Genomic DNA, 72,089 nt, shown 5'->3' with positions numbered 1-72,089 from the left:
TGTTTAACCAGCTTGGTGGGGGGTAATAAATAAATGACCTAAAAGTGGTGCAGAGTAAGTTGGCACTATACAAATATTAAGATTTATTTCTTTATTTTAATGTCAAGTTGTCTTCATCTACCTCAAGTGAATGTAATTCAGGTGCATAACTGCTGCCAAAAAATACCACTCTCCCTGCCAATAAAGTGTTAATGTGTTTTACCAGCTAAATCCTGCTTACTGGAGTACCAACCCACCATCTATACCATCTACAACATCGCTTTTTATAAAAAATTTTCATGTAGAGATTTTGACCAAAAATGCAAGTTCTGGTGTTGTTTTTTTTTCTGATGACATTTATCGTGCAGGAAATAACGTTTATCTTTAATTATTAATATGGGAAAATGTTTTTTTTTACTTGTACTTCCTTTAATTTTTCCAATAATTAAAAAAAAAAATTTTAACCTATTTTTACACTTTTTTTAGTCCCTATACAGAACTTGAGATTATTTAATTGCTCATACACTATGTACCAGCACAATATCACACTATACCACCATTACTCATGGAAGCCCTAGTAAAAGAATCGTTGTTTGGTAGCCTGGCTGCAATACCAACCATACAAGATTGGGGCATTTAAAGTGATAACAGCTGATCATGGCTATTGTGGGCGGGTGTTGGCGATCACAGACAGCCGATACCTGCCTTTTAGGGAGCGGGATCAGATCGCAATCCTGCTCCATATAAATCCTGCACACCCAGGACATAACTGTACACCCTGTGGTGCTAACAGGTAAAGCCCCATTTACACGCAAAGATGATCGCTCAGAAATTCGTCCAAAAGATAAGGAGAATGACAGTTTTAAATGATCATTTTGCATAAAGTACTAATGGGCACTTATGCCTGTTAGTACTGTATCAGCTTCATTTGTGTGCAAATGAGCTTCTCTGAGCTGTTGCAATACTCAGCAGGAGGTTTGAGATCTGTAATTAGCTTCATTGTTCAGCCAAGGGCTATTAAGAGGAAACAATGTAAAAGATTTAATTCGTGTTGATTTTCATGCATTGTTAAGTTCGTGTTTTACTGTTATAATGATGTGTTTCATGTCTCAATGCCCATTTAGACACAACGATTATCGCTCAAAAGATGTCTTTTGAGCAATTTTTGAGCAATAATTGTTGTCATTTACAGCGCAAGATGATCACTCAAACGTTGCTCGATGACCTTGCACTCTAAGAGGAGGATGCAGAAGACAAGCAGGGTGTCCCCACTTGTCTTCTGCATCCAGCTGTTCTCTGCTCGAGCGCCCAGCCTGTCATCAGGGAGCGGGATACAGCTGAAACAATAGTATCAGCTGTATCCCGCTGTGAATCCTTGATATGGCTCATCGTTGTCTTTCAGCATACTGAAAGACAACGATGAGCGATGGCTTAACGAAAACTTCACGATGTCAGTGCAGTTAGACACAACGATTATCCTTTGTAAGAGGAGAATTAAGGAGGCATTGTTATGTTGATGGAGGTAATAGGGGGCATCACTACAGTATGTGGGGCACTAAGGGGATATTACTATTGAGAGGGGCATATTACTGTGTGGGGCACAAGGGGGGGATCTTTACTATGAGGGTGCATCATATTATGTGGAGGGCATTACTATGGGCACTTTTTCTGTGTGGGGGCACTAGAGAGAAATATTTACTGTGTGGTGGGTATTTTAACTGTGTGGGTGGCATTAAGTGGTGATTATACAGTGGTGGGTGCACTAAGGGGGCATCCTTTGTAACGAGAATTAAGGAGGCATCATTATTTCAATGGGGGTGCTAAGTGGGCATCACTACTGTGTGGGTGGCACTAAGAGGGTATTCCTACTGAGAGAGCACATATTACTTTGTGCCACACAAAGAGTGCACTATGAATGTGTATGGGGCACAAAGGGAGCATCCTTACTATGAGGAGGCATCATTTATGAAAATTACTAGTGGCACTTTTTTTTGTTTTGGGGCACAAAACAGGAATCATTACTATGTGCACTATGGAGGCATCATTACTGTGGACGGGCATATTAATGTGTGCCCCACAAAGAGGGCACTATGAAAGTGTGCGGGATAGAAAGGGGCACTATTACTGTGTGGTGCACAAAAGGTACTGGGTGGGGTTATACGAATTGTTTGCCACAGCGTTCCTCTTTTTATGCTTTGAGAGTTGGGAGATATGCATCAGTAAGCAGTGGATGATAGCCGATGACCCCGAATCTAAGAAGCACCTGCATTAATGCAGCTCACTCTTTTCCTATCATTACTCCCCAGCGGGGTATTTGGTTAAGCTCTTGATACGTTTGCCATAGCCTTGGCTTTTTTTGTACACAGCGATATCTCAGGATCCGGTACAGATGAGCACACACAGAATTTTACGAATGGCTTCTATGTATAAGCAGAATGACGGAGACATGCTCCACTATGTGATGTTGTTATAATCATTGATCTCTTAAACCAGTTTTACGTTTCCTTTTATGGAGTAGGACAAGTCACTCCAATCGAAGATCTCGCCCTTTTGCTTTACTGTCCCCTTAAATACAGATTGAAGGGACTTTACTAAGAGAACTTTGTTCCACATGTTTAGATCTTTGATCTTTCCGACATAGCTCTGCTTTTCATCGAAGCCACCATTGAAACTGTCTTGATCTTGGCCCAAAATTACAATACCACCTGGCTGCACGGTGCCTTCCCAATGGTAGATCTTGTTTCCGGATTTCCTGCTGTTGACCCACAGTTCACAGCGGCCATACCCAGATTCCCAAGTCAGGCAGAGGTGGGTCCACTACTTACAGCTTTTAAACCTGGGGAACATTAATCCCTTCTCCTTCATGTAGAGCCCAATGCTCCCATTATATTTCAGCCATAGGTTTAGCGCATCATAATTTAAGGTGCGATAAGAAAACAAGATGGTCTCTCTGTTCTCCGAGACGTTTAAAGCCAAATTCATGCAGAGCGTAAAGGAGTTCAATCTCATTGGCTGAGCTGGAGTCAGTACGACGTAATCTGTGCTACTCTCCTCCGGGAAAAGGAAATGTCTTCCTGCAAGATCTAAAAAAACACTAATCATTACATGACACTCGGGAGAAGTCTGCGAATGGAGAGGTCAATGTCAGACTTGTGTTAGGGTGGTTTCACACTTGCGCCTTGAATACCCATGGACAAACAGCTTCATATCAGGATGGAAGCAGACAGACCCCATTATCTATAATATGGTCCCTTCTGTTTCCGCTCAGCTGCCCGGCTTTTGGACAGAAGAAATAGTGCTGCATGCAGTGCTTTTTCTTCCAGCATTTTGAGTCAGATTTGTGATAGAACCTCCAACCAGATATTTCCAAAGCAGATGTGAAACCAGCCTTACTTACTTGTTTTTAAAGGAACATCTGCACCCAGTTGTGTAACTGTAAGATAAAAAGATTATAGTGTGATTCTGATATCCTGAAACCCTCTGTGCTGCTGAAGTGACCCTCCTCATTGTTCTGTATCTCTGTCTGTGACATCTTACTAATCTCCCTTCTGATATTATCCCCCACACTGCCAACTCACTATCATCACATCAGTGGACAGGTCATTGCTCCCACAAGATCAGCCCATCTTCTGAAATACTCTGTGCTGCTAGATAACCTCCTGTGTAATTCTCTGGGACCTCCCACTTGTCTCCATTGCAATATAATACACAGGGAAATAGATAGATTTTCCGTTGATTATGGGCAGTGATTTACTTTGCTGCTCCCACCTTTTATATGAATGGCAAAATGGTTTGTCGGAGAGCAGCGGGCATATGTCTCACCAGCCCCAGCTATGTTCCTCTTATATAGATTGCAATTGGAAAGTCTTCAGACCCTTTCACTTTATTTGGATTTTGGTATGTTGTGGCCTTGTGCACATTAAAAAAATGTCAAATTTTCACCCCAATCATTCTGCACTCAATACCAGATAATGACAAAGTGACAACAGAATGTTAGAAATCTTTGTAAATTTTTAAAACATGGAAAACTACCATTTTGCATTGACATAAGTATTCACACCCTTTGATATGACACTTGAATTTTAGCTCTGGGGACTTATTATTTCTCTTGATCATCTCTGAGATGTTTCTACATCTTGACTGGAGTCATCTGTGGTAAATTCAGTTGAACATGATTTTTAAAAAGTCCCCTGTCTATATAAGGCCTTAAAGCTCACAATGCATATCAGAGCTAAAACCAAGCTATGGTTTGTGTGCAAAAATAATTCTTTGTGTTGTTCTGCGAGTATAATTGAACTGCCTGTGTCTGTTGATATGATTGTATCCTTATAAGGTCAGTATGTTATAATGCTGCTATTTGATATATAGATTATAGGTGAACTCGTGATCAGCTCATGAATTAACTATATACGATGTACTTAATAAATGTTCTCCAGAAGAAGAGCTTAGAAATATCATCTGACTGTTTCTCGTTTTTTTCTCCGATGTATCCACTAATAATTAGGCATACCTGATTGATAATTCTACGATACCTGTTGAGTATCACCTAAATTAAGTGATTACTCCAACATCTTGGTGGAGAATATGCGAATATGTGGAATGTTCTAAGGATTGTTAAGATCTTTGGACGGTAGACACCAGACAAGCATAAAGCTGCGGGCAATAAGACCCTTGAATCTTACATGTGCTTTGTTTCTTTCTGCTGTCTTGAGAAAAAGTACAATTCTCTGTTTCTATTTCACTTACTGAGTTATCAATTAGTATATTTTGTGTGAATAAATAGACAATGTCTGTACTGTTTGTAGTGTTTGTTTGTTATAGAAGCTAGATCAAAAGATTCTTAAAGTTATATAGAATTGTCTAATATTTTCCCATAATGATAAACTTAATAAATGTCCTTCAGAAGAAGATCTTGGAAACATCATCTGACTTTTTCATGTTTTCTTCTCTCGATGCATCGACTAATAATAAGGCATACCTGATTGATAAGGCTATGATACCTGTTGAGTATCGCCTGAACTAAAATGTAGACAGATAGATATGGGACTGAGGGAAATGTAGAGAGATAGATATTAGACAAAGAGATAGATAGATAGATAGATAGATAGATGGATGGACAGTGAGACTGATGGAAATGTAGAGAGATATGAGAATATTTTCCTGATACAAAGCTCCAGATCCCCTGCATAGACAAACAATCACATGGTATCATTCTTCCTACCTACAGCTACCACTAGAGGGAGCTCACTGTATATACACAGATGTCAGTATAAAGTGAGCTGCTGTGCTTCCCCTAGTGCTGGCTGTATAAATTTGTAAGTAGTGAGCTCTGCCTAGTGGTGACAGTATATAGCTGTATGTGGTGAGCTCCCCTTAGTGGTGGCAGCATGTATCTGTAGGTACTGAGCTCCCTCTATTAACCCCTTCCCGCCCCATGATGTAAGGGTACATCATGGCAGGGTGGTACTTCCCGCAAAATGACGTACCGTTACGTCATAGGAATAGCGCGAGATCATGACTGATCTCGCGCTATCCTGTAGCGGGAGCAGGCTGTCAGTGATAGCCAGCTCAAGGCTGCAGCAGCGGTGGTGCATCGGAGATGCCCCCCCCCCCCCCCCCCCCGCTGTTAACCTCTTCCCTGACGCGATCTAAGTAGATCGCGGCATGGGAAGGGTTCACAGAGGTCCCTCTGTAAAGGTCCCTCTGTAAAGTTGCCGGGCTCTCGCGATATAATCGCAGAGAGCCCGGCCTGTCGCCATGGCAACAGGAAGCCAGATACTGTGTCCTGTGTTGCCAGAGCCTATGATTGCTGTATAAGCTATAAGGCATGGCAGGGAAGTAGCCCTGCAATCTTTGGTGTACAATGTCGCATTTAGGCCACACCACATTTTACCCAATGGAATTCCCCTTTGTAGGACAAGCTGTAAAAAGCATTTGAAAGTATCCAGCCTAGCAAACAGCTCAACAGCAGGGGTCCTGGGCAACGGATCCCAACCAATTTGCTATTGATGACCTATCCTGAGGGTGGGCCATCAATAGATCAAGCGTGGATAACCCTTTTAAACGTTGAGAGTCATCATATGTTCCTCATATTCTGTATTATAGGTGCTGGACTGCGAGGTGAGACCGAACACAATGCAATTTAAAATATTTTCAGTCTTTTGGAAATTAAGGGGTGCTGCGGATAGTCCGGCACACCCCCTCCCCTGAGGAAGTGATACAAACCGTGTGTTAGGGTGTTTGGTGCCGGAGTTCAGTTCACTAAATGGGTATGTTCATACTATGTAGTGCTATCTTCTTTATCCCATAAAGTAGTTTTCTGTGTTGTTCTGCAGGGATAATTGAGCTACCCGTGTCTGTTGATACGATTATATTCTTCTAAGGTCACTGTGTTATAATGCTGCTATTTGGTATGTAGCTTATTCTGTTAACCACTGCTAGCAGACGACATATATATGCTATGGGGAGTTTACTTGGATGTGTTTGTGGGCATGCACCTCTAGTCACCACTGCAGTGTACTATTCTATATTATATATACTTTGCCATGAGCTGGAAAGGTAGAGGAAATAAATCCTTCGGAGATGTTTGGCTGGAATGCATGGGGTGCCTTTATGTGAATTCCGCAAGCGTATTTATGATGGCTTTTTACAGATATCTAATACTGCTGGCCTACATGCATGCGGTAGGATCTATTTGTAGTGTGCTAGACTACAGAACACATACAGCACACTTGTCCTGTCTCACCTGTACGTATGCCATCCTTGGATACAGAAGGTCCCATCTGTGGGAGAGACCCTGTGTCTCCCCCTTCTGCTCAAGTATTGAGCTCATCCCTGGTGTCAGCTGGCTCATCATTGGCTGACAGTCGGGTTTAATCTCACTGATGCAGAGCCCCAAGGGTGGGAAGCAGCTACACTAGTTCCTATGTAAGTGGGCGGGTAACAAGAGAGGTGATATATGGAGGAGTCAGTGAGCAGTTCGGAAGTCGTCGTCAGAGTCAGAAAGGAGGAGGACGTCAGACAGTGAGAGCGAGGAGTGCAGCACGTTTTGTCCCAAGGCCGGACGGGGTTAATACCCATTCCCTTGGTATCCTACGGCAGAAGAAGAGAAGCATCTCTCCAAGATCCACTTCTACAAAAATAGTGAGTCATAACTTTCCAGTGAAGTCAAAGCCGTGATCAGTCTTCTAGCCACTTATCCTTCTGCTTCGGTTATTCTGCAGTTTATCTAAACCAAATTCTTCAGCCAAATCTATTAGTGTGGAAAATTGTCTAGTTCATCTATCTGCAGTAAATATTATAGAGAGAGCGTTGAAGTTGAAGGGTCATCATTGCAACTGTATTCTCATCAAGTACTGTAATCCACGCTGTTCATTGCAAATCAATTCAATTAGTAAATCTGCTCAATTTACTAATTTACTGGACTTGTCTCCATTATTTCTGCGGCAATGTGGTAAGAATGTGGCGTCACCGTGACAAGGACTAGGCCTACGACCATGTGCACAGTAAGTGTATTGGGGTGTTTCATATTCATGTGGGCAAGCAATGTGTATGTGGGGCTCACATGGATCTGTCTGTAGACATCCATATTCTGGCATCGCTTTAGTAAATTACATTTTGTGCATTTTATTATAACAAGTTCCGGGATACAAGGGGAGGCCTCTTTTATGCATGTGACAGACACATTTATACCTGTGGTGGCGAACCTATGGAATGTGTGCCAGGAAGTGCACACAGAGCCCTCTCTGCTGGCACACGCTCCAACGGCTGCTCATCACGATAGTAATTACGAGCCAAGGTGCCGCGGCTCCCCAGCCTGTAATCACGCAACGGGACTATTAGTCACGATGATCCCTCTGCACACTCTGACGTCAGTGCCTGCCACCCGGATACTATTCTCCTTAGTTCCGCAGGAGAGGAGAAGGGCAAAAGCTTTCCGGTTGCACACATTTCCGATAGTATGTGTACCTGTAGCAATGCCAAGAAGAGGAGGTGCAGCACTGACTGCAAGGAGGACATAAGTGTATGGGTTGGGGAGCTATTACTACTGGGGCTAATGTTACTACTGGGGCTACCGTGGGGCTACTATTACTACTGGGGCTACCGTGCGGCTAATGTTACTACTGGGGCTACCGTGGGGCTAATGTTACTACTGGGGCTACCGTGGGGCTAATGTTACTACTGGGGCTACCGTGGGGCTAATATTACTACAGGGGCTACTGTGGGGTTAATGTTACTGGGGCTACTGTGGGTTTTATATTATTACTGGGCTACTGTGGTGTTAATATTACTACTAGGGCTACTGTGAGGTTAATATTACTGGGGCTACTGTGGGGTTAATATTACTAGGGCTACTGTGGGTTTTATATTATAACTGGGGTTACTATGGGCTTAATATTACTACTGGGGCTACTGTGGGGTTAATATTATTACTGGGGCTACTATGGGTTTAATATTACCACTGGGGTTACTGTGGGGTTTATATTACTACTGGGGCTACTGTGGGGTTTATATTACTACTGGGGCTACAGTGTGGTTAGTATTGCTACTGGGGCTACAGTGGGGTTAGTACTACTGGGGCTACTGTGGGGTTATTATTATTACTGGGGCCACTGTGGTGGTCCCTTTTACTACAGGGGCCACTGTGAAGGTCACTATTACTACTGGGGCCACTCTGAAGGTCACTATTACTACTGGGGTCACTGTGGGGGGGGGACTATTACTACAGAGGCCACTGTGGGGATCACTATTGCTACTAGGGGGCACCGTGGGGGGCACTATCACTACTGAGGCCACTGTGTGGGTCACTGTTACTAGTGAGAGCTCTGTGGGGTTCACTTTTACTACTGAGGCCAATATGGGGGACACTGTTACTAGTGAGGCTACTCTGCATGTGGCAGCATACCTCAAGCCAACTTAGGGTATGTCTACATGTGGCAGAAATGCCGTAGAATGTCTGCAGTGGAAATTTTCTGTGGCAAATTCCGTAGCGTTTCCACATCCAAAAAATTGTCAAAATCCGGCACTATTGCTACTCCAGCTAGGAACAAAAACACAGGGTGTTCCTCCCTGTCTATTTTGAAGTGGCCCTCTTCTTTTTATAATGACGTAGGTAAAAATCATACCTCGTGATAAGCCCCGCCCCCTGACATGTTGGCATTTTGCTATAAATAAATAGGTTTTGGGTTGCAATTTGGGCACTCAGTCTCTAAAAGATTCACCATCTCTGCTCTATACTAATGTGTTATAAAACATCTATTTAAATTTACTAACTGGTGAACTGGGGTACTGAAATGTGTCGGACATGTGCAATGTGGCGCTTTTTTTCTTAAATTCCACGCTCTGTATTACACATGGACAGCGTTTAATACGCAGCCTATACAAATGTATAGTGTACACTCTGCGTGGGTACAGAGAAAAATAGAGTATACTGCAATCTATTTGTCATGTGTATCTACATGCAGTGTCTACATGCCGGTGTGTATGGATCAATGAAAGATTTTCAACGCCGGATGAAGTGTGGGAATGATGTGGAAGGTACAGTTTGGCGAGAGGAGGACGCCTACTCCTCCGCCACGCCTGTCGTCCAATCTGGGGGTGTGGGAGAACTGCAGGTCATCATAGGACAATGCAGCGGGGAAGGTAGAATCGGACTGCTGTATCCAGGTTTCGGTTAGGGCGAGCAAGTTGAAGTGTTTGGTTTTGGATAGTTGGGAGGTGGTTGCATGTGGATTGGTAGTTCCATAGGGCGCATTTGAATGGGGCAGGGAGGGGTACAGTGTGGGCATGGGGTGGGGGATATGTCCCCTGTGGCTAAGAGTAGCAGGGTAGCGAGGGTGAGGATGTGGTTAGGGGATATGTATGGGTGGCTGAGGTGCTTCTTGGTGGTATGGGGGTTTGAAGGCGTCTGAGGAAGGTGAAAAGTGCATGGAAGCTGTGGATGGGTGAGGAGAGGAGGGAGAGGCTAATGTGGATGGAGTGTGTTGACACAAAATCACATGGCAACATCCTTCCTACCTGCAGACAATCCACCTTCCCCAGGGGAGCTCACCACACAGAACTCTATAATAACTCAGTATAAAGCTGCTGTGCTCCCCCAAATGGGGGCTTTATATAGCTATATGTGTTGACTTCCACCTACTAGTGGTAGTATAGAGCTATATGTAGTGAGCTTCCCTTAGTCGTGGCAGTATATATTTGTAGGTACTGAGCTCTCTCTAGTGTTGGATGTATAATATTTAAGTAGGTAGCTCACCCTAGTGGTAGTTGTATAAATCTGTATATAGAGAGCTCCCCCTAGTGTTGGCTGCATTTATCTGCACAAAGTTAGCTCCCACTTTTAGTGGCTTTATATATCTGTATACAAGGTACTTTCCTAGTGTTGGCTGTATAAATCTGTATACAGTGAGCTCCCCCTAGTGGTGACTGTATATATCTGTGTACAGTCAGCTCCATGCAAGTGGTGGCTGCATATGTCTGCATACAGTGAGCTCAGCCTATAGGTGGCTGTAAATATCTGTATATGTAGCAGTGAGCTCCCCCTAGTGGTGGCTGCAGTAAGATAGAATAAAGCAGGTACTATTACTTCTAATAGTAAGACATTGCAAACTTAGACTAGCCAGTCTTAAAATGCGGCAGATTTATCATAGTGACTTATACTGACAGATAGCCATTGGATATTTGGACTATTGAACCAAACTTTATACCACCTATTAGTTGGCTTAGTTTAGGCTAAAATTTGCATGAAAATTTGTTTGGTGCACAATGTCATATTTAGGCCACCCCATCTTTTCCACAAAAGAACACCCCTTTGCAGGAAGAGTTGTAAAAAATGTCTGAAAGACATATTAAATATGGTACCCGAATGTACCATGTAAATGGATTGTCAGTGAGTAGGTGTGACCACCACTACAGGGAAGTACCCCTCTGCCAGGACAAAAACTTACACCCTGTAGCGGGAAGGGGTTTAAAAAAACTTTTTTTCATTTCGGACAACTCTCCTAATGATGATTTGGATGACCAAGGATCTTATTGGTAGGCACCTGTAAGAAGTTATGTGTCCAGCTCCTTACCAGTAGTAGACTAAGATCCCTTGGGTAGGGACTTGTCCAATTAACCATTTAGATCTGAAAACCCAGTGTGATCAGGAAATCACATTTAAAAATAAGTCTGTCACCTGATTTTGGGCAACCAAGTGAATATGGAGAGTATAATCATGCCTTTTTTATTTTCCACTGTAACTCTTCTCGCCTGATATAGCCCAGTCTTTTGGTTGGGCACTATATGAAAAGAAGGGTGGCACCATTTGATGGGCATTCCCACTGTGCCTGTATCCCTACCCATGGCAGATGAAACCCCGGCTAGAGAAGTCTTGCATGCTGTGACTCTTTCCTGACCGGAATGGCTTATGCGTATAACGTCACTCCGGGCGGCAAAGAGTCACAACTTCACTTAAGTTGCTAGGTAAGGGTGTTTTTAGGCTGAGGTCACAGGGGACGTATTCCCAGCGGAAATCTTGCGGTCTTGCCGCAGCAAAAAAAAACGAGATTTCCGCCAGGAAAGGGCTGCTTCAAAACCCGTAGCACCCGCGGGTTTTCGAGCGGCTTGAACGCATGCTTTTCCATTGCAGGCGGCACTCCCATAGAGGAGAGCACGGCCACAACGCAAAAAAAAAAGAATGCACATGCTCTGACCGGGAAATCCACGCCGCAATGCCGTGACAGATTCACCGTCCTGTGTGGACGATATTTTTGACAAATCTCGTCCACGTGACTGGCTAATCATGGCATTAGCGGCCGCAGGCGGATTTGCCACGGCAAAATTCCGCAAGGAATTTCCGTGGCAAATCCGCCCCGTGTGACCCCAGCCTTACACTAGCCAAGAATCACCCAGTTGTAACAAGTGGTGATCAAATCTTGTCAAAACTAAGCCAAGCTTAATTCTGGGGTCTGACAGACTGTCATTCTCATGAAGGATTCCTCTGTCGGGCTACACCATGATCTTAAAGCAGAACTATTAGGCTACAGCAGGACAGAGGATTCTCTAGACCAGTGATGGCGAGCCTTTTAGAGACCGAATGCCCAAACTGCAACCTAAAACCCACTTATTTATCGCAAAGTGCCAACACGTCAGGGGGCGACGTATCACGACGTATGATTTTACCCCCGTCGTTCTAAATAGGACAGGGCCGCTTCAAAATACACAGGGTGCAAATTTTGACTGCTTTTTGCATGCGGAAATACTGCAGAATGTCCTCAGTGGAAATTTCTGTGGGAAATTCTGCAGCATTTTCGCATGCAAAAAGCAGTCAAAATCTGCACACTGACTATTTTGAAACAGCCCTGCCCATTTCCATCACATGTAAACATACCCCAGCGGTAATAGTGACCCCCACAGCGATAATAGTGACCCCCACCACACAGCAGCCCCAGCGGTAATAGTGACACCCCCCCCCAGCAGCCCCAGGGTTAATAGTGACCCCCACCCCACAGCAGCTCCAGCGGTGATAGTGACCCCCACCCCACAGCAGCTCCAGCGGTGATAGTGACCCCCACCCCACAGCGGATACAGCGGTGATAGTGACCCCCACCCCACAGCGGCCCCAGCGGTAATAGTGTCCCCCACCCCACAGCGATAATAGTGACCCCCAGCGGCCCCCCAGTGCATTAGGGACACCCCCCAGTGCATTAGGGACACCCCCCAGTGCATTAGGGACACCCCCCAGCGGCCCCCCAGTGCATTAGGGACACCCCCCAGCGGCCCCCCAGTGCAGTAGTGACACCCCCCAGCGGCCCCCCAATGCAGTAGTGACACCCCCCAGCGGCCCCCAATGCAGTAGTTACACCCCCCAGCGGCCCACCAGTGCAGTAGTGACACCCCCCCAGCGGCTCCCCCAGTGCAGTAGTGACACCCCCCCAGCGGCTCCCCCAGTGCAGTAGTGACACTCCCCCAGCGGCCCCCCAGTGCAGTAGTGACACCCCACAGTGCCCGAGACCCACATACTTACCTCCTCCTCCTCCCACTCCTCCTGGAAGCTCAGCTCCTCTTCTGGTCAGCGATGGTCCAGGCATGCATATTAACTTTTTCTTACCCACTTCTGCCTCAATAGGTAATTCCCAGCAACCTGATTGGTTGTTTGGTGAATCAGCCAACCCAAACAACCAATCAGGTTGCTGGGAATTGCTGATTGCTGCAGAAGTGGGGAAGAAAGTGTTAATATGCTCCCGGCACACACTCTGACACACACGCTGCTGGACGCCTCCCCCCTCCCAGCGGAAACAAGTAGTAGGAGTCGTAGGGGCAGGGGATAGAGGGATTCCAGCTGCACACTGAAGTCAGTGTGTGCCGGGATCAGCGCGGCTAGCAGTGCCGTTTGTGAATGCCAGCAAGGGAGCCGTGGCCCCTGCTGGTATTCACAAATGGTGAGCGGCCGATGGGGCGCATGCCAGTAGGGAGGGCTCTGCGTGCCGCCTCTGGCACGCGTGCCACAGGTTCGCTACCACTGCTCTAGACTGAATACAGACCCTCAGCTGTGAGAAGTACAAGGTCTTCACAGATTTTTCAGCCTCTGGATATAAATAAAAAAATATTTTGTCATTCAATGGCAGCAAGCAGAGATCCTGAACTGGTGAGGAAATCCAACACCCTGAATTGAATGGATGGCGACCTTTAGAGCTCTGCCTATAGAGGAGGTTCTGATAATGCCATGAAATACCCTCATTGGGCACTCACTACAGTAGGGTATGCTGCCCGTAGACATTATCAGTCCCCCTCGCTTCTTTAGCTGGGGTACATTTTGCCCTCTGACAGTCCTGAGGGGTGTTAGGAGTAGCTTACAGAATTCCTGTACTATAGTGTTGTACTATTAACAGACGAGAATGTGACTCTGGATATAATCATTAATATCTACAGGAGGGAGTGGAGCTGCCCATGAAATACCCATCTATGCCCAAATTAAAGGTGCAATAGCCACAGAAGGAATGGCCGCATAGTCACACTGTGTTCTTTTATGATCAGGTATAGACATGCAGCCACGAAGATAGGTATGGCTACATAGTAACTGTGACTACTATTGCTATATGGTCACTGTACTTGGCATTACTACTATTTGGTTATTATGGTTGGCACACAGTGCGGTCCTAATGGTTGGTATGAGTAGGGTTCAGTGTGGTTGGTATTACTATGTGGCCCGATAGTTAGTATAGCTATTTGGTCTTTGTGACTAGCACTGATATATTGTCACTGTAGTTGGTATTACTCTATGGGCATTGTTGATCTTACTAGATGCCCACATTGGATAGTGTTATTAAAGGGCCACTCCGGTAAAAAACACATTTCCCATCCCTGCACCATCACCTAATTGCCTGTCCCACTCTGGAGGTCTCCTCTATGTAATGCAGCCCCTTCCATGCAGTGCAGCCCCCTGTCCGATGCTCATCAGGCGCCATCTGAAGGCTGAGATTTTTTATTTCAACATCTATCCCATGATGCATTGGCACAGCATTAGCTGAGGCTATAGAATTTCTGCCTGCCAAGGAAATAGTTTAATTATCATTACCTTCTAGAGTCACCTAAATAAACTACAGAACCAACGATTGGGGACAGTGCTCCCACCGGGCACAGTGGAGATCTTTTGTGTCTATTTCTTTTCTATCCTTTATCCTTTTTTTTTCTCTTTTACTTTCACGCTCTAATTTCTGAAGGTTTTTCTTTAAGTATTTGGTTTGGAAAATATAGTCATTGTTTTGTAAAGTAAGCTATTGGAACAATGTTTTTTTTTTCTGTGGCAAAATATGATGGATAAATCCATGATGTAATTGTCCACATTAGTTGAATGCATGACTAAATAAAATCTGTTTGAACCATAAGCTACAGAACACAAGTATATGTCAGGAGGATGAGCTGTGATCTCCTCTATTATACCTGTGTGACAGGAGCTGTGTGATCATCATCAATAACTGTGATAGGAGTGTCTGTGTCCTCCTATAGGCAGTTTCTTTGGTAGAGAAGCATCACAAAGACTGAGTAACTGACTAGTAACTGATCACATAAACCCAAGTAAATCTGAGCTGGTCAGAAATTAGATCACATGATCATCTGAGGAAAAAGAGGCCAGGAGCATCAGACAGAAAGGGATGCAAACCAAGGTTACACTAGTCACTTATATATATACTGCGGGATAGCTACATAATGAATGAGAAAAAAAATCACTAGAGTGGCCCTTTAAATAATTATTATGATTGCTATTACATTATGGTCACTGTGGTTAGTATTACTATATGTTCATTGTCGTTGGCACTGCTCTAGGCTCACTATTGTTGGTATTACTATATGCTCGTGCACCTGGCACTGATATATGGTCACAGTGGTTTGTATCAGGGTGCTTTCACACCTGCATTGGAAATTTCGCTTTCCTGCTCCATTCGGGAGCAGGAGAGGGGAATGCATGCGGCCAAACGGTTCTGTCTGTGGATGGAACAGAATAGTGTCAGACAGACCCCATTGACTATAATGGGGTCTGCCCATTTTCCACCCTGCTGCCCGGTTTTGGGATGGAAGAAAAAGTGTTGTATGCGGCGCTTTTTCTTCCGGTATTTGCAGCTGGATCTGCGACTGAACCTCTGACTGTAGGTTGCAACACAGATGTGAAAAATGGTCTTACTTGATGTTCACAATGGTTGGTGTTCTTGTAGGATCACTTTGGCAGGATGATTATATAGTCATAATAGACAGTATTATTATATGGTCACTACTTGGTATTACAATGTTGGTATGATTATGTGGTTACTATGTTGACATTATTGTATGGTCAGCATGTCTGGTAAGTATTAGAAGGTGACATTATATGGTGGGTGTGTTGGCACTATCACAAAGGCACTGTTGTGTCTTCTTTATATGATGATGCATTATTGGGTATTATTACATGGAAAGGCCTGCTGCTATTTATTGACACTTCTATATATAATCCCTCATGCACGATGATCTGTTTATTTGTATACACTCATACAGATGAGTGTGTATTTCTACTCATTTGTGGTATTTTACTGCAGAATAATAAGATGGACCTAACATAGTAACATAGTTCGTTAGGCCGAATGAAGACAATGTCCATCTAGTCCAGCCTGTCTATCCTCCTGTGTTGATCCAGAGGAAGGCAAAAAACCCCAAGAGCAGAAGCCAATTAGCCCTTTTGTGGGAAAAATTCCTTCCCGACTCCCTAATGGCAATCAGACTGTTCCCTGGATCAACCCCTAATAGTTCCTACCTGCATGTAAACCCGTATTACAATTAACCTAAGATTTATAACCTATAATATCCTTCCTCTCCAGAAAGACATCTAGTCCCTTTAAACTCCTCTATGGATTTTGCCATCACCACTTCCTCAGGCAGAGAGTTCCACAGTCTAACTGCTCTTACAGTAAAGAACCCTTTTCTATGTTGGTGATGAAACCTGCTTTCCTCTAGACGTAGCCGATGCCCTCTTGTTACCGTTGTAGTCCTGGGTATAAACAGATCCTTGGAGATATCCTTGTATTGTACCCTCATGTATTTATACATAGTTATTTGATCACCCCTTAGCCGTCTTTTTTCTAGAGTAAATAATCCCAATTTGGATAGCCTCTCTGGGTATTCCAGTCCCGTCATTCCATGGATTAGTTTAGTTGCTCTTCTTTGAACCCCCTCCAGTACTGTAACATCTTTCCTGAGCACCGGTGACCAGAACTGTGCGCAATATTCCATGTGGGGCCTGACAAGTGCCTTATATAGTGGAAGAATAATGTTCTCGCCCCTATACCTCTTTTAATACACCCCAAGACTTTATTTGCCTTTGCTGCAGCTGACTGGCATTGGTTACTCCAGTTTAGTCTACTATCCACTAGTACCCCCAGATCCTTTTCCATTTCACTTTTCCCTAGTGGTACCCCATTAAGTGAATATTGGTGACATCCATTTTTGCTGCCCATGTGCATGACCTTACATTTTTCAATATTGAACTTCATTTGCCATTTTTCTGCCCAAGCCCCCAGCTTATCTATGTCCTTTTGTAGCCGTACATTGTCCTCCATTGCATTAATTATATTGCATAATTTTGTGTCATCTGCAAATATTGATATTTTGCTGTGCAGCCCCTCTATCAGGTCGTTGATAAATATATTGAACAGAATGGGGCCTAATACTGAACCCTGTGGCACTCCACTAGCAGAGGTGGTCCAATCAGAGTATGAACCATTTAATACCACCCTCTGCTTTCTATCATTGAACCAATTCTTTACCCAATTACACACGTTTTCACCCAATCCGAGCTGCCTCATTTTGTATATTAGCCTATTATGTGGCACGATGTCAAAGGCTTTAGAGAAGTCCAGATATACAAGATCAATAGATTCTCCCAGGTCAAGCTTAGAGCTTACTCCGTTGTAGAAACTGAACAGATTTGTCTGACATGAGCGACCCTTCATGAATCCATGCTGGTGAGGAGTTATTCCCTTGTTCTCCTTGAGGTACTCATCGATGGCGTCTCTCAGAATCCCCTCGAAAAGTTTTCCCGTTATTGAAGCGAGACTTACTGGCGTGTAGTTACCAGGCTCACTTTTTCTCCCCTTTTTATAAAGTGCAACCACGTTGGCAATGCGCCAATCCAATGGTACTGCACCAGTCTTGATAGTGTCTAGAAATATTAGATATAGCGGCCTAGCTACCTTGTCACTTAGTTCCCTTAGTATCCTTGGGTGTATTCCATCTGGGCCTGGTGATTTGTCAATTTTAGTCTTCTTTAGTCGCTTCTGCACTTCCTCTTGTGTTAGGTATGACATATTTTGTGAGGGGTTTATTTTATTCCCCTGCATCTCGTGTGGCATTTCCTTTTCGTTTGTGAATACAATTGAAAAGAAACTGTTTAATAGATTTGCCTTCCCTCCATCATCTTCAATGATTTCTCCTGCATTATTTATTAAAGGGCCAGTGCTCTCCCTGCAAATCCTTTTGCTGTTAATATAGTTGGAAAATAGTTTCGGGTTGTTTTTGCTCTCTTTGGCGATAAGTCTTTCCGCCTCCTCCTTGGCAATTTTGATCCTATCTTTGCATATTTTGTTTTTTTCCCTGTACGATTTTAGCACTTCTTCGCTGCCTTCTTGCTTTCGTAGTTTGAATGCTTTTTTTCTCCGTTTATTGCCCCTCTTACCGTCTTGTCGAGCCACATTGGTTTCCTTTTAGTTGAGATTCTTTTATTTTTAAAGGGAATGAACTGCTCACATGAGGTGATTAGGATCCTTTTAAATGTTTCCCATTTGTCCTCTGTACTGATATTTTTGAGGATATTGCCCCAATTAATGTTACTGATAGTACTTCTAAGCTGATCAAATTTTGCTTTACTACAGTTTAGTTTTTTTGTCGCTCCCTGATAAGGCTTCTTATTGAATGACAGCTGGAAGTTGATTATGTTGTGGTCACTGTTCCCCAAGTGCCCCTCAACCTGTACCCCCTTTATTCGGTCCGGTTTGTTAGTTAGTACTAGGTCCAGAATGGCCCTCCCTCTTGTTGGTTCCTGCACAAGTTGGTTCAGGTAATTGTCTTTAATTACTCTCAAGAACTTATCACCCCTATGAGATTTGCAGGTCTTGTTTTCCCATATTATACCTGGATAATTAAAGTCCCCCATGATTATTACTTCATTGCGGTTTGCCACCTCTTCTATCTGCCTTAATAGTAAGTTTTCAGTTTCTTCTGATGCTTTTGGTGGTCTATAGAAGACCCCTATTAGGATTTTGTTATTTTTTCCTTCCTGTATTTCTACCCACAGAGATTCCACCTGTTCTTCTCCTACTCCTATATCCTCCCGTAGCCTCGGCTTTAAGTTCGATTTGACGTACAGACATACCCCTTTCTGGCTCCTTCGGTCTCTTCTGAAGAGATTGTACCCCTGCAAATTCGCCACCCAATCGCACTTATCATCAAGCCATGTTTCCGTTATTCCGACTATATCATAGTTTTCATCAGTCATTCTTGCTTCAAGCTCACCCACTTTACCGATCAGACTTCTTGCATGGTGATACAATTTATATAGTTTTTTTGTTTTTTAAATTCGTTTTGTTGTTATTCATACTAATGGCTGATCTAACAGTTCTAACTGTGCTAACCCCATCCCCTGCTCGACCCCCATGCCCCTTGCTTGGACCCGGGTTGCTAGTTACACTGGCTACCCCACTATTTCTCATTTTACCCTCCCCCCCAGTCCCTAGTTTAAACACTCCTCCAGCCTTCTAGCCATCTTCTCCCCCAGCACAGCTGCACCCTCCCCATTAAGATGCAGCCGGTCCCTACGATAGAGCCTGTAGCCGACAGCAAAGTCAGCCCAGTTCTCCAGGAACCCAAATCCCTCCTTCTTACACCAACTTCGAAGCCACTTGTTTACCTCCCTAAGATCCTGCTGCCTTTCTAGTGTGGCTTTAGGTGCAGGTAGTATTTCCGAGAAAACTACCCTGGAGGTCCTGGCCCTAAGCTTGGACCCTAGGTCCCTGAAATCATTTTTAAGGGCCCTCCATTGACCTCTAATTTGTTCATTGGTGTCAACGTGCACTATGACCGCTGGATCCTCTCCAGCCCCTCCCAGTAATCTGTCAATCCGATCCGCGATGTGTCAAACTTGAGCGCCAGGAAGACAACACACCGTTCGACGATCCCGGTCTTTATGGCAGATTGCCCTATCTGTCCCCCTTATAATTCACTGCTCCACCACTAGGACCTGTCTAGCCTGCCCTACGCTTCCCGTCCCCTTCTCACTGGAGCAGTCATCCCCTTGGCGTTCAGAGGGCGTGCCGTGCTGCAGCGGTGCTGGCTCTGTAATGGCATCCCCCTCAGCTGCCAACTTTGCAAACTTGTTGAGTTGTGCCAGTTCAGGACTAGCCTCCCTGGTTCTCTTCCCTTTACCCTTCATTCTTTCTGTCACCCAGCTTACTGCCTGCTCCCCCTGCTCTTCCGTACTACCATCCGCCCCCGCCTCTACCCCAGCGAGTGCCTGCTCAGTGAGCACCAAACTCCTTTCCATGTTGTCAATGGCTCTCAGTGTTGCCAGTTGCCCATTTAGATCCAGGATTTGGGCTTCTAAATGTGCGACGTGCACGCATCTTGCGCAACAGTATGCACCCTCGATCGGCTGATCAAGGACCGCATACATTGCACAAGTAGCACACTGGATGACATTGCCAGGCATGGAGCTCATCCTAATGGGGATCTACAATTTACTTGTGGAAGTAGTGAAGATAGACTTGTTCACAGTCCGCTCACACGCTGCCGCCTCTGCTCAATCGCTCACACACTGCCGCCTCTGCGCAACCGCTCACACGCTGCCGCCTCTGTGCAATCACTCACGCTGACATTTACGCGCTACTCCTCACTCGCTGCCGCCTCTGCGCAACCGCTCACCAACAAAATTTTTTTTTTTTTTTTTTTTACACAAACACTTAGACCCACAGACACACACACACACACACAGAAGACACAACTAGGACACACTAGATACACAGAAGACACACACTTAGATTAACACACACACAAGATACTTATCGGCTCCTGTTGCAGCTCCTCCACTCCTCCTGGTGACGTCACCTGCTCTCCCGGTGGCCGCTCTCTCTGCCCTCCTGCCGTTCTGGTACCTGCTGCTCTGCTCCACTCCGCTTCGCTTCTGCTGCGCTCTCCTTGGACAAACCTGCCGGCGCTGGACTGCTGGTGGCCTCCGGGCGCCGGCTCCTGCTCCTGCTCCGATCCCCTTCCGCCCCCCGCTCCTGCTTCAGCGCTTCTGCCTCAGCGCGCTGCTGCTACTGGCGTCTGACGTCACTTCCTCAGTCTAGGATTCCCTGCAACACCTAAGTTTACATATTTTCCACATGAAGACACTGTTATGGGAATAAATCATATTCCAGAAGATGTCACTGATCTGCTCCAGATTGGTTATAATGAGAAGCTTCATGCATGAAAATATGTATTTGAACTGACTGGTGTTATCTGTCAGTCCCCAATACTCTTCTGATTTATTCAAAGGAAGTGCAATACAAATATAATTGACCATGGCGCACCAATTGCACCATAACAACTCATGATTGGTCTAGTATGTAATGATGCTAATGATTTACACCCCAGGTGTATGTTGCTATGTGAACATGTAATTCCTATATACCCAAGTAACATAGACTTTATTACTATTCCAATCTGAACCAAAGGAATGCAGTAGATCAATAAGAAGTTCCTCCCCTTGTTAGCTAGCGCTGGGAAACATGTGTAGGGGTTTAGCGTCAATATTGTACTTGTACATACCAGGGTATAATATTGAGCTCATTAACTATTTAACTGCTAGCTATTTCCTATGAAGGTGGATATATGAATATATATGTTTGTCTAGGCTGATTTAAGAAACACATTTATATTATTACTACAACAACACTCCTGCCACGCTTATTGCTCCAAGGGATGACAACTGTACCCAAAAGAAAGCATAAAAGAGCTTTACAACTTACAGTGCTGTAGAAAATGTTTTGTCGAGTGCATGCTGAGTAAACTCTTAAACGCACACTAAATTAGGATGGACGAATCTGACTCCTATTGAAAATAAAAGGTGTTTCTTTTTCTATGAAGGTGGTTCAATTGTCAGGATCATGCCTGTCATTGCTACTAGGGTCAAATCCCATTAAGGATACCATCTGCATGGACTTTCAATAACTCCAGCTAGATGTTGTCCTTAGGGTGGCTTCAGACGAGCGTGTATTTTGTGCGTACATACGTAGGCACAAAAACATGCATCTATCAGCCCCAATGCATTCCCTATAATGTGTGCACATGTCCGTGCTTTAGAGGCATGTGCCCTCAAAGATAGGACATGCGTGCACCATAGGGAATGCCCGCATTGTTTTCAATGGAGCCGCGGCTGCTGCCTGCGGCTCCATTGAAAACAATGGTCTGTCTGCACCCTTGCATTGTTTTTCAGGGAAGGGCTTTGCATATAAGCCCTTCCCTGAAAAACAAAAATTTAGTGTAAAAAAATAAAAAACTTACCTGTCCATCGCTGCCGTGTCCCCTGCGGGGATGAAGAACATCTGTCGGATGCGGCAGATGTTTCCTTCATCCCCGCTAGTAAAAAGAATTCCCTGCTGCTACATCTGTGACAGATACAGCAGAGGAATTCTTCAATTCTCAACCTCAGCTGTCACACATGACAGCTGTGGTAGAGGATTCTGCTGCTGGCACCCCATCAATTGATTTCAGAGAAGGGCTTTAAATATAAGCCCTTCCCTGGAAATCCAGCAAAAGTGCTGTAAAAACAACAAAAAAAAAAGATACTCACCTTGATTCAGCAGCCGGGGCTCAGCCGCGTCTTCTCCTGCTGTCCCCTGCTCTGCAAAAACACGCTCATGTGAAGCCACCCTTAGGGCTCCTGCACAATTACGTTTTTCTTGCGCATTTTTTTCATGCAATATCACTTTTTTTTCACGCGATTGTCAATGGGACTTTCTAATGACAAAAACCCATCGCACAAAAATTGCAAAGCACAAACTTGCGATGCGTTTTTAATAGAGATGAGCGAACACCAAAATGTTCGGGTGTTCGTTATTCGGAACGAACTTCCCGCGATGTTCGAGGGTTCGTTTCGAACAACGAACCCCATTGAAGTCAATGGGCGACCAGAGCATTTTTGTATTTCGCCGATGCTCGCTAAGGTTTTCATGTGTGAAAATCTGGGCAATTCAAGAAAGTGATGGGAACGACACAGCAACGGATAGGGCAGGCGAGGGGCTACATGTTGGGCTGCATCTCAAGTTCACAGGTGCCACTATTAAGCCACAATACCGGCAAGAGTGGGCCCCCCCCCCCTCCCAACAACTTTTACTTCTGAAAAGCCCTCATTAGCATGGCATACCTTTGCTAAGCACCACACTACCTCCAACAAAGCACAATCACTGCCTGCATGACACTCCACTGACACTTCTCCTGGGTTACATGCTGCCCAACCGCCCCCCCTCCCCCCCACAGCGCACACCAAAGTGTCCCTGGGCAGCCTTCAGCTGCCCTCATGCCACACCACGCTCATGTCTATTTAGAATTGCGTCTGCCATGACGAGGGACCGCAGGCACACACTGCAGAGGTTGGCACGGCTAGGCAGCGACCCTCTTTAAAAGTGGCGGAGCGATAGCCCACAATGCTGTACAGAAGCAATGAGAAATAGAATCCTGTGCCACCGCCATCAGGAGCTGCACACGTGGGCATAGCAATGGGGAACCTATGTGCCACACACTATTCATTCTGTCAAGGTGTCTGCATGCCCCAGTCAGACCGGGCTTTTTAATTCATAGACACAGGCAGGTACAACTCCCTATTGTGAAGTCCCTGTCGACCCACAGCATGGGTGGTTCCCTGGAACCCACCGGCGGTACATAAAAATATCCCATTGCATTGCCCAACACAGCTGAGGTAGTAATGTCGTGCTTAATGCAGGTGGGCTTCGGCCCACACTGCATGCCCCAGTCTGACTGGGGTTCTTTATAAGTGTACAGATGTAGTAAAAACTCCGTGTGCACCTACAGCATGGGTGGGTGCCAGGAAGCCACCGGCGGTACATAAAAATATCCCATTGCATTGCCCAACACAGCTGAGGTAGTAATGTCGTGCGTAATACAGGTGGGCTTCGGCCCACACTGCATGCCCCAGTCTGACCGGGGTTCTTTACAAGTGGACACATGTAGGTTAAACTCCCTGTGGACCCACTGCCTGGGTGGGTGCCAGGAAGCCACCGGCGGTACATAAAAATATCCCATTGCATTGCCCAACACAGCTGAGGTAGTAATGTCGTGCGTAATACAGGTGGGCTTCGGCCCACACTGCATGCCCCAGTCTGACCGGGGTTCTTTACAAGTGGACACATGTAGGTTAAACTCCCTGTGGACCCACTGCCTGGGTGGGTGCCAGGAAGCCACCGGCGGTACATAGAAATATCCCATTGCATTGCCCAACACAGCTGAGGTAGTAATGTTGTGCGTAATACAGGTGGGCTTCGGCCCACACTGCATGCCCCAGTCAGACTGGGGTTCTTTAGAAGTGTACAGATGTATTAAAAACTCCGTGTGCACCTACAGCATGGGTGGCTCCCTGGAACCCACCGGCGGTACATAAAAATATCCCATTGCATTGCCCAACACAGCTGAGGTAACGTCAGCTGTAATGCAGGTGGGCTAAAAATTAATTTGATTACACTGTAGGCGAGGGCCCACAAAAATTGCTGTATCAACAGTACTAATGTACATCCCAAAAATTGGCCATGGCCAGCCAAGAGGGCAGGTGAAACCCATTAATCGCTTTGGTTAATGTGGCTTAAGTGGTAACTAGGCCTGGAGGCAGCCCAGTGTAACGAAAAATTGGTTCAAGTTAAAGTTCCAACGCTTTTAAAAGCATTGAAACATATAAAAATTGTTCAGAAAAATTATTTGAGTGAGCCTTGTGGCCCTAAGAAAAATTGCCCGTTCAGCGTGATTACGTGAGGTTTCAGGAGGAGGAGCAGGAGGAGGAGGAGGAATATTAGACACAGATTGATGAAGCAGAAATGTCCCCGTTTTGGATGGTGAGAGAGAACGTAGCTTCCATCCGCGGGTGCAGCCTACGTATTGCTTACGTATCGCTGCTGTCCGCTGGTGGAGAACAGAAGTCTGGCGAAATCCAGCCTTTGTTCATCTTGATGAGTGTTAGCCTGTCGGCACTGTCGGTTGACAAGCGGCTACGCTTATCTGTGACGATTCCCCCAGCCGCACTAAACACCCTCTCCGACAAGACGCTAGCCGCAGGACAAGCAAGCACCTCCAGGGCATACAGCGCTAGTTCAGGCCACGTGTCCAGCTTCGACACCCAGTAGTTGTAGGGGGCAGAGGCGTCACCAAGGATGGTCGTGCGATCCGCTACGTACTCCCTCACCATCCTTTTACAGTGCTCCCGCCGACTCAGCCGTGACTGGGGAGCGGTGACACAGTCTTGGTGGGGAGCCATAAAGCTGGCCAGGCCCTTAAAGACTGTTGCACTGCCTGGGATGTACATGCTGCTCGATCTACGCACATCCCCTGCTACCTTGCCCTCGGTACTGCGCCTTCTGCCACTAGGGCTGTCGGCTGGGAATTTTACCATCAGCTTGTCCGCAAGGGTCCTGTGGTATAGCAACACTCTCGAACCCCTTTCCTCTTCGGGAATCAGAGTGGGCAGGTTCTCCTTATACCGTGGATCGAGCAGTGTGTACACCCAGTAATCCGTCGTGGCCAGAATGCGTGCAACGCGAGGGTCACGAGAAAGGCATCCTAACATGAAGTCAGCCATGTGTGCCAGGGTACCTGTATGCAACACATGGCTGTCTTCACTAGGAAGATCACTTTCAGGATCCTCCTCCTCCTCCTCCTCCTCCTCCTCAGGCCATACACGCTGAAAGGATGACAGGCAATCAGCCGGTGTACCGTCAGCAGCGGCCCAAGCTGTCTCTTCCCCCTCCTCCTCATCCTCCTCATGCTCCTCCTCCTGTACGCGCTGAGAAATAGACAGGAGGGTGCCCTGACTATCCAGCGGCATACTGTCTTCCCCCGCCCCCGTTTCCGAGCGCAAAGCAGCTGCCTTTATGGTTTGCAGGGAATTTCTCAAGATGCATAGCAGAGGAATGGTGACGCTAATGATTGTAGCATCGCCGCTCACCACCTGGGTAGACTCCTCAAAATTACCAAGGACATGGCAGATGTCTGCCAACCAGGCCCACTCTTCTGAAAGGAATTGAGGAGGCTGACTCCCACTGCGCCGCCCATGTTGGAGTTGGTATTCGACTATAGCTCTACGTTGTTCATAGAGCCTGGCCAACATGTGGAGCGTAGAGTTCCACCGTGTGGGCACGTCGCACAGCAGTCGGTGCACTGGCAGCTTAAAGTGATGTTGCAGGGTGCGCAGGGTGGCAGCGTCCGTGTGGGACTTGCGGAAATGTGCGCAGAGCCGGCGCGCCTTTACGAGCAGGTCTGACAAGCGTGGGTAGCTTTTCAGAAAGCGCTGAACCACCAAATTAAAGACGTGGGCCAGGCATGGCACGTGCGTGAGGCTGCCGAGCTGCAGAGTCGCCACCAGGTTACGGCCGTTGTCACACACGACCATGCCCGGTTGGAGGCTCAGCGGCGCAAGCCAGCGGTCGGTCTGCTGTGTCAGACCCTGCAGCAGTTCGTGGGCCGTGTGCCTCTTATCGCCTAAGCTGAGTAGTTTCAGCACGGCCTGCTGACGCTTGCCCACCGCTGTGCTGCCACACCGCGCGACACCGACTGCTGGCGACATGCTGCTGCTAACACATCTTGATTGCGAGACAGAGGAGGAGGAGGAGGAGGAGGGTGCTTTAGTGGAGGAAGCATACACCTCCGCAGATACCACCACCGAGCTGGGGCCCGCAATTCTGGGGGTGGGTAGGACATGAGCTGTCCCAGGTTCTGACTCTGTCCCAGCCTCCACTAAATTCACCCAATGTGCCGTCAGGGAGATGTAGTGGCCCTGCCCGCCTGTGCTTGTCCACGTGTCCGTAGTTAAGTGGATCGTGGCAGTAACCGCGTTGGTGAGGGCGCGTACAATGTTGCGGGAGACGTGGTCGTGCAGGGCTGGGACGGCACATCGGGAAAAGTAGTGGCGACTGGGAACTGAGTAGCGCGGGGCCGCCGCCTCCATGATACTTTTGAAGGACTCCGTTTCCACAACCCTATACGGCAGCATCTCAAGGCTGATGAATTTTGCTATGCGGACGGTTAACGTTTGAGCGCGCGGGTGCGTGGCGGCGTACTTGCGCTTGCGCTCCAACAGTTGCGCAAGCGACGGCTGGACGGTGCGCTGAATTACACTGCTGGATGGGGCCGAGGACACGGAGGTGAGGGTGTGGGTGCAGGCCAGGAGACGGTAGTGCCTGTGTCCTGAGAGGGGGGTTGCATCTCAGTGGCAGGTTGGGGCACAGGGGGAGAGGCAGGGGTGCAAACCGGAGGCGCTGAACGGCCTTCGTCCCACCTTGCGGGGTGCTTGGCCATCATATGTCTGCGCATGGTGGTGGTGGTGAGGCTGTTGGTGTTGGCTCCCCGGCTGAGCTTTGCGCGACAAAGGTTGCACACCACTGTTCGTCGGTCGTCAGGCGTCTCTGTGAAAAACTGCCAGACCTTAGAGCACCTCGGCCTCTGCAGGGTGGCATGGCGCGAGGGGGCGCTTTGGGAAACACTTGGTGGATTATTCGGTCTGGCCCTGCCTCTACCCCTGGCCACCGCACTGCCTCTTGCAACCTGCCCTGCTGATGCCCTTGACTCCCCCTCTGAAGACCTGTCCTCCTGAGTAAGCGTTGCACACCAGGTGGGGTCAGTCACCTCATCGTCCTGCTGCTCTTCCTCCGAATCCTCTGTGCGCTGCTCCCTCGGACTTACTGCCCTTACTACTACCTCACTGCAAGACAACTGTGTCTGATCGTCATCGTCCTCCTCACCCACAGAAAGTTGTTGAGACAGTTGGCGGAAGTCCCCAGCCTCTTCCCCCGGACCCCGGGAACTTTCGAATGGTTGGGCATCAGTGACGATAAACTCCTCTGGTGGGAGAGGAACCGCTGCTGCCCAATCTAAGCAGGGGCCCGAGAACAGTTCCTGGGAGTGTTCCCGCTCCTGAGCAGGTGTTATTGTAGTGGAGTGAGGAGGCTGGGAGGAAGGAGGAGCAGCAGACAGAGGATTCGGATTGGCAGCAGTGGACGGCGCAGAACTGCGGGTAGACGATAGGTTGCTCGAAGCACTTTCTGCCATCCAGGACAGGACCTGCTCACACTGCTCATTTTCTAATAACCGTCTCCCGCGTGGACCCATTAATTGGGCGATGAATGTGGGGACACCAGAAACGTGCCTCTCTCCTAATCGCGCAGCAGTCGGCTGCGACACACCTGGATCAGGAGCTTGGCCTGTGCCCACACCCTGACTTGGCCCTCCGCGTCCTCGGCCGCGTCCACGTCCTCTAGGCCTACCCCTACCCCTCAGCATGCTGTATTACCAGTGATTTGATTTCACAGGCAGCTAATAAATTGGCGCAAGACTGCAGGCCAAATATAATTTTTTCCCTTTTTTGAAAACGAAAGGCCCCACTGCCTCTAGTGAATGAATAATCTAAGTTTAATAACTGTGCTGTTTTCCTGCTAATGTGTCACAGAACGTGAGGGTAGCAGAGTTATTAACTGTGGCAGAGCAGGTATTTTTTTTCCCAATTAAGGAAAGCAAATGGCGAAGCCAGGAGTAAAACGTAGCTGGGTGCGTCTGATTTTTACAGGTTGCACACGCAGCCGACACGTGTCCACCGGTGTTAGGACAGACAGAGGCAGGACAAATAGAATTATTTTCCGTTTTTTTGCACCAAAAGGCAGCACTGCGTATATTCTATGAACATGAGAAGTTTAATAACTGTGCTGTTTTCCTGCTAATGTGTCACAGAACGTGAGGGTAGCAGAGTTATTAACTGTGGCAGAGCAGGTATTTTTTTTCCCAATTAAGGAAAGCAAATGGCGAAGCCAGGAGTAAAACGTAGCTGGGTGCGTCTGATTTTTACAGGTTGCACACGCAGCCGACACGTGTCCACCGGCGTTAGGACGGACAGAGGCAGGACAAATAGAATTATTTTCCGTTTTTTTGCACCAAAAGGCAGCACTGCGTATATTCTATGAACATGAGAAGTTTAATAACTGTGCTGTTTTCCTGCTAATGTGTCACTGAACGTGAGGGTAGCAGAGTTATTAACTGTGGCAGAGCAGGTATTTTTTTTCCCAATTAAGGAAAGCAAATGGCAAAGCCAGGAGTAAAACGTAGCTGGGTGCGTCTGATTTTTACAGGTTGCACACGCAGCCGACACGCGTCCACCGGCGTTAGGACGGACAGAGGCAGGACAAATAGAATTATTTTCCGTTTTTTTGCACCAAAAGGCAGCACTGCGTATATTCTATGAACATGAGAAGTTTAATAACTGTGCTGTTTTCCTGCTAATGTGTCACAGAACGTGAGGGTAGCAGAGTTATTAACTGTGGCAGAGCAGGTATTTTTTTTCCCAATTAAGGAAAGCAAATGGCGAAGCCAGGAGTAAAACGTAGCTGGGTGCGTCTGATTTTTACAGGTTGCACACGCAGCCGACACGTGTCCACCGCCCTTAGGACGGACAGAGGCAGGACAAATAGAATTATTTTCACTTGTTTTACAAGCAAAAGGCAGCACTGCGTATATTCAATGAATAATAACTGTGTTGTGGCCCTGCCTATACAATTCTTTCCCTGCAGTATCAATGGAGGGTGCAATGCTCTGCAGAGGCGATTTTGAGAAGCAAAAAAAAATGCAGCACAGCTAACAGCAGCCTGGACAGTACTGCACACGGATAAATATGGCCCTAGAAAGGACCGTTGAGGTTCTTGAAGGCTACACTCACTCCTAACACTCTCCCTGCCTATGCAGCACTTCTGTCCCTAATGCCAGGTGCAACGCTCTGCAGAGCCGATTTTGAGAAGAAAAAAAATTGCCACTGCTAACAGCAGCCAACACACAGCTATCAGTGGCCCTAATAAGGACCTTTGGGGGGTCTTGAAGCCTACACTAACTACCAATTCTTTCCCTACAGCAGCTCCGGTACAAACAGCACTGTCCCTCATCTAACTCACACGGCATCTGAGGCGAACCGCGGGAGGGGCCGACTTTTATGTTCGGGTGACACCTGATCTTCCCAGCCACTCACAGCAGGGGGGTGGTATAGGGCTTGAATGTCACAGCGGGAAGTTGTAATGCCTTCCCTGTCTTTCAATTGGCCAGAAAAGCGCGCTAACGTCTCAGGGAAGGAAGTGAAAGTAACCAGAACACCGCATGGTGTTCGTTACGAATAACGAACATCCCGAACACCCTAATATTCGCACGAATATCAAGCTCGGAAGAACACGTTCGCTCATCTCTAGTTTTTAACATTAGAAAGTCCCATTGACAATTGCATTTAAAAAATGCGGCGATATGGCAACGTTAAAAAAACGCAAGTGGGTGTGAGCCCTTAGTCAGATTTGAACCTACAACTCCAGTAATGCAAGGCAGCAGTGCTACTAACTTTGAGTTACTGTGGCTGTGCTTTTTGCTCCCGAGAAGAATGGGAAGATTAAACACAACGAGGACATAAAAACAGCATCCAAATGTTGTCATTGGACAGATTTGAATCTAGAATTTCAGCGAGACAAAAGTGCAAATGGCTGAGCCGCCATGATTGTTCTTCCTTCCTTTTCTCATGGTGAAGGAGAAAAAGAAGAAAGTTAAGGAGATCAGAAGGAAAAAATAAGTAGTAGGATAAAGAGGGGGGGAGGAGGAGGAGGAGGAGGAAAAATGAGAAGGAGATTAATAATGACTTCTATGTTTTCTTCTATCTCTCCTTCTCATCAAATTTGGTGGCTCAACGACTAGCACTATTGCCTTGTAGCTCTGGGGATTATGGACATCTCTCTGCTCTCTGTTTTGTTTTCCTGTTTCTTCCCCATCTTCTCCTCCTCTGTAGAGGAAAAAAGTGTGGTGGCTCAGTCGTTAGTGCTGCTACTTTGCAGTGCTGGAGTTCTAGGTTCAAATCTGATCACAGGCAACATCTGGATAGAGTTTTTAAAGTCCATGCAGATGTCATCCTTGATGGGTTTTGAACCAAGAGTGCTACTGAGCTACATTACTAGAAAAACAAAAAGCACACACCTTTCTCTCTCTCTTTACTTTTATTTGTAAAACGATCTTCAGTCGATTTTTGTTAAAAATCAAATCGGGATGATCTGATGCAATTTTGCAAAAATTAGCTCAATCACAACGAGTGACACCAGCTAGGTGGCATTATTTATCTAGTCACTATGTGCCACTACCGTGATTCTCCAAAAATAAGACCCAGTCTTACATGAATTTTTGCTCCAAAAGAGGCACAGGGTCTTATTTGCAAGAATGTCTTATACTAACCTAGCAGGTGCCGTCTGGGTCCCTCCCGCATGTCTCCGCAGTTCCAAGCCACGGACAGAAGATTGCTTGCTTGTATAGGGGGTTGTCTCTCCAGCAAGCGATTGCTTGGATTGATTCATCAAGCCAATGAGATCCAATCACAGCCAGAATGGAGGGACCCATACGGAACCTGCTAGGTAAGTTTTGCTTTCTTTTTTCTTCATGCAATGAAGCTAGGGTTTATTTTCAGGGTAAAGCTTATATTTCAAGCCCCCCCCCCCCCCCAAAGAAAAAAATTAAAAATAGTAAATTTAATAAATCATGGTAGGGTTCATGTTAGGGGCAGGTCTTATTTTCAGGGAAACAGGGTAGTTATTCGGCCACTGTGTGTCAGTTATCTAGATACTAGTTATTGGACAAGGGTGTGGCATTATTTTTATGCGTACAGTTTTACACTAGCTATCTGACCTGTGTGGCATTAGTTATCTGGACACAGTGCTGCACAACTAATTACCTTGCTGCTACATAGAAATATTTATCGGATGCAGTTTCACATTGCGAAATGTAGATGATATACAGCCCTGTTATTTACAAAGGCTTAGGCTCCATTCAGGACCTCCAGCACACACCTATCCAAAAATCCCTGACAAAATAGTACAGCATGCTGCAGTATTTTGTCTGGGAAAATGACAGACCCCATCATAGTTAACGGCGTCCAAATGGATGTGTTCAAGCAGGGCTTCTGCAGAGAGCCCTTCACCCCATAACATGATATTGCAAGTGCAATCAAAAGAGCACAAGTTCAGTTCCCTATGGAAAAATAAAAAAGTTTTTTTTGTATTAGAAAAAAGAAAAGGTAATAAAGTTAAGGAAAAAAACCTTTTCCTATATTTAAAAAAGCCAGTCCATCAAAGTGATGTATTATCACGCACAGTGAGTGTCATTAGAAAAAAAAAATTACACAATGTCAAAATTCTGCAAAAAAAAAATGCACCGAGTCATATGCACTCCAAATGGTACAGATAGAAACTACAGGAAGTCCCACAAAAAAAGGAGGGCCCTCACACAACTTTGTTGACAGAAAAATAAAAAAATGATGGCTGTCAGAAGATGGCAACAGAAAATAAAGTATCTTGGGAAAAATATATATTTTTTAAAAGTAGTACAACAAAAGCGGCGCAATCATACTGAACCACAAAATAAAAGTGGTCATGACATTTTTGTTGCAGTGTGTACTCGCTAAAAACAAGATCCCTCAAAGATGGCGGAATTTCATTTTTTCCCCATTTAACGCCACTTATCATTTTTAAAAAGTTTTTCACTACATTCATATGGTATACTAGCTGATATACCCGGCTTCGCCCGAGTTAATTTGGTACTGGTATTTATCTGGTGTTCCCACGGAAAATCTTATGAAGTGGTGGTTACTTTAGAGATACCGAGGAAAAACATATGTTCACTGTTTTGCATAGTTCTCTGCGTTACCCAGGAAACACCACGTGGAGGTAACCATGCGACGTTTCCTTTATATAAAATGACATCAGGAAGTGAGAGAATTCGATTACGTACAAAAATTTGGACACTAATTCTTTTGCGCTTAGAATTGAATAATGGAGTTGGGACCCATTAGCTTTTCCTATTTAGGACATAATCAATGCTCCTGCCAAATTTCCCGTTTCTATGACACCGGAAAGTGAAAAAATTACATTCCGTACGTAAAATTTGGACGCTAATTCTTTTGCGCTTAGAATTGAATAATGGAGTTGGGACCCATTAGCTTTTCCTATTTATGACATAATCAATGCTCGTGCCAAATTTCCTGTTTCTATGACACCGGAAAGTGAGAAAATTACATTCCACACGTAAAATTTGGACGCTAATTCTTTTACGCATGGAATTGAATAATGGAGTTGGGACCCATTAGCTTTTTCTATTTATGACATAATGAATGCTCGTGCCAAATTTCACGTTTCTATGACACCGGAAAGTGAGAAAATTAGATTCCGTACGTAAAATTTGGACGCTGATTCTTTTGCGCATAGAATTGAATAATCGAGTTGGGACCCATTAGCGTTTCCTATTTATGACATAATCAATGCTCGTGCCAAATTTCCCGTTTCTATGACACCAGAAAATGAAAAAATTACATTCCGCATGTAAAATTTCGACGCCAATTCTTTTGCGCTAGAATTGAATAATCGAGTTGGGACCTATTAACTTTTCCTATTTATGACATAATCAATGCTCGTGCCAAATTTCACGTTTCTATGACACCGGAAAGTGAGAAAATTAGATTCCGTACGTAAAATTTGGATGCTAATTCTTTTGCGCATAGAATTGAATAATCAAGTTGGGACCCATTAGCGTTTCCTATTTATGACATAATCAATGCTCGTGCCAAATTTCAAGTTTCTATGACACCGGAAAGTGAAGAAATTACATTCCGCACGTAAAATTTCGACGCCAATTCTTTTGCGCCAAATTTCATGTTTCTACGACATCGGGAAGTTGGAGAACTTTTGGCGAGTCAGTGAGTCAGTGAGGGCTTTCAGCTTTATATATATAGATGATATACCCGGCTTCGCCCGAGTTAATTTGGTAGTGGTATTTATCTGGTGTTCACACGGAAAATCTTATGAAGTGGTGGTTACTTTAGAGATACCGAGGAAAAACATATGTTCACCGTTTTGCATAGTTCTCTGCGTTACCCAGGAAACACCACGTGGAGGTAACCATGCACCGTTTCTTTTATATAAAATGACATCAGGAAGTGATAGATTTTGATTACGTACATAATAATAAACATTATTTGTATAGCGCCATCATATTGCGCAGCGCTTACATAGACGGGGGATACAGAAAGACAAAAGTACAGACATTACAGAACCACGGTTACATAGTAATCAATTGATGGAAACAATAGGGGTGCGGGGCCTGCTCCAACGAGCTTACATACTACAAGTAATGGGGTGATACAGAAGGTAAAAGGCTGGAAATGTGCAGGTATGGTGAGGTGGAGAGTGAGGGATGCTATACACATAGACAATGGTCAGACATTTAGCCGTGTGACGGCAGAAACAGTATGACTGCAGGAGCGGTTTATGATGGCTAGCAGGGATTGCAGTCAGTAGGTCAGGGAGCATGTTATCAGGCGGAGTACAGAGGGGTTTGTTTAGGGAATTCGGTATGCCTCCCTGAAGAGGTGCGTTTTTAGAGCACGCCTGAAGTTCTGCGAGTCCTGGATTGCTCGGGTAGCCTTTGGTAGTGCGTTCCAGAGGACCGGTGCTGCTCTGGAGAAGTCTTGGAGGCGGGAATGAGAAGTTCGAATTAAAGGGGCGCTCAGTCTGGTTTCGTTAGCAGAGCGGAGAGCCCGGGCTGGTTGATGGATTGAGATGAGGGAGGCAATATAGGGGGGCACTGCACTGTGGAGAGCTTTGTGGATGAAGGTGGCGAGTTTAAATTGAATTCTGTATTTAACGGGCAGCCAGTGCAGTGACTGGCACAGGGCAGAGGCATCCGAGTAGCGGCTGGACAGGAAAATGAGCCTGGCTGCCGCATTCAGGATGGATTGGAGAGGGTAGAGTCTGGTGCAGGGGAGGCCGATCAGCAACGAGTTGCAATAATTGAGCCGGGAGTGGATGAGGGCAGCAGTAAGCGTTTTGAGCGTGTCCACAGTGAGAAAAGAGCGGATTCTTGCGATGTTCTTGAGGTGCAGCTGACATGTTCGGGCCAGAGATTGGATGTAGGGGGTAAAAGAGAGATCAGAATCAAATATGACTCCAAGGCAGCGGGCATGTTGTCTAGGGGTTATGGTGGCGCCACACACTGAGATGGAGATGTCAGGAGGAGGTCGGTTAGTGGAGGGTGGAAATACCAGCAGGTCAGTTTTAGAGAGGTTTAGTTTTAGGTAGAGAGAGGACATGGTGTTAGAGACAGCAGACAGACAGTTGGTGATGTTTTGGAGTAAAGGTGCAGAGATGTCACGTGAAGAGGTGTATATCTGGGTGTCATCAGCATACAGGTGGTATTGGAGGCCAAATCTCCTGATGGTTTGTCCAATAGGGGCTGTGTAGATAGAGAAAAGAAGGGGGCCGAGGACAGAGCCCTGGGGGACCCCAACAGCAAGGGGAAGAGGAGGGGAGGTAGAGCCAGCAAAGGAGACACTGAAAGAGCGGTCAGATAGGTAGGAAGAGAACCAGGAGAGGGCAGTATCCTTTAGGCCAATGCAGCGTAGCATACTGAGGAGGAGTTTGTGGTCAACAGTGTCAAATGCTGCGGAGAGGTCGAGGAGGATCAGTAGGGAGTAATCGCCCCTCAATTTGGCTGTCAGTAGGTCATTGGATACCCTTGTAAGGGCAGTTTCTGTCGAGTATTGAGGTTGAAAGCCAGACTGTAGGGGGTCTAGGAGAGAGTGCTCTGATAGGTAGCTTACAAGGCGGGAGTAAACCAGGCGTTCTAGTAGTTTGGAGATGAAGGGGAGGTTTGAGATGGGTCGGTAGTTGGCAGCATCAGTCGCGTCCAGAGTTGGCTTCTTTAGCAGTGGGGATATGATGGCGTGTTTGAAAGAAGAGGGAAAGATGCCAGAGGTCAGAGAGAGGTTGAATATAGTGGTGAGATGGGAGATGACCACTGGGGAGAAGGAACGGAGGAGGTGTGAGGGGAGGGGGTCGCTAGCGCAGGTGGTGGGGCGAGCAGAGAAGAGCAATTTGGAGACTTCTTCCTCTGTCGCTGGTCTGAGTACAGACAGTGAGCAGGAGCTAGATGCAGTGCTGACAAGACTAGGGTCAGGGCTAGTCTGGGGTTGGGAAGTTATTTCCTGACGGATGTCATCAATTTTCTTTTTGAAGTAAGCAGCCAGCTCTTCGGCACTGAGATCCGTCACCGGGGGCTGTGGTTTAGGGCTGAGAAGGGAGTGAAAAGTATCAAAGAGCCTTTTAGGGTTGTGGGATAGTGAGGAGACTAGAGAGGTGAAATAGACTTGTTTGGCGTGGTGGAGGGCAAGGTTGTAGGTTCTAAGCATGAATTTGTAGTGGAGGAAGTCTGCGGACGTTTGCGATTTCCTCCACAGCCGTTCAGCACTTCTAGAGCACCGCCGGATAAAGCGCGTTTGAGGTGTGAGCCAGGGTTGCCGAGGTCTACATCGGATGGCTCGGGTCCTGGGGGGCGCCGCTTCATCCAGGGCATGTTTGAGAGCAGTGTTGTAGTGAGCGGCAGCCAGGTTGGGGCAGGTGAGGAGAGAGATGGGGGACAGAGAGGACTGTAGGGATTCAGCAAAGTTCTGGGTGTGAATGGCCTTAAGGTTCCTGTAGGTACTGTAGGTAGGTGGGTCTGGAGAGATGTTAGGGAGCGTGACAGAGAAAGAGAGGAGGTTATGATCAGAGAGCGGGAGAGGGAAGTTAGTGAAGTTGGAAGCAGAGCAGAGCCGGAGGAAGACCAGATCCAGCGTATTGCCATCCCTGTGAGTGGGAGAGGCTGTGAGTTGAGAGAGACCAAGGGAGGAGGTGAGTGAAAGAAGTTGAGATGCAGATGGGGAGTTGGGGTCATTAGTGGGGATGTTAAAATCACCTAAGATGAGGGTTGGAATTTCACAGGATAGGAAGTGGGGGAGCCAGGCAGCAAAGTGGTCCAAAAACAGGCGAGCAGCACCTGGGGGGCGATAGATAACTGCTACTCGCATGGACAGCGGGCGGAAAAGCCGTAGCATATGTACTTCAAAGGATGGAAAAGTGAGTGAGGGTACAGGGGGGATGACCTGGTAGGTGCATTTCGGGGAGAGAAGAGCACCTACTCCTCCGCCACGCCTGTCATCTGGTCTCGGGGTATGGGAGAACTGCAGGCCATTGTAAGACAGTGCAGCTGGGGAGGCCGTGTCAGACTGCTGTATCCACGTTTCTGTGAGAGCTAGCAGATTTAAAGATTTAGCAGTAAAAAAGTCGTGGATGGTGGGGAGTTTATTACATGCTGACTGGCAGTTCCAGAGCACACATTTAAAGGAGTCAGGGGAGGGTATGCATGGGCTAGCAGTTGGGCTTGGGGATTTTCACTAATTCTTTTGCGCTTAGAATTGAATAATCGAGTTGGGACCCATTAGCTTTTCCTATTTATGACATAATCAATGCTCGTGCCAAATTTCCCGTTTCTATGACACCGGAAAGTGAAAAAATTACATTCCGCATGTAAAATTTCGACGCCAATTCTTTTGCGCTAGAATTGAATAATCGAGTCGGGACCTATTAACTTTTCCTATTTATGACATAATCAATGCTCATGCCAAATTTCACGTTTCTATGACACCGGAAAGTGAGAAAATTAGATTCCGTACGTAAAATTTGGATGCTAATTCTTTTGCGCATAGAATTGAATAATCAAGTTGGGACCCATTAGCTTTTCCTATTTATGACATAATCAATGCTCATGCCAAATTTTAAGTTTCTATGACATTGGAAAGTGACAGATTTAGATTACGTACGTAAAATTTTGACGCCAATTCTTTTGCGCTAGAATTGATTAATCGAGTTGGGACCCAATTACTTTTCCTATTTTGGAGATAATCTATGCATGTGCAAAATTTCATGTTTCTACGACATCGGGAAGCTGGAGAACTTTTGGCGAGTCAGTGAGTCAGTCAGTGAGGGCTTTCAGCTTTATATATATATATATAGATGATATAGTACTGGTGAAAAATACAGCTCATCTCGCAAGACATCGGACAAAGATGTTTTGAAAGTGAGGAGGAAGATTCAAAAAAGAAAATGAGAAAAGGCTATATCCTTAATGGGTTAATGCTGGTGTAAACCCAGCTGTAGAGTCCTGAATAATAGGCTCACTTGGAAAGTCCTGTGAACAGATGAATAGTAAACAGTAGTAATTAGGAAATTATAGGACCAATGTTTCTGGTGGTGCAGTGCGCCACACAGCTCTGCAACATGCGCATCACACACACACAGCTCTGCTACATTGCTTTCACATATGAGCTACACATGATTTAAGAATTTCAGAGGAGACATGTTGGCTTATAGCTTTCACATATCTGCATGAGATTTACAAACTTCAGCTGGTGACATTGCAGCTTGTCGCTGTGTCATGTAAGCTGCATTCGCTTCACGGTGGCGTTGAACCCTCTGTGGTGACATGTTTGCACGACAGCGACGGTTTGTTTCAACACTGGACAACGGTTGAGGATTAGATGAAAGCTGGACTGGTGTTGGCGGCATTAGCACTTGAGATGACATGATATCACATTCAGGAGATGTGAAGGAATAGGTTTCAATGTTATTGGTCAATAACACGCCAGCTGTGTATGTGGACAATTGTGATGTGTCATTTATTTGCGGCTCCACACAGGTGTCCAGCTGTCTCACAACTAGCTACAAGCAGCTAGACTGAGTGCTGCTGTATCCATAGCAACTGAGGCCGCAGGGGGTAGTGGAGGGGTGGGGTGGGGTGGATGTAGTCTGCCCTTAATCCCTCATCCCACAACAAAACAATCTTTGTATTCATGGAGATTTCTTATTATTTGCGCACGCAGACACCGATTAATGAGAAGGCAAACCTGGACTCTCTACTTGGAAATTTTCCCCGTGACCCCGGAGTGCAGGATAAAATCATGTGAGGAGTTTTCTGTGGATCAGTATCAGTATGAATCCACATTAGGCAGCTTTCACACAGCCAGGAAAATCGCGCGAGATTTGTGCGTTGCAAGACAAATGAATATGAACCCCATTCTTTTGAACGGGGTCATATACATGAGCGATTTTTTTTTCCTGCATGGCATCGTGGGGAAAAAATTGTACAAAGTCCTATGTTTAGGCGTTCCCTCGGAACACCTCGCCCATTGTTTTCAATGGGGCCGGCGAAAACATTGCATGAAGTGTGAGGTGTGTGTGAGTGCAATATTTTCCATTGAAAACAATGGGAAACACCTGCCGATCCTGCACACCAGAGGATCATTAGTTCTCTGCAGCGGGGTGATGTGTTTTTTGACACAAAAATGCCTCAATCCACGGGAACAAAATTGCACGTTTCTGAGCGCAATATCGCGCTTGCCCATGTGAAATGAGTCTTAGCTGGGAAAATCTAGCGATCTGAGCGACTTTCAATGAGGCCTGGTCATCAGTTATAGACTAGGCGGGGCTGCTCTGTCAACCGCATGTTTTCTCGCATAACGGTTTGGAGAGTACACCAAGAATGGTGTGATCGAGGAAAACATCAAGCAAAGCTGGCTCCTTAGGGGATCCTCTCCATTTGGATGCACGAACCAGTGAACTGCAGCAGCAGAGGCGGCCATTACTGAGTTATAGAGTTGATGACAGATCGGTGGAGGTATAAATATGAATTACATAAACAACATATCCATATTATAAAAAGACGGATGAGTCGGTGACAACATAAGAATCCTGAGATGACAGGAGGGTTATTAGAGTATAAAAAGTACTCTGTGGCAGTATAGAGTGGGACAACAAGTAATATCCAAGTCTTTATTCCTCCATAACAGAGATGCTACGTTTCGACCCAAATGGGTCTTTGTCAAGCCTACATTACTTGCACCACTTTATGCTGCCACAGATTACTTTTTATACTTTGATTCTGTCATTGGAACAACAACTCAAGTTCGTTTTTGTGGCTGTTGCATTTATTCAGTCCCGCCTAACCTTGGCTTATATGGAGAGCTGCTGATGAACCTGATTTTTTGGATACTCTAGGAGTGTTATTAGCAACATCCCCTGTAACAAGACATAGTAGGATATACAGCAGAACCTGTTTTTTTTTTTTTTATGTCCCTGTAGGGCACTTGAACCTGCGATCCAATGTTTGCTCTGATACTACATTGCATTATTCTGTACTGCAAGTAGAGATGAGCGAGTATACTTGCTAAGGCACATTACTCGAGCGAGTAGTGCCTTAGCCGAGTATCACCCCGCTTGTCTCTAAAGATTCGGGGGCCGGCGAGGAACGGAGGGGAGATCTCTCTCTCCCTCCCGCTCCCCGCCGCAAATCACCTGTCACCGGCGCCGGCCCCCGAATCTTTAGAGACGAGCGTGGAGATACTCTGCTAAGGCACTACTCGTTCGAGTAATGTGCCTTAGCAAGTATACTCGCTCATCTGTAACTGCAAGGCATTCTCACTATTCATACCAATCATAGGCTATGGCACACTTAGACCCCATACTCTGCAAGTATATGGCGAAAGGCCAATGACGTCACAGAGGGAATGCCCTTCCTCTGTAAACCCTTTACATGGTGCAATCAACATTGATTGCAGCATCTAAGGAGCTAACAGCAGGGATCTCTGTTTTCACCCATCCCTGCTGCAGTGGTAGGCTGCTTGTCAGTCACAATCGGCTCCTGTTGTGGGCTCAGATCCTAAGCATGTGCCATCTCTAGGATGTAAGTTTTAAGTCCATTTGCAGGAACCCCTTCCCAGCCAGGATGTAAACTTACGTCCTAGAGTGGGAAGGGGTAAGGAATTAAAGGGCCACACTCCCTGGCCGGACAGAACACAGACCTGTGTTTTTAAACCTGCCGCACTGTAGACATCCAGAGTGGGGTTTAAAGCTCCTACAGTCTATCCGGTTCATTGTCCAGGTACCGAATACACCCTCCCCTCCCCCGCAGGTTATTATGGCTTCTGTCTTCACAAGCTGAACCTACACAGCGCTTAATCACATGATCTCCACAGTGACTGATGTTGCCATAGGGTGGGTGGCAGGTGTTAATAGTCCCTCATTCCTGTATCTGTTTTTCTAGCCACAAGCATATGTGTACCCTGCACAGAATCGGAGCCGTACACCGTGCCGCATCATTTATATCACACGTTTAATAACAAGACGTGAAAAATAAATGCAAATGGTCAACGTAATGGACCTAAAAACTGCATATGATCTGAAGGGAGCACAGAACCGGACTACATTCCAGAGTAATCCTAACAGCAACACACGGGCTTCAGCTCTACAGGAATACAGTGCGCCAGGTGATGGGAGCGGGCACAGATGGCACGACTGGCGGCTGGGTACAGGAGACGAGTCAGAACAGTACATTTCACTATAGCAGCCCTTCCATCTCTTTCATAAACGCCTCATACATATCGTCCTTGGTCTGCACAGGCATCGGGTTTCCAGCCTTGGGACCCACTTTCACGACCGGCCTCACCACTTCCTCTTCTTGCCTCTTGGCTGGAGCAGTAGCTGGGATGCCTTTATTTTCTCTGCGAACTCGCAGAGCGGTCGGTACAAACCGCGTAACTTCAGCCTTAGGATTTGTGATCTGGGGTTTGGCGCTGATGGTGGCAGTAGCTTTCTTTTCAATGGTGGCACCGCCGTCATCTGACTTGGGTCTTTGGATCAAGCTGGGCGGTGCGCTCAGCACTCCTGGGTTGCCCAATGGCGTAGGAGGGTAAAGGCCTGGCGGGACTGTGCCTGGAGGAGGAACCATGGGAGGGCGCATCATGGGCCGAGGAGGAGGGGGCATACCTGCGCAAAACAACAACATAAGAGATGGAAGGTAAATGAGTAGCGTTAAAGGGGTGGTATCAGTAGAAATTGCACTGGAGCACAAGAGGATGCAGTCACTGCTGAAGATGTCGTCGCAGTGTACAGCACATGATCATGGCTGCAATGCTTACACAGTGAAAGGCTGTATTCACACGGGCAATTTTCTTGCACAAATTTTGTGTAGTGCAAGACGTACAAAACAGCCCATGTAAACAGAAGCCATAAGTTTCAATGGGTCTGTTCACATGGGCGCTTTTTCTCTTACAGCAATGATGTGAAGTAGAAAAGCCGCAGCGTGTCTTACTTTCTGGGTGATATAGGCCATTGTTTTCTAAGGGAAGAAAAAATGTGAGTGCTATTTTTTAATTTTTCCTATTGAAACATACGATTTTCATAAGCATGAAAACTACATGTACGATGATGCGCTTTGTTTCATGAAACGCATCGAACTCGCATAGAAAACTGCAGGAATACAAACACTGTAAACTCGGACCGACATTGCGCTCGCCTGTGAAAATACGTCTGTAAGTGTGCAGTCACATGGGCGATTTTCACATGTGCTATCTAACCATTAGCGATATCGTCAAATATCATTACTTACAATGTATTTATTCACATGAGCAATTTTTATCTTGGACTGGTGGTCCTAGACTGAAAAATCTCTGTATATCCTATTTTAGCGCAATTCGGTTTTAGAATTGACCAAACTTAATCACACTCACATGTAGATGCAATTTTCCTATTGAAACCACATGTGATTTTCTCACCCATGTGAATGCCCCCCATGTCAGTTGGTGCAATAATAATCCGTCCAGTAACCCTTGACCTACTAGAATACATTATGCTCATTAGTTTGCTGTCTGCACAGGCCCCTATACTCATAGTAACTTCTGAACAATCTGTAGGACATATCAGAAGCTCCTGGACGCTGGTGTTACACTTCATACCTGCCATATATGTTCAGTTCCTTTTTTAAACAAATATGAGCACAAGTCTGGAATTACATCACACTACTTTGACTTTAATACCGTGTTTCCCTGAAAATAAGACACTGTCTTATATGAATTTTTGCTCCCAAAAGGGGTACAGTGTCTTATTTTCAGGGAGGGGGGGGGGGGCCTTATACTCACCTGGTCCGCGGCGTCCCGATGGTCTCCGGTGGCGCTGCGGTAAACTGCGTCCTCCTCGGCTCACAGCTGAGCTTCTTCTTGGTTACGGGGCTTTGAATACCCCGCCTCCAGCAAAGCGAGCGCTGTGATTGGCTAATCGAGCACCAGCAGCCAATCACAGCAGGAACTCGATGAGTCAATCACTGCCATTCAGTGATGTCATTCACTGAATGGCTGTGATTGGCTGCTGGCACGCGATTAGCCAATCACAGTGCACGCTTTGCTGTAGGTGGGGTATTCAAAGCCCCGTCATCAGCAGAAGCTGAGATAGCAAATGGGGAGGATTCAGCAGTTTGCAGCAGCGCCGCCGGAGACCATCGGAATGCCGCAGACCGAGTATTGATCTTTTTACTAATCCTGGACACACCCTTTAAAAATGGTTCTCCAGTACAAAACTAATTGATGACCTGTTTTGAAGATAGGTCATAAATAGCAGATTGTGAGGGCGTCCAACCCCAATGACCTCCATCAATTGGCGGGTGTGCAGAGAATGCAGCCCAGGAAACTCAAAAGTAAAGTTCGCGTCGGCGTAAGTATGACCAGTGTATTATGAGTTACGAGCCTCTTAAAAGGGTTTTCCGGTTCCATCAAGTTATGCTTTATCCACAGGGGATAAGGGGTAACTAGCTGGTGGGTGTGGTCCGACCACTTGGACCCCCAGTGATCACGAGAACGGGGGTCCTCGAAGGTACAGAGAACAGGTTGGGCAGGCACAGTGTACTCCATTCATTTCAAGGCTAGCACCAGAGAATGCCAAACCTCCAGCTCTGCTACATGTGAAAGTACCCTTAGGCAAAAGTAAAGTGAAAAAGCAAAATACAGAGAAGATTAAAAACATAATCAGGGAACCTGTAAGAGCAATGGAAACTCAAGCAGCATAGCAGCACAGAATAATTTACCTGGTGGTGCAGGTGGGGGTAAACGTGGTGGAGGTCCACGGGGTGGAGGACCTGGTGGTAGGCCAGGAGGAGGACCTGGAGGAGGGCCTGGAGGTCGGCCAGGTGGAGGTCCTGGAGGTAATAAGCGTGGTGGAGGGCCACGGAGTCCTGGGGGTCTTAAGAATGGGGGTGCACCTGTAAGAGATACATAAATCAGTGCACACTTGTGACACCCTCTCCAGTAGATTTTAGGCTGAGGAAGGAGCACAGCATTATTGTCATCTCTGATTTCACTTACCTGGAGGTGGCCCTGGTGGCATCCCTGTTGGAGGTCCTGGTGGTCGAAGAGGTGGAACTGGAGGTGGACCAAGGGGTGGTGGCCCAGTCATGATCGAAGGTGGCATCTGCAGAGGTGGTGGTGGGACTGTAACTGGTGGAGGTACAGTGATCGGTGCTGAAGAGGAACTACTCTCAGCAGATTCTGTTTTCGACTCTTCGTTCTTCTGCTCGTCCTCAGAGCCGGAGTCGTCTTCTGATGAGGAGGACGAGGAATATTCTTCGGCTTCGTGATCCTCATCTTCTTCTGTGATCTCCTGACCTGCAGATTTATGATGCGTTAAGCTGACTAGAGGTGAACTACTTCCTTCTAAGAGACCATATTTACAAGAGGTAGAGCAAGGTGGGTGACTGCCATTTTTCAAAGACTTTATGAAGTGGGGATTCCTTGTTTGCAGGATGAGATTATTTTTAACCCCTTTGTGACATGGCTTAATTTGGACCTAAGAATCCCCCACTGCAGCCTTATCTCCACTTTTCAAAAGCCATAACTTTACTTTCTGTACATGGCCATATGAGGTTTTTCTGCGTGGCAAGCTGTAGTTTTTAAAATTTCTTGGCTACATATTATTGTATTAGAAAACAGTTGTTTTTTTGTTTTTTTTTTGGGGGGGGGGGGTGGGAGAGAACAAATAAAAGCAATTCTGCATAAACTATGTGCGAATTTTTTTCTGTTGGTTGCTACAATTACAACGACACCAAAATTATATATTTTGTTACGTTTTTTTCACTTTTGCACAGCAAAAACTGCAGGTTTTTTTCTGCAGTTTTTATTGATACATTTTTGGGATACATCCACGTTTTTTTAAAATCCTTTTTAATGTGTTTTGAGGAGGAGAAATGAGCAAAAAAAGCATTTTTACTTTTTTCCCCCTCTCAAATGCTGCTTGCCATGCAGGATAAAAAGTGTATTCGATTTATTGTATGGGTCATTATGCAACGATACCAAAACATGTTTTGTTTTTTTTAAACAAAGGGTAAAGTGCACAAGAATATTTTTAATATGTTTAATATTTTCTCGAACCTTTTTTATGTCTCTGACCTGCGATGCTATGATCACACTGATAATACATTGCAGCATTTCAGTACTGCAATGCATTATCACTTCCCATAGCAATCACAGGCCATGGCAGACCTGTATGCCATTGTCTGGAATTCAGTTGCCATTGGCCCCTCTGATTACATGGCCAAGGTCCGACAATGTCACAGAGGGAGCGCCCTCCCTCTGTTAACCATTTATATGCTGCAATCAATACAGCATTTAAGGGATTAACAGCTGGGATCGGTATTCTCACGTGTTATTCTGAGCCCGCACCATCCAGATGGTATAAATGTATACCCATTTGCAGAAACTGCTTCCAACCTAGGCCGTACAGTTACAATAAATGAAAGTTTGCCCTCAGTGGTAAAGAGGAGGAGGAGAACTTACCTGCCATACGTAACATCATGGCTTGAAGGGGAGTCAGATCCTTGACGTGTTTCTTCTTTTTCTTGCGAGACTTTTCTGGGGCATCAGCAAACCGCACACTGTGACCTGAAAAGATGACAGACACTTCACATGTTACATTACGGTGGAAATGTACAGGGTTTAAAGGGTTAAATCATAATATATATGCCATAAAATTAAGGGAAAAAAAACTAAAATCTATCCCGATCACTGGTGTCACAAGACTGAAGAGTATGGCGTGACTCACCTGCCAGCTTCTTGTCTCCACCACTTTTCTTCTCCTCGTCCCGCTGAGCGTACTCGCCACTGTCACTCTCCCGGCCATCTGAGTGGATGCTGTCACTATCCTCATCGCTGCTGCCTTCGTCTTCCTTACCCTGGTCCATCTCGTTGGGATAGTCCTCATCCTCGCTTGAGCTAGAAATGTCATGGTGACTCTTTAGCCCTGAGTGTATAAATAACATCAGTGTGAGTAGATACGAAACCATAAATACAGACAGGCTTTCCATGTATTCACAGGAGCAATAGCATACATTACAGGGATATCCTGGCACTAAACTATTGAGGACGGTCCCTCGCCTTGTGATCTCCACCCATTAGCTGATTAAAAGGGGAGAAGAGGCAGCCACCACCGCAGGCCAGTGACGTCACATTCATTTGTCACATGGCCTGAGTAGCAGCTCCATCCTACTCAAGTGAATAAGACAGAGCCGCAATACCAGTCACAGCTGCTGTGCGCAATGGATGATGCTGTGCCTGCTATGGACTGAAGTGACAGTGGCGCTCATCTGAGCTCTGGTGTCACTTTAATCAGCTGATAGAGATCACAAGCGAGCATGATGGGTCATCAACAGTTTACTCCCTGAAAACCCCCTTCAAGTGGTCTTGTCTTATTTTTCTTTTTTGGCCCCACTTTGTGCTTTATACAATGTAATAAAAGATATAGAATACGTTTTTTGGGGGTGGAAAAAAGGTCCACAAATGCTGCCATTATTTTTGGATTTCACTTTTACAGCGTTCAGTAGTTCAGTAAAAATGATCTGATGACTTCCTTATCTGATCGGCACGATTACTGCGATACCAAGTTTAGAGAGATGATTTTATTTTTTACTACTTTTGCACAATAAAAACACATTCTTAAAGAAAAGCAGTTGAATCTGCATCGTCGCATTCTAAAACCCAGAACTTTTTTATTTTTCCAGCAGCAGAGCTCTGGGAGGGCTTTTTTTTTTTTTGCAGGAAGAGTTGAAGTTTTTAAATCGGTATCAGTGTGAGGTACATGGTACTTTTTGGGGGGCAAACAAAAGAAACATAGCAATTGTGGCGTTAATTCTTTAAATTATTTTTACCGTGCTCACGAAGTGAGATGAATTACAAAGTATTCTTACTAAGTCGTTACAAACGCCGTAATGGCCATTATGTGTTGCTTTTTAAAATTATTTTTGCCATTTTATCCAATTTAAAAAGGTGGTTTTTTAGGGGGGAAAAAAAGCGTATTTTTTAAACTGGATTTTCGTCTTTAAATAAGCTTTTTAATTTTTACACTTTTTTTTTTAAACACTATTTTTAGTTCCTGATGGTAACTAAATCATTTGATTGTTGGGATACTACACTGCATTGAAAGAAAAAAAAAAAAAAAAAAAAAAAACACAAAAATTCTGGCGCTCTTTATTTTTTTCTGACGACGTTCAGCGTGCGGGGTAAATAATGTATTACTTTGATAGATCGAACCTTTACGGAAGCAGCGATACCAAATATGCTTTTGTTTTATTATTTAGATATTATAAATATGGCAAAAGGTTTTCGTTTTTTTCTCTTTTTTTTTTTTTAAACTTACTTTTTTAAAAAACAACAACAACTAGTAAAACTTTTTTAAGCTTATGTATACTTTTTATTTTAGTCCCCAGAGGAGACAAAAAACTTGCGATGCTTTGATCGCTCCTGCAGTATGATATAATGCCTTTGCATTACATTATACCACGGTTTGACAGGCATTCTATCAAACCATGCCATATGGATAGATAGGCATTCTGCCATGACAGTCCTGGAACCTTGCAGAAGGCCCCCCAGCTACAATGACCTCCGCAGGGCAACCCGTAATCTCACCGCAGGCCAAAGGTTTTATAAAACTGTAGTTACACTACCAGAAACATAAAAGATAACGTGACTCACCTCCTTCAGGGCTGTACCTCTCATCCTCCCGCCTTTTCATTATGTTCTCCAGAGCAAAGCCAACTTTACGCCCATACATCTGCAGCACTTGTGGTGGAGGAGGACCTGGTGGTGGTCCAGGAGGCTTCTTGCCTGGGGGTAAACGAGGAACCCCATGCCCTGGGGGAAATGGCATTGGAACTCCACTGCCGGGAGGTCTGTGAATGCAGAGCAATTCACTGTTATAGCACTACAGACGTTGGATTCCGGAGCATTACTTGTGGTAATACACTCACCCGTAAGCGGACGTTTTCTTCAGGATAGAAGGAGGCTGGGCCCCGGGGAGGGGGATGTCCTGAATCAGGATATTAGACGGAGCGTGGGGCAAGTCCGGCAGAGGAATACTCTCCACCTCCACATGCTGAGCATTCTACACACAGAAAACAAAGATGATGCTTATACTTTAGCCATCTTATTGCAATGCCTCACAATTTTCAGGATCTATGCTCACTGGCAATGAATGCAAAACATCAGAACTACAGCTGCTCACATAGCTGATTGATACAGTATAACAAACCAGTCTTCTGTATCTTGCTTTGTGCTTTAATTCACCAAAAATCTGATTTTGCATGTTTCCCACATGGTGTACTCATTGACCATAGAAACATGAAATGGGTGGTTCCATGCCCAACTTGTCTGGGCTTCTCCTCTATACAGTCAACCACAACTCCATGCTGCCGATTGACATCTCCAGCTCAGGGAAACCGAAGACACCATGCGTAACTAAATGACTGTCTATGGCGACATGAAGAGATGTCACTGCACACCTCGTGAAGCAGGAAGTGCGGCGCTGACGCAGTCATTCAGTTACACATGGGGGTCTTCAGTTTACATGAGCTGGAGATGTCAATCAACAGCATCGGGTTGTGGTTGACTGTATAGAGGGAGAAGAGAGAAGAACCTGGACAAGTTGGGCAGTGTGGAAACACATATTAGACAGTTTGATGGTCATTTGTATACCGCGAGGGAAGTACGCAAAATTGGATTTGAGGCACAGAAAAGCGCTGAGTAAGATAAAAATGTAGATTTAGATCAATCTGCTATTGACACATCATAAGCAACGATATCTTGGATGTGCTACGTGGAACTGACAGTTCACAGCAAGCAGAGATCTTGATTATAGGAAGTGAAACTTTTTCGTGCCTTAACAGCCAAAAAGGATGTAGCTTAAATGCAACAACATGCACAAAGTCAATTAACAGCTAATGTTTAACAAAAATATCCACATGTCCATTAGAAAAGCAAGAAGATGAAAGCAAAGACTGAACAACTAGAGCACCAACCTTAACAGCATCGAAATACTGGCTGAGCTGCGCCCGCTTGTGCTCGTAGTCTAGTTCGATTTTGCGCAACTCCTTGTACGTTTCGGGGTTCTCCTTCTCATACAAACGCAGAATGCGTTCAAATGTCTCTCTCAGCTTCTTCCGTTTGTCTTTGAGAACTTTTTCATTGAGTTGCGGCTGCTGCACGGGGTTGAATTCTGAAAAAAAAAAAGGCTTGATCAATGTGCAGGGGAAAATAAAAAAAACCATTGACAATCTCTTATTACTGTTTGCATGCGCATTGAAAGAACAAGACAATGCACCCTGGATACATTGGTCTTAAAGGGGTTTCCCCACAAAGAACACTTAGTCTATTCACAAGACAAGTGATAAATATTACATTGTTGGGGGCCCAACCGTTCAAGGAAATGGGCAGCCGAGGGAGAACGTGACATCGCTCAATTCACTATCTATGATGCGCTTGAGCCCATAAGAGTGAATGGAGCAATGGTCATGCGTTCGCACCGCCATTCCATTCTCCTGGGAGTGCATTGTGCTGGCGATTCCCAGGAATCCCACCAATCAAACATTCATCACCAATCCTATGCAATAAATGTTTTCAGTGGGAAAACACCTTTACCTGTATTTCTGTCATTCTATTCATGAATCAGTAGTCTCTGGATGAACACACAAGCGTAGATTTACTAAACGTTTGGCTTACATATCTTCCATCACATTAGGCATTTTAAAAGTTTTCCTTACCTTACTATACAAAAGGGATGTAAAGTAAGCCAATCAACAGCTGATGTAAAGTTAAATTAAAATATCCATATGTCTAGCAAGATGCGCCAAATGTATCATACAGGGTGAGCCGCTGTGATACATTCAGAGCCTCTTCAGACTACCTATACTGTATTAGACAGGATTAGTAAACCTGCCCCCAGCAAAGAGAGCTGCACCCTGAGTTACATATGGATATTTGCAGTGGATTACGATGCGCATTTAACCTGTCGCATATACACTCGACATTGAAATTGCAACATCGAGGAGGAAGAATTGTGGTATTATGGAAATTATAGGGCCGGTAGACATGCTAATGATGAAAAAAAGGGAAACAAAATATTCAAAAAAAAAAAAATCTTGATTTATGCAGCATGGAATATTAGCACCATGCATGGTAATACACGCACTGATACACCTTGGCATGTTAGCAATGAGGTTAATAATGGTTGTCTGAGGGATGCTCTGCCATGTGGAAGGCAGTTGCCATGTAAATCATCAAGATGTGCTGTTGGCAGCTCCCTTTACAATTGCTGACCAATGATATCTTAGATGTGCTCGAGGGGAGACAAGTCTAGAGATGCTGCACTCCTTGGTAGCATCTTAGGCCACTCAGTCCGCTCACAGTTGCATGAGCAACATAAGGTCCGGCGTTGTCATGTTGAAAAATGGCTTCTGCCTAGTGAACCTAGAAGGCCAGTTCTCTATTAGGGATTGGCAAATCGCTATTATCTGGGCTAATAAATCCACGGCATGTGCTTCCCACCACGAACAATATTTTAAATTACTAGTAAGGTGGTACTACACCCCGGATAGACTTGCACATATCTTACTGACAGCTCGCCTTTATGTTGGCGAGGCTGTGGGCGTAGGGGCACGCTTTTACATATCTTTTGGAGCTACCCACTTATTTCTAGTCTATGAGGTTCAGTGTTCCGTCTCTTGAATTTACTCTCCCCTTCACCCCAAATTAAAAAGTAGTCTGGGCCTGGCTCTTTTTGCTGCTTGGCATTGACCTCCCTCCCACTGAATTTCAGAACCATCACATGCCATGTTCTACCCGTCTTACACTAGTACTAAACTGGAAAAGCAATAGAAGATCTTCCATAGAAGATATCACACTCATAGTTTCAAACAACTGTCTATGTGAAAAAAATGCTAGCAGTCCAAGGTGGGAAACTAGACGCCTGCAATGACAAATGGAACATATGGCTTAACCATTATCCTCCGTTAATCTAAAAATTCAACCCCTCCCCTTATGCCCCTAGGTTTGGGTGTGACTTCCAATGTCACTCACAGTACTGAATGGATCACCTCGCTCCATTCTTCTAATCCGACGATCTGTCCGTGTACAGGTTCGCCTGTCATTTGAGTATGTTGTTCTCCCAAACGCTGGGATATACAAGGTTGAATAGTGCGGATATCTTGTCAAACACATGTAGCAATCTACCAGGGTGGTGATAAACCAAGGTCTCTCAGTTCAAGGATTCTGGTTATGCAGGTACAGCTCCCATTGAATTCAATATAATACCAACCTGGGCCGCTGCAAAGAGTACGGAACTGTCAGCTTCCAGCTCCACCCTGACAGAGCTGGATAACTACTGATGGCTGGAATCCCAAGAAGCAGACCCCTGCTTATCAAGTATAGATGACCTATCCAGGAGGACTGGACATCAATAGTTAAGACCTGGACAACCCATTTAACTAGAGCCATGGCCCCTTTATTGTAATGATCAGTAGGGCCCCCCCTTGGTCAGGAAGGGAGGATATGCCCTAGTAACGTATCACCAACTTAAATAATGGTTACCTGTACCTACATCCGGCTTCACACTGGCATATTTGCGTACACAATATGCAGAGAACAGAACCCATTGATTTCAATGGGCTCGTCCACATTTCCAAATTTTGTGCACGCATTTTGGTCACGCAAAAAAAAAAATAATTCTATTTTTTCCTGCGTATTTGCACACCAAAAGATCACCACAAAAGTCAACGAGGAGTGCGCAAATGGGTGCTTACCGTGCTTCCTGAAAATAGGACCTACCCCAGTTTTCAGGGGAGGCTTGAAATAAGTGACTCCCCAGCAAATAAGACCTAGCTAACCTACATAAAAAATAAATAAATAAAAAAACACAACAAAAGAAAAAACACAGCATACTCACCTGGTCCGCTGCGTCCCGATGCCTCCCAATGGTCTTAGGTGGCGCTGCGGCAAACTGCGTCCTCCCCGTCTGACAGCTGAGCTTCTTCCTGGTGACGGGGCTTTGAATACCCTGCCTCCAGCAAAGAGAGTGCTGTGATTGGCAAATCGAGTCCCAGCCAGCCAATCACAGCCAGCGTTCAATGAGCCAATCACAGCCACTCAGTCATGTCATTCACATGATTGGCTCATCGAGCACCGGCTGTGATTGCCTGGATGGGGCTCAATTAGCAAATCACAGAGCTTGCTTTGCTTGAGGTGGGGTATTCAAAGCCCCGTCACCAGGAAGAAGCTCAGCTGTCAGGTGGTGAGGATGGAGTTTGCCGCAGCGCCAACGAAGACCAACGGGGGGAATCGGGACGCCGTAGACCAGGTGAGTATAACACCCCCCGCACTCCGAAAATAAGACACTGTGCCTCTTTTGGTGCAAAAATTATTATGAGACAGTCTTTTATTTTCGGGAAAACACTAATACGCAGGGAGATGCGTGAAACACTGTCTAATTGCGCTGAAAAAAAAGAACATATCTGAAACTAATTAGCCATTCCAATCAGTGTATTTGTTTGCCACACAAATGAACATGCCTTATGGAGACAAAAAGTACAGTAAACTACGACAATGCGTGTGCAAAAAAACATTGTTCATACTGCAAAACCGAAAGAGCTCAGGCGCGCGCAAATGCGCTTACGCACGTGTGAAGTAGGCCTTAGCTGCAGATTTCCACTGTGGACTCTCAGGCAGCACTCACCCATCTCATCCAGCTTCTCCATGTCTCTGATGATTTGCTTGGGATCTTTCATCTTCAGCACCGCGGCTCTCACCATCATCCTCTGCTTCTTGTTCTACAAACGAAACAGGAAAACTTCTATAACCAAAAACACAAAAAAAAGACACCTTTATATAACGGCAACATATTCCGCCACATTCCACGTATTGTATACACAAAGCTCATGCCACATCGTCCGCGGTTCACAGTCATCAACCTACACCAGCAGACACCGAGCAAGAAGCTAGGAACTTACGATAGTCCGCAGTGACAAGATCTCACCTTTTTCAGCTCCCGCTTCCTCGCCTCCTTTCCTGTAGGGAACAAAACAGAGCATGAAGTCAGTACAGATGCCTCTGCCTATAGGATGTGATCATGTCAGTGACTAATTACAAGGCATGTCCACCGCTGATTTCCATCACACACGTTACATATAGAATCTACAAGCAGCTCAGTCACCGTGTCCTTACAGAACTTATCCTGCAGATCTTTTATAAGAAAAGCAGAAACATAACAAAAATACCAAACTAACAATAATGAGAATAACATAAGCGCACACCACAAAATAGGCCCCCCCCCCCCCCCCCATGATCCACAAACAAAAGGAAAAATCAGTCTATGTCTGGAGCTTGTCCCATCACTGTAGACCCAGGCACACCACATAACACAATATACCCAACACAACATAAAGCTGGAGAAACAAACTGCTCCTCTCGTAAAGGCGTTTTATAGCGTTTTAGAATGGGATTTTAAACGCGTTTAACAGTGCTTTTTTACGCACCCCATCACTGCAGTGGGTGATGTGGTGCGTTACAAAGAGCTGCAACGCTGAAAAATAGAACATACAACGTTCAATTTAGCAAGTGTTAGAAACGCTCCTCTGAGAAGCCTCATTGAAATCAATAGAGGCTCAGCACAGTGTTTGCCAGGCAATAGCTAAAGGCGTGAATCCCACTCCCCCCACAAAAGGCTTCATGGTGCTGCACTCACCATGTACATACATTACTTATCCTGTACTGCTCCTGAGTTACATCCGGTATTATACTCCAGAGCTGCACTCACTATTCTGCTGGTGTAGTCACTGTGTATATACATTACTTATCCTGTACTGATCCTGAGTTACATCCTGTATTATACTCCAGAGCTGCATTCACTATTCTGCTGGTGGAATCACTGTGTACATACATTACTTATCCTGTACTGATCCTGAGTTACATCCTGTATTATACTCCAGAGCTGCAATCACTATTCTGCTGGTGCAGTCACCGTGCACATACATTACTTATCCTGTACTGATCCTGAGTTACATCCTGTATTATACCCTAGAGCTGCACTCACTATTCTGCTGGTGGAGTCACTGTGTACATACAGTACTTATCCTGAGTTATATCCTGTATTATACTCCAGAGCTGCACTCACTATTCTGCTGGTGGAGTCACTGTGTACATACATTACTTATCCTGTACTGATCCTGAGTTACATGCTGTATTATACTCCAGAGCTGCACTCACTATTCTGCTGGTGCAGTCACCGTGCACATACATTACTTAGGCCCCCTGCACACAAACGGATCTTTGCTGTGGATTCTGCGGCAGGTGTCTGCACCATGGATCTGCAGCAAATACTGTTTATTACATCCTTTGGAAAACCGCAGCTTTCTGCACACTTGCGGAAACCAATTTCCACGAGTGTATGAAAAAGAAAAAAAAATTTGCAGCATGCTCCATTTTTGTGCAGACACCACATTGACGGCTTCCATTGCCTTCAATGGAAGCTATCCGACCCACGGCCTTTCAGCAATTAACATTGTGGAAAAGTCGCGGGACCTACGTCCTTACCTAGCAACAGCGCAGAAAAACCCGTATTGTGCATGTCCGACGGCGAGACGTCCGGACAATTCGCAGTACAGAAAAAAAGATGATGACTACAGGTATGCAGGATCGTCAGCCGCGGTCAGGGACAGATTCCGCAGTGGCATTTCACACATGGAATCAGGCTCTGCCGTGTGCATTATCCTCCAGAGCTGCACTCACTATTCTGCTTAATATATATAACTTACGGGCTTGATCTGTGGGGTTCATGAACTTCCCACTCTTGGTGGAGGACGTTGATCTGCGCCCCATCTTGCTGTAGATTTCGGTCTGTCACTCTCCTCACTGAGAAAAGAAAAACCTGCAAAAATAAAGAAGACGGAGTCGATCAGTCAGTCAGCTGTCAGCAGAACACAGCTCCAGCAAATCACATGTTCAGCTTCACATTTGTAATCATTGTCCTTAAAGGGGATGGCCCGAAAACACAAGTTACCCCCTAACCACAGGATAAGGGGTAACTGGCTGATCGGTGGAGGACCGACCGCTGGGACCACCACTGATTCCAAGAACGGGGGTGCGGAGAGTCCGGTGTTGGATGGAGCGGCCGTCACATATACCCGCCGCTCCATTAATTTCAGTGGGACTGATGGAGATGGAGCATTCAAGCGCTCGGCCATCTCCGGCAGCCCCACTGAAGTGAATGGACCGTTCTTGGAAACAGTGGGGCCCCAGCGGTCGGTCCTCCACCGATCAGCCAGTTACCACCCCATCCATAACCTGGAACCCTTTAATGAGTCTAGTTTGCAGCGGTTCCCTTGCTTCAGGTTTTTAGACCAGCAGACACATCTAGAAGGGTGAGGAATTAAATGCTAAGTCTATTAGAAAGCTGCAGTATGTCTCCTTACAGCTGCATGACCCCCACACACTACCGCCCACGTGCACACATGCCCCCTCCACATTACGCAGCGTCTCCTCATATAACGCTCCGCAGCCCACTCCTCACCTCCACGGCTTCTCCACCATGCACTTGCCCGCTCTCTCCAGCATCGGCTCCGCAGCAGGCACACAGCACTTCCGTTTCCGTGTCCAGGCAACAGACACATCTACTTCCGGGGTCAAAGCGGCGCTGAATCCTGTGAGCAATCTCCGTCACTAGAGGTTCAGCTCCTTCGCTGATAGAATCACAGCGGCGGCCATGTTCTTGCAGACCAAACTCCATTACAATGCAGGAGCAGACTGATGCAAAACGGAGCCGGGAAGCGCGTACAGCTCTAGGAAGTGTGAGATAAGTGTGTGCGCCCTCTTCAGGATCTGCAAACAAGTGTGACTGCTGCAAGTAGAGAAAGGTGGAATAACCTGATGGTATCTCTCGGTCAGCTAAGGACAGATGGTGGTGCTGCTAGCCAGGCTAAGGCTAAACGCTGTACGAGGCTCCCATTCATTTCAATGGGGCTGCTGACACAAGGTGACACATTCAGACACCCCTAACTGGGAAAAAATCAGGATATGGCTGGGTTCACACAGGGTGGATTTGCCACGGAAATTCCGTTCGGTTCTATCGCGGAGAGATAGGACATGCTGCGATTTCTTTCCCGCATAGTATCTTCCATTAACCCCTTAGGGACCAGGGTGTTTGGTCTTAAAGGACCAGACACTTTTTAGGGATTTTACCCATATGGTGGTTTTACTGCCTTATTTTTTTTTTCTTTAGCTGACAAAATTATTTTTGCTGCGGTTTTATCCCGTGACGTATAGGGCTGTTTTTTAAAATATATTTTTTCACAGATTTTTTTTTTTTTAGTTTTAGTGACGAAAAGCTATAAAAACAACAACAATTCTTGAAAATCTACAATTCACAGAAAAAAAACCTACAGAAGGAAAAACTAAAACGAATGTTTTATTAATTAATTAAAACCATGGGGTGTGAAGGGGTAAACACATATACACCTAAGGGCGCATTCAGACGACTGTATATTGGCCGGGTATTCACGCCAGCCGATATACGTCGGCTCTCTCTGCAGGGGGAGGAGGATGGAAGAGCCGGGAGCAGTGCTCTGAGTTCTTTGTTTGTTTGTTTGTACATAAGCTTTTAACGATACTTTAATAAAGGTTAATTTTTAGAATCTCTATACCACAACCAGGTAGCCAAAGATGTTAAGAACGCTTGATGATAAACACTCAAGAGGTTGTCAAGGTGTTTCGCAGCCATGTAGCACCCTTAGGCCTCCCTCACACAGGGCGTTTGCAGAAACGCAGTGTTTCTTCAGGATGCTGAAAGGAAAAAAAAAAAAGCAATACTCACCTAGCCGCTGCAGTCCGGGTCGCGGCCGCTGGCCACTGCTGCTGATCCGGGCTTCCTCTGCATTCACAAGTCTATTGCCGGAGGCCAGGTTTGAGAACCGCCGCGGCTTTGAAGCGGTCCGGCCTCTTGCTTTTCCGTTGCGGCCGGCGCTCCATAGAGGAGAGCGCGGCCGCGACGAAAATAAACAAGAAAAGTAAATAGACATGCTGCATCTTTTGAAGCTGCGGCCGCCGCAGCCGCGGTTTCAGCCAGACTTACCGCCGCGGATTGGCCGTCCCGTGTTGACGAGATTTCTGAGAAATCTCGTCCACATGGCTGGCTAATCCCGAGATTAGCGGCCACAGGTGGATTTGCCGCGGCGAAATTCCGCGGCAAATCTGCCCTGTGTGAACCCAGCCTTAGGCCTCCCTTACACCTTTTCAGCTGCCTTTTCAGCTGTGTTTTCAGCCCAGCTGAAAACGCTGCCCTTTCATTTCAATGGGAGACTCAGCTGAAAATGCCCAAAGATAGAACATGCAGCGCTTTCAAAACACAGCGTTTTTCAAAGCAGCGTTTTCAGCCTTGTGTGAACAGCCCCGTTGAAATGAATGGGAGCCTTGTACAGCGTTTAGAACAGGGCTGAAAACGCCCTGTGTGAGGGAGGCCTTAGTGGTGTCCCTTCAGTAGGATACCGAGGAGAGGGGTACAAACAACAGTATTCTAGTGCCTGTTGTACCACCTCTAGCTTGGATACAAGATATATACAGGTGGGCATGGAAGCTCTAGTACCCTGTTGTACCGCCTTTAGCTTAGATACAAGGTGTGATATGGGGGGCATGGAGGCTCTAGTGCCCTGTTGTACCACCTTTAGCTTGGATACAAGGTGTGATATGGGGGGCATGGAGGCTCTAGTACCCTGTTGTACCGCCTCTAGCTTGGATACAAGATGTGATACGGGCGGGCTTCGAGGCATACAGGTTCTGTATGGTATCCTGCAGCATATTGCTCCACATTTGCTGTAACTGAGCCTCTGGATCGTACAAACTCGTAGGCTGTCGGAGTTGGCCTTCCAGATGTTCCCATACATGTTCTATCGGTGATAAATCTGGCGACCAGGCAGCCATGGAAGTGTGACAATGTTGTGGGGACATTCCTGTGACCCCCTTGTGTGTGCGGCCGAGCATTATCCTGCTGGGAAATGCCTCTTGGAAGCCGCCATGAGAGGAACACATGTGGCTGCAGGATGTCCTGAACATATCGCTGAGCTGTCATTGTCCCTCGTACCACTACTAGGGGTGAGCGACTGTCGTATGCAATGCCATCACACCAGCAGGGGGCAGTGTGCCGCTCCACAGTATAGGCAGGATTGTGGCGCTCACCCCGAGGTCTCCAGACACGAACACAACCGTCGTCAGCGCCCAAACTAAACCTGGATTCGTCGCTTCAGACAACCCGGTCCACTCCGTAGCGTCCAGTATAATTGTTCATGACACCACTGCAAACAAAAGTGATGGTGGGGGCCAAAGCAGTACATGTAATAGGCACCGCAAGACTACATGTACTTCAGCCAAGTGCCTGGCAATGCTTCCGACAGACATAGGGGTGTAACGATGGTGGCACCTGTCTGTGGTTGGCGGACAACGAAACAGTTGGAGCTGCTGGTGTTTGTTAGATGATCAGATGCTTCTCTCTACTGGTGGTCTGTCGGGGGGTCCTGAGCTCGGTCACCTTGTGTGCCCTCAATGATGTGATGCTGTTTTGACACGAAAACGCCTCTCATCCCCGGGGAAATTTACATGGTGGGGAGCGCAATATGGAGAATTCACGCTCGCCCGCGAGAAGTTAGCCTACAGCTTCAGATGAGTGTAAGCGCAAAAATGCTTGCTCCAGTGTAATGTATTTGCGCTGTACGGGCTTATTCAGACGACTGTATATCGGCCAGGTATTCACGCCCAGCCGATATACGGCGTCCCTCTCTGCAGGGGGAGGAAGCTGGAAGAGCCGGGAGCAGTGCACTGAGCTCAGCCCCATCTCTGCCTCCTCTCCACCCCTCTGCACTATTTGCAATGAGAGGAGGCGGGGTGGAGCTAAGTTACGGGGGTTAGCTCCACCCTGTCCCACCCCTCCCATTGCAAATAGTGCCAAGGGACGAAGAGGGGGTAGGAGCTCAGAGCACTGCTCCCGGCTCTTCCAACCTCCTCCCCCTACAGTGAGGGAAACCGTATATCGGCCGGCGAGAATACCCGGCCGATATACGTTCGTCTGAATAAGCCCTAAAGTAGTGATTTTAGTGTGTGTACCTGCCCAAATACTGTGCGCATTTGTGCAGGTACTGCTCATTGATGTGTACAGGAATGACACCCGCCCAAATTTAAATGACTATTAAGCAAAATTAGGTGCCAGTGTTTGTGAGTATGTGCAGTGTTTTGTGCATAGCGGCGCGTACATATGGGCGCATTTGCGTATTCCTGTAGACTTTTATGGAAATATTTGGTTTGAAATGCGCACAAAAATAGAGCATATTATTTTTTTTTCACTTGAGCAAAATGTGAGCGTAAGGCTGGATTCACACGAACGTATATCGGCTGGGTTTTCACGCCCAGCCCATATACGGCGTCTCTCTCTGCAGGGGGGGAGCCTGGAAGAGCCGGGAGCACTGCTCTGAGCTCCCGCCCCCTCTCTGCCTCCCCTCCCTCCCCCCTGCACTATTTGCAATGGGGAGAGGCAGGGCGGGGGCGGGGCTAATTCTCATAACTTAGCCCCACCCCCGTCCCGCCTCCTTTCATTGCAAATAGTGCAGAGGGGCGGAGAGGGGGCGGGAGCTCAGTTCCTGCTCCTGGCTCTTTCATCCTCCCCCTTGCAGATGAGGACACCGTATATCAGCTCAGCGTGAAAACCGAGAAATTTACCACAAAATTGCGATTTTGCGCGATCACGATTTTAACATTACAAGTCCCATAGACCCCTGCAAAAAAAAATGCTGCGAATTTCACAGTGAAAAAAAACTGTAGTGGGTAGTCACCCTAAAAAAGGACGGTGAGAATAAACACATTGAAAACAATGGATTCACGCCCGGCTAATATAGGGTGTTACTCTTTGTAGGGGGAGGAGGCTGGAAGAGTCGGGAGCAGTGCTCTGAGCTCCCGCCCCCTCTCCACCCCTCACCACTATTTGCAATGGGAGGGGTGGAGGAGGGGTGGGAGCTCAGAGTCCTGCTCCTGGCTCTTCCAGCCTCCTCCCCCTGCAGTGAGGGACACTCCTGTATATCGGCCGGGTATTCACAGTTGTCTGAAGCCGCCCTCAAAGTGATAATGAGCCGGCACGGAAATTCTCTCAATGACATAATTAGGATATGTTCGCACATAGCGGAAAATAGTGCGGATTTTCCCCAGTGGAAAATACTTACCACAATCCACAAAAAATGCTGCAAAAAACGTCAAACCATTGCTGTGGATTTGAACGCGTTTTTTGGCGCAGATCCGCCGCAGATTTCACCCCTTCACAAGCAGATTTTGACATGTTTTTCTTTGTGGTTTTGATGCGGATTTTGGTGCAATTTTCCTGCTGCTGGAAATCCACCTTACTCCCCGCTGTGTGTGAACGTGTCCTTGTAGAACAGATAACGCACTTGCTGATGGTTTCCAGGCAGCAACTATTGTTTGCTTCTAAATGAGTAGAAATTGCTGAAGAAACAAGACTGGATGTAACATTTGCCCTTTCTAGAGCCGATCTCAGTGTTTGGCGCTGCATTCTGGTAACGCTGTGTTCTGCGCTATGAAATAACGTCTCCTGCACTCAGGTCTACATCAGTAGAAGCCAAGCTGGTGTATTTGTGCATTGTGGTCTACACATAAAGCATAACACTGGGGTGAGTGGGGTCTTATATATATTGCGCATTTCCCTTATTTGGCATTAGATCGTAGCGGGGTCCTAAAAACGGCAGAGCGGGGTCAGCGCCATCCATCGCTCACACAGGTCCGAAGTATTTCTTATAGGCTTGATGGAAACCGACCCATTCGGACAGCTGGTCGCAGGGCAGGTAGTTCTCACACTGCTCCTTCTTTATCTCCAGGGGAGACTTCAGGTGCTGGAAGAGTCTGAAAGACAAAGGGGACGGTCTGAATGACTTACAACCAATATGGCCGCCATTACACATCTCATAGGGCCTGGCGCCTAGACCCCTCAATGGCCATCTGTAAACAGATCCCTGTATCACTCCAATCATTCCTGTCCCCAGGAGCTCACACTCTAATCTCTCTATTACACACAATGTATCACTTCCATTATCTCTGACCCAAGGAGCTTACAATCTAATCCCCCTGTATCACTCCTATTATCCCTGTGCCCAAACCGGAGTGCCGCTACATGCACAGCCTTACCTTTCAAAATAGTCGTAGGAGCGTCGGTGCCTCTTGATGACGGTGTTCGCTGAACGCTGCGACATCATCACCTCTTAAAGGAGAAGAAAAGTAAAAGAAACAAGCACTTTGAGGCATATGTATCATTTTTTTACGCCAAATCTGGGGTACAAATGTCGCAAGCACCAAAATAATGACTTTTTCAAGTTTTTTGCTGGGCTCTGGCAGTTTTTCAAAAAATGACTGGAGCCTAGTGTCAGGGGGTGTGGTCTAATGTCAGGGGTGTGGCCTGGTGTCAGTGGTATAGCCTAGTGTCAACGGGTGTGGCTTGGTTCAGGGGGTGTGGCTTGGTGTCAGTGGTGTAGCCTAGTTTCAGGGGTGTGGCCTGGTCTCAGTGACTTAGCCTAGTGTCAGGGGGTGTGGTCTTGTCAGTGGTGTAGCCTAGTGTCAAGGGGTGTGGCTTGGTGTCAGGGTGTGTGGCCTAGTGTCAGGGGGTGTGGCCTTCTACTGACCACTAAATTTACTCTTTATTCCAGACGCTGGCACAAATTATAGCCGAACCTACCGCAGTTCGGAGCTGGCATTGGCTTCCATCTGGCATGCAGACGTGCAGCTAGATGAGACAAGAGGTCTGCACGTAGTTTACTTACCGCCGTCAGTAATACACAGTACACAAGTAATGCATGTGACCCCCATTAAGGGGTGTATTACATACCTAATGCGCACCGAAATAGGGCATGCTGCATCCTTGTCCCGCACATAATATAGGTGGCTAATATACGTGTCTGAACGGACCAATGTAAATCAGTGGGCTTCCTGGCCCGTATATTACACCCGTGTGAGCGAGCCCGCAGAGATGACATCCGCAGGGGAGTGTGCTGATCTGGTGGGGTCTTAAGCCGGCTTCACGTAGGTGAAAGTGTATTCATGTGCACGTTTACATTGCATATTTGCGTGCATCTGTGCGTATTTTACGGATTTTTTGATTTCAGTGGCCAATTAAGTTTAATATGGGCTAACTGGTGCGTAATACGTACCAAAAACCGCACCTGTGACCGAACCCAAGGTAATCAATGGCTTCTATTCACTGTTTATTGTGTGCGCAATTTTGCACACAAAATGCTTAAGCAAGTGCATTTGTGTGAAGAGGACTAATCTCACACGGCTGCGCACAATATCGGGCTGCGATTTCCCCGCGGATGTGAAGTGTTTCTGTGTCAAAAATACCTCACATCACGGGAAAGTAGCGATCATGCGGCGTGTCAAAACCTCGCATCGCACTCGCTGCACCTCACACGCCACGCAATGATTTTGCCGACCCAAGTAAAAACAACGGGTGAGGTATTCCGAGGCATCGCGCAAACATAGGACATGCCGCGATACGATAGCACAAAAAAACGCATATATGTGAAGCCCAAGCTGTGCAACGGGTTCCTTCACCTTAGCCATGTTTTCTCTGATGCCATCTTGCGAGAGAAAAAATCGTAGAATGCTCTATCTCGCTGCGATTTGCAACTTTTCTGTAGCGCCCGTTTCCCTATGGAGCCTCCTTGTTTATCGTATCGCACAGTTAGTTTTTTGTGTGATGCGACGCGTCTTTAACATTAGAAAGTCCTATTGACTTCTGTAATAAAAAAAATTGCGCGATTTTAATGTGCAATGTTATCACATGCGGCCACGATGCGATGCGAGATTATTCTCACAAAAAGCAGCGATATCACTAAGAAATCGCAGGAACAAAGACGCGATTTTGCCACAGCAAAACCACTGTTGCCCGTGTGAAAGAGGCGTTAGGCTAACTTAACACGGGCGGCGCCATATCTGGTCATGAATCACGGCCGTATATCGTGCTCCCCTCCATCTTTCGCTGATGTAGCTGAGGAGCGCAGAGTTTCTCCCGTTGTTTTCAATGGGAGACCTCGCATCGCGTGCACACTGTGCGATGCTGCCGCCGGCCCCATTGAAAGCAATGGGCGCTGCGGTGCGAGAACACGCTCAAGATGGAACATGCTGCAGTTTGTTTCATATGGTGGTGCTATGCAGGAAAGCATCGCTCATGTGTACCACCCCATTCAAACCCAATGGGGTTCACATTCATGTGAGATTTGTGCGGCTCGCAATGCACAGATCTCGTCCGTGTGAAGGCGGTCTCAGAGCTTAAACAAACATTTTTGCGCGTATGAAACTCACCTACGCACGAGAAAAAATAGGCCCTGCCCTATCTTAATGCATTTTATGCAGAAAGCTGCCAGAACAGACTATGGCAGGTAAAAGAGACCAATGGGAGGGAGTGACCCTGCGGACAACGGAGGGAAAAGCAGACCGCTGGTCCTTAATAGGCTTTATACAGGCATTCAATTCCACAGATAAGGGAGTATCACGAACGCATGTGAACGCAAAAGTTACATTACTGTGCGCTGACACTCACGGATTAGCCAGATTGTTGCCATCTGAAAACCTTGTTCATGCGCTGATACGTTCCATTGCGGCGAGCATATTTGTGCACATACTCGTCTGTAGAAGCCCTTATTACTTATATTATATACCCCTTATTATACTTATTATAATACGAATGCAACACATGCACAAAAAAAGGCATATATGTCAAATCCGCCCCCAAAATACATAAACACACAAAGCGCTGCGTATTTTATTGAATATACATGCATGGGCAACAGCGATATCGCATCTGTGTTCCCGCGATTTTGTAGCGTCAGTGATGTGTTTTTCTTGTGAAAAAAAACACATAGCTTCCTGCTGCCAACAATTTTATCACGAGAAGGTTAAGCCCTACCCCTTAAATAAGCCATAACTGAATTGGCTGGGAAAAAAGGGACTACTTACCTAGCAGGTTCAGTCTGGCTCCTAGCACTGCTCTCCGGAGCTTTGCCATGTGTCCTGCAGACCTCGTTCGCCCACAGAAGATCATTTCCTGGTTGCGGGCTTCAAAAATTCCGCCTCCAGGAAACGATGGCTCTGATTCGTTCATCGAGTGCTGCATTGATTGGCTGAGTAGTGTTGGATAAACCAATGTGAGGGCTGTGATTGTTTCATATAACTCGGCTTTGATTGGCTGAACAGAGTTTGAAGAACCAATCACGTTGTGGAGGTGGGATTTATGAATTGGCCGAGCCGTTGCATAAATTCCACCTCCACAACGTGATTGGTTCTTCAAACTCTGTTCAGCCAATTAATGCAGAGTTCGATGAACCAAACGCAGCCATTGCATTGGTTCATCAAGCGCTGCATTGATTGGCTGAGTAGCGCCGGATGAACCAATTAAAGCCATCCCATCCTGGAGGCGGGATTTTTGAATTCCCCAACCAGGAAGTGATCTTTTGTGGGCGAACGAGGACTGCAGGACGTCTAGCGGAGCTGTGGAGAGCAGCAGGAGGACCCGGACCGAGCCTTTTAGGCAAGTATTTCCCTTTTTTCTGGGAATGCAGCTAGGGCTTATTTTAGGGGGAAAGAAATAAATTGCATCTCACGAAAGTCGCTAGTTCGTGAGATGCGATAAGCACTGGTGCTCCATAGGAAAACATGGGCAGAAAACATCACAAATCGTGGCAGTATAGAGCGTGCCGCAATTTTTTTTTAACTTGCAACATCGCATCAGACAAAATCTATCTAATGTGAAGGAACCCATTGGAAAGCATTGGCTTCACATACAAGCGATTTATAGAAAACAGTGTGATTTTGTCGCCCGTGTGATAGCGGCCTGAGGCCTGGGAGTTACAGGAGGGGTGTCAGCAGCACAGAGTGTTTTAGGAGGGGAGAGTGCTGATCATGAATGTATGGATGATGGGAGTTACCTTCATTGTTTAACGCCTTCCTTCCATGTTGGGCTGGAGGTTCATCGCCTGCAGTTAGACATAAAAAAGAACCTTAAAGAGGTTGTCCAGGGTTAGAAAAACATGGCAGCCTTCTTTAACCCCTTTAATGTTTGTATTGTAACATCTGAAGTATATAAGACAGCGGGATATGTGGCCGCAGCGGAGTGTGTGCTGTAGAGCGTAACTGATCCACCCACCTACCGGTATATACAATGAGTAACTTGACCAATATGGAGGAGCAAACGTAAATATTATATGTGGCCACAGAAGGGTGCTAGAGCTCATCACATAACCCTTTCATGCCAAGCAGTTTTGGACCTTCATACCCAGAGCGACTACGGCCGATGTCACACAAACGTATTTGTGCAATGCTTTGCACGCGCAAAATTTGTGTGCATAATATGCAGTGAATAGAATCCATTGGTTTCAACAGGTTTGTTCAAATAAGTGTATTTTGCACATACATTTCGTTCCCACAAAAACACGCAGCATGCTCTAATTTCCTGCGTATTTGTGCACAAAAATAGAACACATTAAATCATATCTCCGCTGCTAAAGAAGCCGACTCTGGACACGACTGATGCTGCCAGCTACCGACTCATCTCTAACCCCCCCTTCATCTCCAAACTGCTAGAACGCCTGGTTTACTCCCGCCTTGTAAGCCATCTATCAGAGAACGCTCTCCTCGACCCCCTACAGTCTGGCTTCCAACCCCTACACTCGACAGAAACTGCCCTTACAAGGGTATTCAATGACCTCCTGACAGCCAAATCGAGGGGCGATTACTCCCTACTGATCCTCCTCGGCCTCCTCCTCTCTGATACTGCTGACTACAAACTCTTCCTCAGTATGATTCGCTCCATCTGCCTAAAGGACACTGCTCTCTCCTGGTTCTCCTCCTACCTATCTGACCGCTCATTCAGTGTCTCCTTTGCTGGCTCTACCTCCCCTCCTCTTCCCCTTGCTGTTGGGGTCCCCCAGGGCTCGGTCCTAGGCCCCCTCCTTTTCTCCATCTAAAAAAGCCCCCATTGGACAAACCATTAGAAGATTTGGTTTTCAGTACCACCTCTACGTTTTTGACAGCCAGCTATACACCTCTTCCCGTGACATCTCTGCACCTTTCCTCCAAAACATCACAGACTATCTGTCCGCTGTCTCTAACACTATGTTCTCTCTCTACCTAAAACTAAACCTCTCTAAAACTGACTTACTGGTATTTCCGCCCTCTACTAACCGACCTCCTCCTGACATCTCCATCTCAGTGTGTGGCGCCACCATAACTCCTAGACAACATGCCCGCTGCCTTAGGGTCTTATTTGACTCCGATCTCTCCTTTACCCCCTACATCCAGTCTCTCGTCCGAACATGTCAGCTGCACCTCAAGAACATCGCAAGAATCCGCTCTTTTCTCACTGTGGACACACTAAAAACACTTACTGTTGCCCTCATCCACTCCCGGCTCGATTATTGCAACTTGTTGCTGATCAGCCTCCCCTGCACCAGACTCTACCCCCTTCAATCCATCCTGAATGCGGCAGCCAGGCTCATCTTCCTGTCCAGCCGCTACTCGGACGCCTCTGCCCTGTGCCGGTCACTGTACTGGCTGCCCGTCAAATACAGAATTCATCCACAAAGCCCTCCACAGCGCAGCACCACCCTATATTGCCTCCCTCATCTTAATCCATCACCCAGCCCGGGTTCTCCGCTCTGCTAACGAAACCAGATTGAGCGCCCCTTTAATTCGAACTTCTCATTCCCGCCTCCAAGAGTTCTCCAGAGCAGCACCGATCCTCTGGAACGCACTACCAAAGGCTATCCGGTCAATCCAGGACTCGCAGAACTTCAGGCGTGCTCTAAAAACACACCTCTTCAGGGAGGCATACCGAATTCTCTAAACAAACCCCTCTGTACTCCGCCTGATAACATGCTCCCTGACCTACTGACTGCAATCCCTGCTAGCCATCATAAACCGCTCCTGCAGTCATACCGTTTCTGCCGTCACACGGCCAAATATCTGACCATTGTCTATGTGTATAGCATCCCTCACTCTCCACCCCGCCATACTGTGCACATCTCCAGCCCCTTTACCTTCTGTATCACCCCATTACTTGTAGTATGTAAGCTCATTGGAGCAGGACCCTCACCCCTATTGTTTCCATCAACTGATTACTACATATAACCGTAGTTCTGTAATTTTTGTCTTTCTGTATTCCCCCTGTCTATGTAAGCGCTGCGGAATATGTTGGCGCTATACAAATAAAGCTTATTATAATTAACTTAATTTCCCATTTTAATGATTTAAAGCATGGTTGTGTGTTTTATTTGTACACAAATGCACACGATTTGCATGCAAAAATGTACAGTAAAACCGATTGCACAAATGCGCTTACGTTTGTGTGAGACCGGCCTTAGCTGCAGACTTTTAGGGCGTATGTGTGCTGTGTATGAGGCTTTTTTGCACGCCTATTGACGTATTTTAATGTACATTTTGCACATGCAGGGAATGTTCGTTTGCACGCTACTAACAAACTCACTCCTATTCAGCCTATTGAGGTTTAGATGCGTTCTCTTTTCCACAGAATTGTGCAGTGTATTGCGTATCTGGGGACCTTTGGTGCACAAATCCATATAAAAATAAAGCAAGTCCTATTTTTTTGCACACGCAAGAAATAAGTGCACAGAACAAGTAAATGTGGACACACTGAAATCAATGGGTTCTAGTCACTGCGTATTGCGCGTGCAAATACCGCCATGTGAAGGAGTGCTCAGAGACAAAAAAATCCCCATCAGATTCTGGTGTGTGAACATACCCTCAGGGCCCGTTCACATCGGTATATTGAACGGTGAATATGCAGCGTATTCGCAGAACGAAATCCGCTGATTCACTGCATATTTCAGATTATTGCTATTTTTGTTACACACGTAAATCCGCAGTCTATTTATGCACGTAAAAATAAGAAATCGCAATGGCTTCTTACATAAATACGTAGCGAATATGCAGGTTTCCTGAGTATTTACTACATTTTTATGCAAAGCAGTTAATTTCAAAATAGGACATGCTACTTTTTTTAGACATGACTGAAAATCGCGTAAAAAATACGCCGTTGGGAGATAACCTATTGAAAGCTATGGGTTCTATTCACTGAGTATTACGCACATAAAAATATGTGGTGTACGTACAGTCATGTAAATGAGCCTCTAAAGGCCATGGCAAAATCTGCGACTTTCAGGAGCAGATCTGTACACGGATTTAGACCTGTCAATGGGCAAAATCCGTGTGCAGAATTACGACGCGTTTCCGCTAGTTTTCATGTTAAGAAGTGACGTCCTCATATCAAAATGCGATTTTCTACCGTGAAATTCCGCAATCGGATATTGCCATTGACAGGGCTAAATAAGTGTGCGGATCCGTGGCTGAAATCGCTGCAGAAACGGTACATTTTGACTCAGTTTATAGAAGCAGAATGCCTGACGAACGTCCAGCATATTTCACCAGATGCTGCGGAATGCTCCACCACAATACATATGCCGAACATATGTGCCTTTTTTAGGGAAAATATGGTCAGAAATAGGAAAAAAAATCCTTGTTTTCTTTTAACTCGATAAGGACCAAGCGCTGTTAATATACCGAGCTTGTCTTTAACCCCTTAACGACGCAGGATGCGCGGCTTCATCCTGTGCAGTCAGGGTTTGAATGGAGGGCGACCGGAGGCCTGATCCAGCTCCATACAATGCAGGAGCATGCTGCGATCTTTCCCCCACGAGCGGAAACTGCAATTGTTTTACACTCGTGTGTATGAAAAATCACTTTTCCATAGCATGCTATGGAGGGTATTTACTGCGGAACCCGGAAGTGGGCACCCGCTCCGGATTCCGCAGTAAACATCTGTCCGTGTGCATTCACACTGATTCTGTCTGCTGAGCGTCAGTATCTAATCCCATCATGTGATACCGCCTGCTGATCTGCTTTATCTAGTCCTATCATGTGTGATATGTCTACAGAGCTGCTGCATCTAATCTCATCATATGTGATATGTCTACAGAGCTGCAGCATCTAATCTCATCATATGTGATATGTCTACAGAGCTGCAGCATCTAATCCCATCATATGTGATATGTCTACAGAGCTGCTGCATCTAATCCCATCATATGTGATATGTCTACAGAGCTGCAGCATCTAATCCCATCATATGTGATATGTCTACAGAGCTGCAGCATCTAATCCTATCATGTGTGATATGTCTACAGAGCTGCTGCATCTAATCCCATCATATGTTATATGTCTACAGAGCTACTGCATCTAATCTCATCATATGTGATATGTCTACAGAGCTGCAGCATCTAATCCCATCATATGTGATATGTCTACAGAGCTGCTGCATCTAATCCCATCATATGTGATATGTCTACAGAGCTGCAGCATCTAATCCCATCATATGTGATATGTCTACAGAGCTGCAGCATCTAATCCTATCATGTGTGATATGTCTACAGAGCTGCTGCATCTAATCCCATCATATGTTATATGTCTACAGAGCTGCTGCATCTAATCCTATCGTGTCTGATATGTCTACAGAGCTGCTGCATCTAATCCTATCGTGTCTGATATGTCTACAGAGCTGCTGCATCTAATCCTATCGTGTCTGATATGTCTACAGAGCTGCTGCATCTAATCCCATCATGTCTGATGTGTCTACAGAGCTGCTGCATCTAATCCCATTATGTCTGATATGTCTACAGAGCTGCAGCATCTAATCCCATCATATGTGATATGTCTACAGAGCTGCTGCATCTAATCCCATCATGTCTGATATGTCTACAGAGCTGCTGTATCTAATCCCATCATGTCTGATATCTCTACAGAGCTGCTGCATCTAATCCTATCATGGGAGATGCTCATAATGCCACGTATCTAGATGATTTCTCCACGTCGGACCTCCCGCTGCTGCGGGCTCACATTCCTCCTGCACTTCCAACATTCTGGGTAGAAGAAATTTTCTCAAACCTTTTGCTGTTTTTGAGAAAACGCTTAACCCTTAAATCAGTGGCAGAAAATCTCTTCAACTCTGTTCTATCTGCTTCTGGGAAAGCTGGGCGAACACCACATTATAGATCATTGTAGGCTGTAAAACAGGTAAATGCCATCTATTGTTCTCTGTTATCAGCCATGAGAGACAGACAGTACAGAAACTTCCCTCACCCCAATGATCGCTATTTAACACCTTCCTGCCCCAGGACGTAAGCTTAGGGCTGGTAAGGTGTTCCTGCAAATGAACATAACCCTACGTCCTATGGATGGCACGGGCTCAGAAGCTGAGTCCACACCTCCCATTGTAACAGCAAGGATTGGTGAGAACACCGATCCCCGCTGTAAACGCCTTACATACTGGGATCAAAGTTTATCGTGGCATGTAAAAGGTTAACAAAGGAAGAGCGCTCCCTCTCTGACGTCATGTCCCCTCTGCTATGTAGTGTTGGAGGGGCTATTGGTGTCCAGCTCCGCCACGGCCTGCGATCACTATTATTAGTGATAATACACTGCAGTACAGAAGTACTGCAGTGTGTCAGAGCGATCATAGCTCACATGCTCAAGTCCCCTGCAGAGAGATAAAAAATGTAAATGCAATAAAAGTGTTAAAAAGTCAAATGTACCCCAAAATTGTCCCAATAAAAACTACAGCTCATCACGCAAAAAAACAAGCCCTCACAGAGTTCTGTTGATAGTCAATTCTGTCAAAGAAGTCCCAAAAAAGGCAAAGGCCTCATGTTCACGGGTATAATTGAATTTTGGAATCCACGCGGGTCACCTGCACGGATGATCTGCAGTTTAATATGCCTATAGACTATCAATGGGCATCCATGGGTATTTAAATACCTGCAGATGGCATGCTTCATTTTTCTGCGGATCCCGCATTGAGGTGAACTGGGAATCTGTGCATGCCCGTGGACATAAGACCAAAGGCAGAATTGATGAGTTTTTTTTCCACTGCCCTCTAAAAAAAAACTAATTGTTACACAGCACATTACATGTACCTTAAAAATGGTGTCAATTAAAACTACAGCTCGCTGCGCAAAAAACAAGCCCTTATACAGCCACATCTACGGGGAAAAAAGTTATGGATTTTGAAAAGTGGAGACGAAAATCTCCCCAAAATCATTGCGTTCTTAGGGCCAGAATAGTTAGTGTCACTAAGGGGTTAATGTCTCCAGTACTGAGACCTCCATCATATATACTGCACTGTTGTACGCTCCAGAATTTATAGTGACTGTCCATTTCAATATTAATTTGTCTCACCTTTCAGGGCGAGGCAGCCGGCTATTATCCCCAGCAGGGAGAGGATGATCAGCGCCTTCATGGTGCTGTCCACGTGTCCTGCAGGTGACTGTAAGTACCGCACTCTGCTCCGTTTCACGTCTTCCTTATCGCCTGAAGTGACAGCAGTTGGGTCTGTACTCTATTATGACTTCTTATATAATAGAGGCTTTTATTCTTCACTTGGCCAAATTCTTAGGGTGTCAGCTCATTCTTGGACGGCGTTTTGGAAGTCCCAGCCTATCAGGCTCGTTCCCCAGTCACAAGGTCCCTGCACGCATGTTGATGGCATCTCCATATTCTGCTGGATCCACAATGTCACATATTGTTACCAGCCACAATAGTAATTGGAACTTGTGTTGGCCCCTGAAACACATGAGATTCCTAACGCTGCATAATACTACATAATAGTGCCAAGCAGCGCTCAAATAACAAGACCGGACTTACATAAGAGTAGCTGCATATTATGGCATTGTCATGCAGATTCTGTGCAGAAACCTGCGTATTTTCCAAACCCCACTGATTGCCATTTTTCCATGCATTGATCTGAACTCCGCATTGCAGAAAAAATATATGGCATGTGGAATCCGCATCAGGTAGCCACACATGGATTAGCCCCATTGAATGGGACTAATCCTCATGCAGATCCACAGCAGTGCGAGATGCAAATCTGCTGTGTGAGCGTACCCTAATAGTGTCATACAGTGCCATGCAGTGCTTATATATGGCAGAAGCACTTTATGAGAGTCCCAGCCCTTTATTTCAGGATCCCTAATAGTTTAGAATGGATGGAGCCTTTTGGTGTACATGCATCCAACACATGTAGGAGGTCATAGAATGTTGTTATCCGCCCCGCGTGTAGCCAAAGCAGGTGGGATTTGTCTGGAATTTTGGGCCTGGTATAAAAGCATGACAAAAGCCTGGTTTAGACACAACGATTATCGCTCAAAATATGTCTTTTGAGCGATAATCTTTGTGTGCCTTTACAGCGCAAGGTGAT

At 46.1% G+C, this 72,089-nt stretch overlaps 2 protein-coding genes and 1 pseudogene across 3 annotated transcripts; all 3 read right to left on the bottom strand.

The window, feature by feature from the left end:
- Positions 1-2,463: 2,463 nt before the first annotated feature.
- On the bottom strand, positions 2,464-6,761 carry LOC136620241 (pentraxin fusion protein-like; annotated as a pseudogene).
- A 33,987-nt stretch (positions 6,762-40,748) lies between these two features.
- On the bottom strand, positions 40,749-55,431 carry WBP11 (WW domain binding protein 11). Of its 2 annotated transcripts, XM_066596933.1 has the most exons (12): positions 55,308-55,431; positions 54,553-54,665; positions 52,776-52,807; positions 52,476-52,569; positions 48,769-48,965; positions 47,722-47,855; positions 47,447-47,643; positions 45,522-45,719; positions 45,257-45,361; positions 43,790-44,089; positions 43,513-43,686; positions 40,749-41,423 (listed from the first exon to the last, which is right to left on the bottom strand). In XM_066596933.1, exons 2-12 carry the CDS (start codon positions 54,614-54,616, stop codon positions 40,996-40,998), a joined length of 1,923 nt encoding a protein of 640 aa, XP_066453030.1. In that variant the 5' UTR covers positions 54,617-54,665; positions 55,308-55,431; the 3' UTR covers positions 40,749-40,995. The 2 variants fall into 2 exon arrangements, with proteins under 2 accessions (XP_066453030.1, XP_066453031.1); XM_066596934.1 differs by lacking the exon at positions 55,308-55,431 and having other exon boundaries at positions 52,476-52,592; positions 54,553-54,660.
- Positions 55,432-60,387: 4,956 nt separating this feature from the next.
- Positions 60,388-71,256, bottom strand: LOC136619959 (osteocalcin-like). Its single transcript, XM_066594680.1, has 4 exons — positions 71,072-71,256; positions 64,756-64,803; positions 60,965-61,037; positions 60,388-60,682 (listed from the first exon to the last, which is right to left on the bottom strand). The coding sequence occupies exons 1-4, from the start codon at positions 71,130-71,132 to the stop codon at positions 60,553-60,555; spliced, it is 312 nt and encodes a 103-aa protein (XP_066450777.1). The 5' UTR covers positions 71,133-71,256; the 3' UTR covers positions 60,388-60,552.
- Between the last annotated feature and the right edge of the window lie 833 nt (positions 71,257-72,089).

Source organism: Eleutherodactylus coqui, chromosome 3 (genome assembly GCF_035609145.1).
Source record: "Eleutherodactylus coqui strain aEleCoq1 chromosome 3, aEleCoq1.hap1, whole genome shotgun sequence".
NCBI classification, from domain to species: Eukaryota; Metazoa; Chordata; class Amphibia; order Anura; family Eleutherodactylidae; genus Eleutherodactylus; species Eleutherodactylus coqui.
This window is presented reverse-complemented; position numbering and strand designations above follow the sequence as displayed.

Excerpts from the sequence above, each read along its gene's own strand:
- WBP11 (XM_066596933.1), bottom strand. The coding sequence starts at position 54,616 with ATGGGGCGCAGATCAACGTCCTCCACCAAGAGTGGGAAGTTCATGAAC. Across the intron at positions 47,644-47,721 it reads AAGAAAACGTCCGCTTACGG|ACCTCCCGGCAGTGGAGTTC; the intron begins GTGAGTGTATTA and ends CTGCATTCACAG. Across the intron at positions 43,687-43,789 it reads GCCACCAGGGCCACCTCCAG|GTGCACCCCCATTCTTAAGA; the intron begins GTAAGTGAAATC and ends TATCTCTTACAG.
- LOC136619959 (XM_066594680.1), bottom strand. The coding sequence starts at position 71,132 with ATGAAGGCGCTGATCATCCTCTCCCTGCTGGGGATAATAGCCGGCTGC. Across the intron at positions 64,804-71,071 it reads CGGCTGCCTCGCCCTGAAAG|GCGATGAACCTCCAGCCCAA; the intron begins GTGAGACAAATT and ends GTCTAACTGCAG. Across the intron at positions 60,683-60,964 it reads TCCTACGACTATTTTGAAAG|ACTCTTCCAGCACCTGAAGT; the intron begins GTAAGGCTGTGC and ends TTTGTCTTTCAG.